The 68,824-nt window shown below is 44.5% G+C and overlaps 2 protein-coding genes across 3 annotated transcripts; both read right to left on the bottom strand.

Annotated features, from left to right (window-relative positions):
- Positions 1-1,380: 1,380 nt before the first annotated feature.
- Positions 1,381-33,585, bottom strand: USP10 (ubiquitin specific peptidase 10). 2 transcript variants are annotated; one of them, XM_084812841.1, is made up of 14 exons: positions 33,445-33,585; positions 22,043-22,111; positions 21,105-21,165; positions 18,327-19,349; positions 15,711-15,802; positions 15,319-15,428; positions 14,216-14,271; positions 13,335-13,438; positions 11,964-12,063; positions 10,789-10,969; positions 6,158-6,323; positions 4,250-4,394; positions 3,454-3,519; positions 1,381-2,496 (listed from the first exon to the last, which is right to left on the bottom strand). In XM_084812841.1, exons 1-14 carry the CDS (start codon positions 33,463-33,465, stop codon positions 2,309-2,311), a joined length of 2,382 nt encoding a protein of 793 aa, XP_084668967.1. In that variant the 5' UTR covers positions 33,466-33,585; the 3' UTR covers positions 1,381-2,308. The 2 variants fall into 2 exon arrangements, with proteins under 2 accessions (XP_084668967.1, XP_084668966.1); XM_084812840.1 differs by having other exon boundaries at positions 21,042-21,165.
- A 10,728-nt stretch (positions 33,586-44,313) lies between these two features.
- On the bottom strand, positions 44,314-60,139 carry KLHL36 (kelch like family member 36). The gene is made up of 5 exons (XM_084812843.1): positions 59,741-60,139; positions 56,095-56,176; positions 53,424-54,497; positions 49,953-50,110; positions 44,314-49,192 (listed from the first exon to the last, which is right to left on the bottom strand). Exons 2-5 carry the CDS (start codon positions 56,152-56,154, stop codon positions 48,637-48,639), a joined length of 1,848 nt encoding a protein of 615 aa, XP_084668969.1. The 5' UTR covers positions 56,155-56,176; positions 59,741-60,139; the 3' UTR covers positions 44,314-48,636.
- Positions 60,140-68,824: the final 8,685 nt, after the last annotated feature.

Raw genomic sequence — 68,824 nt, forward strand, 5'->3', positions numbered from 1 at the left:
AGATCTCATAATACAAAAATCCAAGGAGAACCAGCCAGCTCAAAGTTCAAAGGACTTCACATGGCCCTGGTGCCCCACCCCAAACATTGTGTACCTACAAATTATCCAGTTCGTGGACCAGTAATCCTAGCTACAAGTTGAGTAAGGCATCATCACGTGGAAGGAAGGTAGGGCTTTGCTTATAACAGTGTTATGGAATCAGAGATGCCAACCTGGCATTGTGGGACAAACCAGTCAATCCCCACTGCCCCCATATGATGAGCCACAGCAATGTCTACTGTGAACCGCCCAGAGAGCTTTGGCTATTGTGCGGTATAGAAATGAAATACTTCTGTTCAATTCAAGTTATTGTCTGGTCAAACAGAAGGCGCGATAACTTTAAAATATACGAAGCGTACTTATACATACATACGTGTGCGCATGTTTGAATTTATATGTATGTATGTATATGTATTAGTACACTTAGCCACTTACAATTGCTGTAACAATTTGTGGCACAGACCTGAAAGATGAAAGCTGACTTTCCTAGTTTACAAGAGCATTGTCTTGTTGCCTTGAGAAGATTCTTACTTCCCACGGGTGGTCAAGGCAAGTTCTCATTCACAAGGCGAAATTCCTACACATCAAGCCTGACCTGCAGGACCTTAGACAAATGGCCTGAGCCCTGCGATACGAGACCAAAAGGCCATCTGGTCCAGCATCTTGCTTCCCACCGTGGCCATCCTCATGCTTCTGGGAAGCCCCTCCCCACCCTGGTTGCTCCCTGTCTCTGAACATCCATTTCATTACTGAAATGCTTGTTAACCACTGACAGACCTATCCTCATGTATCTGACTAATTGTCCCTTTTAAAGCCATTTGATTTGTGAGATGTAAGTAGAGATGGGAGAATCAGCAAGGGTCAAACTCAAGTTCCACCTTGAAGCTTGGTCTGCCTCATTCCCGTTCGATTGAGAGTTCCCCACCCCCACCCGTTCGAATTGGGAAAGTATGCTTTTAAGTGCACGTCCAAATGCGTACTTCCCCTTATCGACTAAACCATGAAAATGCAATTTTTATCAAAATATGCATTCTTAAAGTGCTTTTCTAAAGCATGCGTTTTGAGAACGAGCATTGTAAGCTTGGGAGTAGGTGAGTTTTCCCTGCTAAATGCATTTGCATTCAGGGGCATGAATGGGGCAAGTTCTAACCTTGACCGAACAGAAAAGAAACTCGTGTTAAGTCCCTAGATTCAAGTGGGGAAAGCCAGGAAGTAGTAAACAGTGATTTATCTGCTTATGATTAGCATACCTCAGCCTTCAAATGATTAGCCTCCATTCCATAGTGGCTTCATCTAGCTACTGTTTCCAGCTAAGCCCCTTGGTCAAAGAACACTCTCAGAGCTTTAAACCAACTTTGTGACTTTTTTTTTATTGATGGGCGACAACTTTATACTCCTAGATATCACTAGACTGTGTACACTTAGGAACTCAACATTATAGGAGAGCAGACAGCAAAATTAAACAAAGCAGACTGAGAGAAATATCAACCTTCATTATTTTGCCCATTTTTTTGTTTTAAAATCCCATGTACACAGAAGCATAAATGCAGTTTTGAAATCTCTTAATAGCAATAAAGTTACAATCACCCATCTATATAGACTAACATTTTAACTCCAAGTATTTTGATCTGCAATGTGTACTTAAGCAGTTTCTCATCACACAATTATTAAAATGTGTATTTTTCCCCTATCAGGTACCAGCAACTCTGTATATTATACTTTTCTGTAGGGTATTTTTTGTTTTTTTTTTTAAAGGAGGACCATTTTTTCCTTGATAGACACTGGCTCATTTTACCATTTATCAAAAAAAACTAGTGGGGGAGGACATAGAGAGGACTTTTTTTTTAGTTTTTTAATTTAAGTAAAGATAAAACATTTTCACAGAAATCTACAAGTTCTGTTGCTGGTGCAGGGCTGTTTCTACTATGCAATTAGAAAGTGGGAATCAGTTGCAAATCCCGTTTTAATCTCTTAGGATTCAGCATTAGCGCAAAAAATACTCTGTGTGTGATTTGTGAGACTGAGTCTTTCAAACCCAAAAGACTTAATTCAGCAAAGTCAGTAAGCCAACACCAACTAGGGTGTTCATAAACCCCAAAAAAGGAAGTCTTCCCTTTCACTCTACCCCATAGATGCAAGGGGGAAAAGAGAGGGGGAAAGGATTCACTCAGAAGAGTGCTGAAAGAGGGGGTTGGGGGTGAAGAGTTAGAGAGAGTTGGCGTTCTAGAAAGCAGGTAATCTGACAAACACAGCAGAAAAACGGGACGTTTCAAAGCAGGTCAACTCGACGGTAGTACAGGAGGTAGGCTGTGCGCTCAGCAGACGGCTTAACCACCTGATACTGAGTGATCACTTTGACAGCCTGGTCATCTATGCGCAACCAGCCATTGAGACCAATCTGGAAGACGTCTGTAGTGTAATGTCCACCAGTTGCGCTGTTTCCATGATGATAGACAACTGCCAAGAGACCAAAAAGCAAATGAATGGATGGACAGACAATAGGAAAGCAAAACTAGATACTGAGTTTTAATGGATGCTGGTTTGCCCAAAATTGTGTCAATTTCTGCAGTTTCAATTTGTTAATATGCAAGGGTCCAAGAAATGTCAGACTATTAATCCTCACCAAACACACTCTCCTAAGTACTTGGGCATGTGGAGAGGGCTTCAGGGAGAAGCAAGGGTTTTTCTCATTTGTGCTGGGATATGGGAGAAAGAAATAGCAGGACATACTCCCAATGTTGGTTTTTTCCCCTTCTCCAAGTGGAAGGTTTTTTCCCCTTCAGTTCAAGTGGAAGACATCACCAAGCTGTCTCTCACACAATCCCTCTGTGCTTGCTAGAGGACTTGAGAAAATGGTAGCGTCTTCTCTCACTCGTGCGGTGTATTTTTAGATAACTTTAGAAATGGGGAGAGATACTCCGCCGGTTTCTTTTCTTAGCCAAGCTACATTGTAGGCGATAGAAAATGTTGCATCTCTCTCAAACCCTCTATTAGTTTAGCAAGCTGGAGAGAGAGGTGGGGGGTCAGAGATTTTTGCAGAACTTGTGCAATCACCAAATTTGTGTAACAAAAAAATGGCAGCCAATTGCAAGCTTTAAGAAGGTAACTGGTCACCTTTTCTTCCCACCAACAATACTTCCCAGGTCACTGACACTTCTCTGAGAAAAGTTCTAAATTCTGCGCATTTTGCTGCCATCAGTATGGAATTCTGAGTAATTTGGGAGCTATTCTGAATAGCTGCCTTGATTCTCGCTACAAAATATGGATGTCCGTGTTGAACTTAAACTTTCAAATTCCACAGCTTACACAATAGTCAACCATTTTAATTTTAGCCGCATGTGCTGGATCTGAGGGGAATGCCAAAAGCAAGAGCTCTTGCTGAAATTCATTGCTTTGAGATGAATGAGCACATACCTGCAAAGAGCCGGTAGGTTCTTTGGCCTTTAAAAATCTTACTTTTGACACCGGGAGACAGCAGCTCTGAAAAACACACAGCATTTCAGTGAGTTACTGCTTTTAGTATCATCAGATGACTTCCTTCTCTATTTTCTCCACAGGTAATCAAGCAAGGAGAGAGTGCACCCAGTGCAAGCAACAAAAGAACTATTGAAGCAGAGTCTGCTGACGGTAGTTCTTCTATTCTATTGCAATGGCTCAGGATGTACAGCCATTCCCCCTAAGATGACATAAGCTTCTCTTTGATCTTTGCCAATATGAGGGCTGCCGAAGAGTTCCATATATCACACAAGAGTAATAGCAGCTGGGGTAGGATGAAACAGAGTTAAAATAACAACAAATGGTTGTAAGGATGTGAGAAACATTTTAGAGATGATTATAAGGAGTTAAGTCACAGTTTTCTGGCTTTTTATGATTTCCCATGGGATAGAAATAAGATACCAAGCTTGTTGAAATGGCATCGGTTTGAGACAAATGTTACAAGGTTTTGATTGGGACATTCTGATGAAGAATTTGTCATACGCTGCTTTAAGGTGACTGCGGAATTGCTGTACAGAAAACCTTTCATGAAAAGTATAGTGGTAGACTAATTATAGAGCAGTTGATACTTGGTGTCAATCATAGCTCACTGTGTGTTGACTGACTAGCCTTACAGGTATACATTAGTCCCAACATAAACTTTCTCTTAAACAGAGCCCCAGGGATATGAAGCAGTAATATTTTCCTCCCCACTCCCCACCCCCTGAAGATTCACCTTTACTTATTTCCAGGTCGACAGGATATTCAATATTTTTAATGAGCTTCTGGCACCCTCCCGTTTTCTCATACACAAAACGTTTGAGGTGGAGAACAAGGACCGGAGGGAGTTCTTCGAGTGTCACTCTTCGACTAATCTCCACCTACAAGACAGAAAGTAGAATTTTTGTTGAACCTGTCTCTACTAGAAACCGATTGTAGAAATAAGTCCGATTGGCAGGTGTACACCTTCCCTTTTTAGGCACTGCAAGGCTAACGTTTGCTGAGATTCCACCACAAAGGGAAAATAAATGTTAAGCCAATACTTGTAAATACATACATACCAAATCTCTCTCTCTCTCTCTCTCTCTCTCTCAAATATATAAATTTATCTATCTAAGTCCCTATATCTCCATCCACTTTCATAGTTATGAAGGCTTTTCAGTAAAGAAAACACTTAATAGACACTTTCTTCCTAGCTCTGATCCAAAAGTGGTCTTCTACTCAGCTCCAGTTCTGTACTATACCCAGAACACTATGTATATGAGCGAAAAATATTTAATTAGTACATGCCAACAGTTTCTGTGAAGAAAGAGATAGAGGACTATGTTCATACTCATTTTAGAGAAAACTTTTAAAGCACTTTGAGATGCTTGTGCTCTTCCCAGACTAGACACTAAAATATAAACCAGACCAGACTAGCGCCATTTCTTCTAGAAGCCAAAATTGAACACTTGGGTTGTCAAGTAAAGAGGAGACTAAAACCATATATGTACCAAAAGCCAAAGTGAGTGGCTAGCCAAACAAAATCAATGTGGTGAACCCTGACGAGTTTGCACTGCAAGTTTTCCTCCCATACAAGGATGCCTCTCAGACAACCAAAGGGATACTCTCCCAAGTTCACTCCCACACATGTCAGATGTAAAAATCCAGACAGGCCGAGTTTGCCTACACATAATTTTTCAGGCAACACACTTCTCACCCTTTTCTCCAGGTTGTTTCCCTCCCTCCACCCCCAAATGCTTACGCCAACTCTTTTCTATCGTGTGGTGCATCACTGTTTACAAAGATTTCCTGTGCTTCCTGCATTAAGACTGGTTAAAAAACCAATCGCTGATTATATCCAACTACCATTTGATGAGCACTGCGCAGCAGTGGAAAAATACTACACATATTCATAATTCTATCAACTATGAGAAATTATGATAGAAGCACTGCATCTGTATGCAATTTGTATGATTTTGTTATTTCAAAGATTTAATTTTTAATTTTATTTCATAAGAATCCTTTTCCAGTACAACAATATGCTAAAGTACTGGATCCATTCACAAAACAATCTTCACTTTGATTTCAACAGAAGAGTGAATCAGCACCATGGTGACCGATACTTCTGCCACACAGATTAAAAAAAGACTAGTCACACACAACTTTGCACCCTCCAACTACCACCTGAAAACTGCCAATGTAAAGGGCAGAAACACAGTGGGGAAAGGAGTTATGTGGTCTCCAAATCTCTGCGGTGCACTGCTCCATTTACTTGGCATTAACTGTCCTGACTATGGCTAGATTCAACACGTGATCAGCCTAGAATTCCATAGATGCAAGGCTTCAGATTCTCAGGATGGATATAGTAAGTCTTGGGCTTGCACTGTAAATGTTTTCTGGGAGCCAAAGTTCAGTGGTGGAGGTCCAATCCCTGGCACATCCAGTTTAAAGTACCTCAGGTACCAAGGCTAAGAACCTCCTCCTGAGATCTTGGAGAGCTGCTGCCAGTCAAAATAGAGCAAATGAGCTAGACAGAGAATGGTGTAACTCAATACAGTGCAACTTCATGCAGTTGTAAAGTCTGAAGCCGCACTCAACACCCACATGTTGATTAAATGTAGTCTTTGCTCATAAAAGCTTAGCCAGTCAAGAAAGAACATACCTCCTGCTTCGTTTTTGTGGTATAACCCTGGACAGACTCTCTTGCTACCAGGCTTTCCAGCGCATCCTGGACTGTGCGTATTTTATCAGACTGAATGTCCAACTGCAGAGTGAAAAATGGCTGCAGAGTTGCAGACTCCTTCGAACTCTGTTGGTAAACTACAGATCTAAACAAAGGAGGAAGAGTTTAAAAGCTGCTTGTGAGAAGTATTCAAAATTTAACAAGGGAGATAGAAACTGTAGTAAAAACACATGTTCACACCTATCTTTTTGAAAATATAGCGCAGACCCATATAAAAAAGTCTCATGGCCAAACTCAGCAGCAGTGAGACTCCTGTGTTCCGAACACACACTAGGGTTTGACAGCTGTTAAGAGTTTATGGTTAAAGTAATAATCAGGTACAGTACCTGGAAATTGAAAATTTCAGGTTTCATGCAAAATGAAATATGGTTTAATAATGTGCCCATTGCAAGAGATGGAAAAAGTAGCTTAATAAACACAGCCCTTCCCCGTCTCCCCTTTAAAGCCGTAATTAGGGGAGAACAGAAAACAACTACACAGACTCAGTTTCTCACATCAGATTGCTCTTTTTGATTTATAGTCCACTGGAAGATTTCCACATGTCCAGATTCTTAGAACAACCATGTTCAACTTGCTTAAGTTTGTTCATTAAAAGATGAGCGTGAAATGTTGAATAAAATCCATGTTCATCAGTTCAGGCATAACCTCAAAGCCCAGTTTCTCTTTAATATTGACACACACCCTCCTCTTTACACAGTAGCATCTTTATTTCGAGGTAAGAATAAGCTCTTTCTTGGGTTATGTGAAGCCCTCATAATGGCAAGGGTGATATTTGTAAGAAACAACTTGCCCCCACCCACTCTACTACATTAGTGCTGTGTTTGTGACACTTTCCCATCAAGAACTGACAGGCTACTTATTCAGATAGAGTATGCTTTACTGTCCTTGAATATTAGGCAGGCAATAACTACTTGAGTCAGACTGTGACTAAACTTAACACCACTAATGTCTCAGATTAGCATTTCGAAGAGGCATTCTTCACCACACACGCAAGTAGCAAGAAAACTGCAGTGCTTGTGGATGATGCTGGAAATGAGGTATTCAGTATTTCCTTAAAATCTTGCATACCAGGAACAAAGCAGAACCACTTTAGAAGTGGAACTATAATTGGTCTTGATCTAGTGTGGAAGTGGGTAACTTCTGGGGGTTGGGGGGGGCTGTATTAGTCACTCTGGAACCCTACGGGGGCCATAACCCCTCCCTTGCCACTGGACGTGCTGCTGCCAAAATCACATCAATCCTGATGGAACTGTACTTGCTAGCTCCACCCTCTCTATCGCATCCCTGCTCACCTGTCCCCACCATATACCACATGTGGGGAAAGGTCTGAAGCATAAGAACATAAGAAAAGCCATGCTGGATCAGACCAAGGGTTCATTCTGTTCACAGTGGCCAACCAGCTGTACCCAGGAAACCCACAAGCAGGACATCAGTGCAATAGCACCCTTCCACCCATGTTCCCAGCAACTGGTGTACATAGGCATACTCCCTCTGATACTGGAGGTTGCATAAAATTATCAGGAATAGTAGCCATTGATAGCCTTCTCCTCCATGCATTTGTCTAATCCCCTTTTAAGGCCATCCAAATGGGTGGCCGTCACTACATCTTGCGGTAGTGAATTCCACAGTTTAACTGTGCACTGTGTGAAGAAGACCTTCCTGTTATCTGTCCTGAATCTCCTACCAATCAGCTTCATGGGATGACCCCGGGTTCTACTATTATGAGAGAGGGAGAAAAATATCTCCCTACCCACTTTCTCCACAATGTGCATAATTTTGGGACTGTGGCAGGGGCAATGCGTTAAAGTCCAACTCCCCACCACCACCATGATCCTGATCTGGGTCACTCCATCACCCTGCACCAGGTGTTGTTTTCGTTATATCCATATTCTCCACATCATGTATAGTTTTGTACATCTCTATAATGTCTCCCCTTACTTGCCTTTTCTCCAGGTTAAATAATCCCAGCTGCTGCAACCTTCCCTTATAGGGGAGTTGCTCCAGCACCTTCGTCATTTTAGTCGCTGTTTTACACACTTTTTCCAACTCTACAATATCTTTATTAGGCGTGGTGACCAGAACTGAACACAGTACTCCAAGTGTGGTCGCACCATAGATTTGTATAAGGGCAGCATGATATCGGCAGTTTTAGCAGGCTGTCTACTGGGTGTATCTAAGCTCCCCATGGAATTTAGAACCCAGCACAATCAGGATCCAATGAGTGGAAGACAACACAGCTAGGACAGGGATGGGGCCAGTGGCACAGTTCTCCCCACTACAGCAGAGCGTATTTCAGTTTGTGCCCTGAAAGGCTAAGTCCATACAAAAGAACACACATGGACTAAGCATGAGGATGTTATATATGCTCTGGTATGAACAATTCAGATATATGCATGTTTACATCTTTAAAGCACCATTCTCTCTTTGAAAGGAACAAATTATTCATGAATTGTGAATGAAGACAGGCTTGCTAATAAAAAAACTGAAGAGGCCAAAACTTCACTGGAGTGGGGAGATGCTAATCTACATTTTCATGGGGGAAAAAAATGGAAAATGCAGCTATTTCTAAGGCTCGGTAGACTACTACTAGACCATTCCTACATCCGCCTTTGGCCTCACATGAGAAAGCTTTCCAACATCCCAACATGGGATCCTGTTTCTGCGGTGACCTACTTTGTAGAGTGAGTAGGAAGGGTGTGGCAGAAAGCAGACAACACATGGGAGAACCACAAAGCTGTAATCCCACATTTGGCAAGACATTCCTTCTTTCAAAAAGAAAACAGGAATCCTCAGTTTCATCTTGCTTCCTTTGGATGTCAACAGGCGACGCTATGCTCACCATTAATAATTGTTAACACATTAAACATACAAAGTAGAGGTCTAAAAAGTATGTAGAAATGGTTCTTTTGCGTTCCATCAGCTAGAAAATATTCTGTCATACTTGAATTACAATTAAGGTACATTCAAAGAAACACCAGCTGATATTTTACTTACAAGAATATCCTTATATCAACTTTTTGGATGTACTTTTACATGCAACAAAATTCTATTTGTGAACACAACGTTCCTTCAAAATTGATTTTTATTAGACACAGCATCTTTCTTCTCTTACTTTGGGAGACACGAATGTCTATGAAAACTGAAATCAATCCTTTTTCCACCTGGTGCACGACCCAGATTAGAAAGAACACTAGTTTAGTTTAATTACTAGTACTTAACTTCAGCAGATGCAGTTATGTGCATTTTTTATATTTTATTTTCTGTATTGTATTGATTGCTGATTTTATATAAACCACCCTGAAAGGTGGTTAATACATTTTTTAAAAATAAAACATGTAAGTAAAAATAGAGCTGGACTGGCCAAGTCACAGCTTAGAAACCAAATACAGCTTTTACAGGTGAAGCCAAGTGCCTAAGAACTTCAGGAAAGGTATTTCTACAATGCATTCTTTCCACCTGTATATGCTGTAATTTGGGACATTGTATAAATACACCCAGCAATATAAACTGATGTTTACATCAGTTGCAAAAATTGTATCAAAATTTTAACACATTTTGTTAAAAAAGGAAGGAAGGAAGGAAGGAAGGAAGGAAGGAAGGAAGATATACTTGGGGGACAGGGTGGGAGGCTCACAGTAGATCCCCACATGTATTAAATAAAAGGCAACTGAGCATCCCAATACAGGCAGCATTGTATTTTAAGTAGATTTCTGAGGATCACTTCCTGATACTCAAGTAACAGATGAATTGAAAATTCTCTGGAAAGTATTTTGGGCACAACTGTTCCCCATGCAGACACAGGGCCCACATACAAAGAGGTCCCCATAGTGTGTAACAGAGTACTGCTGTGCACTAGGCTGTTACAAGGAATGCTTGTTTGTCCCATACCCTGATGAATCCCTCCCCCAGCCCTCTCCTGGCTTGGTCAAAGAACACACTGAGTGATGCTTTCACACTGAACAGCTCTGATTGACAACTAACATTTTAATTCTAGAATTAATTCATTAGCTGGTTATTTTTAGTCCCTTCATAACAACTTAGCTTTCCAGTTCACTGGAACTACCTGATGAATAAGTTATATCAACAAGGTGCGATAGGGAGGGGAGCTAAGAGTTAGGACGAAGACAGCAAGGGCATGTAACCCCTCCCTCCTTCCATCTCTGAAAAGTTGGGGTGAGCTGCATAGCTGAGTGGGGATTTGAACCTGGGTCTGCCCAGTCCTAGCATTGCAGTGACTCCCTCTTGTGCCGGGTCTTGCAAATCCTGTGGCCAAGTTCAAAAGTGTTGGTCTCCGAACTGCAGTAGTGTAAAGCCACAGTAGAAAAATTAGGACAGCTTCCCCACCCTCGTGCTCTCCAGATGTGTTGGATTGTAGCTCCCATCATTCCCAGCTGTATGATGGGAATTGCAGTTCAACACGAGTGAAGAATGCTTGAGTGGGGAAGGCAATGCAAAACAGTCATCACGGGGCAACATCAAGAGCCTCTGCCAATTTCCCCTCATAAACATGCTCCTTACATTCGACTACATGTAATTAAAATGCATAGTACCTTATGTGACCACCAAATATATCTGTAATTGGTGTCTGGACAAAATCCGCCTGCCGAGTGACAGAGGATTTGTTGCGTGGTCCAACTTGCTCCCACTCATCCTCACTCCCTTCAGCTTGCTCCTCCTGTTCATCCTCTTCATTTACAGGCTGAGTCTCTGGACCATTAGAAACTGCAACTTCTTTAGGGAAAGGAAAGAGTACATTTTTCATCTCCGCATTTGATCTCTACCTTCTCCCCACAACAGAGTTACTGGGGGTGGACTGTCTTTGTTCTGAACTTAACAGCAGCCTAACGCATCATAAAGCTTTTCATGCATAAAGAAACTGCCTTACAGAAAGCCTACCAATAAAAGCAGCTGTTGATTCTTCTACAGCTTCAGGCTACTATCCTAGGGTAATTCCAATCTCCTTTCTTTCACTACAGTGTAAGACTATGACCCAGTGAAGACATAACACTTCAACTTTAAGCACTGAAACCCGAGTTAAAGTCTCCCTCAGAAACAGTGGAACAACGGTTTAGCTAAAGCAGTGCCAGTTCCAGATTTTGGAGGATGCTTGGGCAAGACACCCTCAAAGGGCCCCCTCCCTCAGCATGTCTATCTTCTCACCACCATGGTCACTAGCTGCTATTGCTCATCCTCCTTCTCATCACTGCTACCGCTTGCTTGATATGCAGAGCACCTACTGCTCCTCTTTCTCATTACCATCATTGCCGGGGCCAGTGCAAGAGGGAGGTGAAGCAGGTGGAAATGGTGAAGATGAGGAGCAACTCCAGGGGGCTCTTAGCAGGTGCCCAAACATGCATATTGTTGATGCTGGCCCTGAGCTTAAGGCCTGCCCCTACCCTGGAGGAGAATGGGGAGTAGTGAGATACCAGTGAGAACCTCTTGCCAACTTTGCAGACAGAAAGGCTGGAGAAGCAGGGAATCTGCCTTTACTATGGTGTGCAGCACAGACATGATGCTCAAGCATAGTTAATGCAAACCACAGTTTGCAACCCCACTTCAAACTTCTGTTTCTCAATACAGCTCAAGGCCAAGTCATTAACCATGATTTACATATTACAGACAGCATAAATCACCGTGGTTAAGAAAAACAAAACATGAAAGCATTATGTCTGCACAGAGTTTGTAAGGAGATCTATGCATGTTAATTTGCTTTTTAAAAACTTACTTTCACTATGCGGAGATAGCAATTTCTTCAGAATCAGCATTTCCTCATGTAGACCATTCAGAATAAATCCCAGATACTCTTCAGCATCTTCTTGTCTGCCCTGAATAAATGGTTAGGTGTTTTAAAATACACATAGCCACTCAGTATCCAACCCTGAAAGCTTTCCAGATTTATTCATGATCTGAGGAGTGACCCAAAGGCATGAGTAGATAGCGCACCAAAGTTAAATTAAGTTTCCAAATCAGCACTAGTCTCAACTATACTTCCAGACAGCTTTTTAAAACTCGGCTGAGTTTTTATAAGCAGTTTGAGAACTTGGTGCAAGATCAGTTTTATCTAGGCATTTTCTGGAATGTGTGTGGGCATGAGGGTGTGCATGCAAGCACCGTCTCCAACATCCCTGCACATGTTGGCTTCACTTCTGACCTCCACATGTTCAGCACAAAAGTCTGAAGTGGGAATATAATGCCTTCAAGCTGAATGCATTTAGAATTGTCTCTCACTATGAACAAAGTAGGGTTCTCACTGCGTGGAGGCTTCTAAGCATGTTCAACTGAATGCACTTAGAATCTTTCCTCATGCATTTAACTTTCTTAGATGAGGACACTGGGTGCAGGGCTAATGTGTGTGGCCAGCTCCCCACTACACACATTCATTTTGAATTCCTGCAGGAGGCTATCAGCTGAGTACAAAACTGATTCCAAAAAACTGGTTCTTATTTTTCAGTCCAATGATGCTCCTTCAGCAGCTCCCACTCTAAATGCCTGAACTGCTTTCTGATGCAAGGATATTTGATAAGAAGCACCACTGATAAGGGACCCATTTCTTCTGATACATCTAGATGATGAATGCAGAAAACACTGGACTTGGCAATCCTGGTAAAGTTTAACTAAACAACTTCTCCTTTGAGTTAATTCTTGTATCCTCTTTGCACTCTTGGTCCCAGACTCTTGAGGACTTCCAACACTCACTTCCACAACACAGCCTTCACGTATAATGCTGAGATTAAGCTACCCTATTCCACAAGGTTTGTAGAGGGGGGAAAAATACTGGCACCATGCCCTCAATGTTCTTGCCAAGACAAAAGAAGCATCTTGCATTAGACATCGACACCCAATATACCTATTTCTGTTCTCTTATTCTGCATTCTATAAACAACTGAACTGATCCTTTAACACTGTCTCTTAGTATATCTGGCACTACTTGGGTGTTTTAGGTTAGATGCAAGTAAGGATGATCCACCACTGCTGAAGAATGAAGTCAACCTTATTAGTTCCAGCAGTAAAATGGTACTGCAAACTCTACTTCTAAGGGGCTACTTACATAATACATAGGATAAGGAACAAACATCTTAAAAGATCTAATGCTCACCTTTTCTGACAGACTTGACTTGATAACTGTCAGCAATCTATAAATGTATGTGGGCTCAAAGGCAGCCCCAGGTCTGATGTCTCTTGCAATTTTATCACCTAAAGCTGAGCCAAAAAAAGGGGAGGGGGGGAAGAAGCCGTATGAGCAAGACGAACTTATAAGTTTTTAGAGGCCAGCTTTTGGAGTACATGACTAGACAGATGCAATGCTCCATTTCCAGCTAATATTCATGTCATCGCTATCCAAATTCTCATATCAACACTACACTAAGGGAGTTTGTACCCTCAACCACAACATGGTGAGAACCATCATACAACAGTGAGAAGTTGGCAAGGCAACTACAAGCTCCCCTAGCGACTACTGCTGAATTACTGTGGTGGAATATAGGTAGAATACCTATACATGGGTCATACAGAAGTCAGAGAGCTCTACAAAAGAAATTGAGAGAATGGATCAACATAGAGCAACAGTGATTAACTTTTCATTTTTTTATCTGTGGTGATAGAACAACTCTAAGCACAGTGAATGAATATAGCAAGTCGTCCTGTGCCTCCAAAAGTGGCATAACAGGCATCTAGCCAGCTTGGAAATAGCTATAACTGCTCTTAAAAGTGCAGAAGGAGTAGTGGCCTTGGTATGCTCTCCTCCTCAAACAAGGTTGAATTTTAATCTAATAGGTCAGGAAGAAAAAGATGTCCCAAAGATGCTGTAAGCGCTATACAGAAAGGCCTGCTATATCTTACGTAACATATGCCTCTTGGTGCAAGCCAGTTTGTGCTACAAAAGCAATGGAACCTTGGCTGTAACACAGAGATTGCATTGAGCTCCTCCACCTTAACAATATATCACCAGATGGTAAACAGTTGATAATTTCAACCCACCTTGTTTTGCCTTAGGAGGGACGGGCATATTTGTAAATTCATTCATTAGGCGAACACTGAAGCAGAACAAAAGGAAACTGTTGTCAGCTTAAGAGACAGCAAATGTTACCAGATACAACTAGTCAAACACATGACCAAACCATGTCTGAAAAATAACACGATTCAAATAGGACAGACCTTAGTAATCTGTGTGTTGTTACAAGTCAAAATGGCTAGTTTCCCTCTCTTCATTGTATTATGATGTACTCTCACTTAAGAGTGTCAATATGTACTTGTTTTACAAGTCATACTCTTCAGCTGATGCAACTAAATGCAACCCTAGAAATATTTTCTTCTCTAGAGCAGAGGGTGGGCAGTGACATTAGCTTCCAAGTCTTTGCTCCATGAGGTGAATTAGGCATACTTCTCTGTGGCACAGCTGAAGGGGGCAAGATACTAATTCACAACAACTAAGTCAAACAGCTTCTGTGTGCCACATACATAGTTTGTGAAGCCAGGAACAAGCAATGGGACAAAGCGCTCCTCCCTCACTTCTCTCCTGCACTTCTTGCTTCAGAATTTAATTCCTGGCTTGTATTAGGTCACACTTCCCTGTTACATATGAACTGGGGAACTCGGGTTTAATGTCAGTTAACAAACCAGGATATTAAGCCAGGATCTGGTTTATGAACCCGGGAAAGATAGTCCACTGAATGAAAGATTGAAGCTTCTTTGGGGCTGTGAGGAATGTATTTCACTTCCTTATCAATCTTAGGATACTCCCAAATCGCAGAAGGGGAAGAGAGGGAGGGGAGATGGGACAGTTTGGGTGGCATGTGAAGACCCAACAAAATGTCAGTTGGTGCTTGATTTAGTTCCCAAGCAGATCCTCTGTATCACTTTATAATAGAAAAACTGATGAAATTCTAAATAGGGCATACTTAAAGCCAGAAACTATCTATAAAAGCCAAATTTCAAAGTTCTCAGCTTCATTAAATATATATTTTCAGAGTCTAAACTATTATAGTTGTGGGAATGTTTTTTTTTTTTTTTAATAAATACCAGCACATCTAATTATTTACACCCTAGTTCAAACATCATGATTGACGTTCAAATTTACTTACAAACTGTCTATCATTGGTGTTGAAGTACACGGCCGCTGTGATTTCGAATACATTGGAATGGCCTTCATTAGGTGATACATAGGAGGGCAAGCAACCAAAGCTTGCAGTGTCTACAGAACTGCATTAAGGAGTCAGTTAATAAAGATAGCCAGACGCATTTTACACTCACTCACTCACTGTGTCTTTGGGGAAAACAAACTTAAAACTCTTTACGGTGCGAGGAAGCCATTCAACAGCCATAATAATACCCATTGGCTACTTGTACTGTATCCCATTTACATTTTGTAATTCAGTAGTCTTCATTTAAAGAATTTGATATAGGAAACTATGGTATTTTAGTACAAGAAATACACAACAATAACCTGGGTAGCATTTTTCCAAAGTAAGGATACAGCGTTGATATAACACCAGTTTCCTTTATTGATCAGCCCTCGTGGTTGCAAGGACACTGGTTTATGTATTAGTTTTACATTTTCCAGTAATTCTGTCAAATGAAGAGAACACATTCAAACACATCAACAAAAGCCAATCCTTTTTCAGCTGAAAAAAGTTTGTCTATTACACATATAGTGGAGGAAAAGAAAAACAGAATTTTAGCATCCCCTTGTGGCGAAAGAAAGGAATTTACACACATTGTTTCCTTGCTGCAAGACATTTACTTATGCTTTATCACCAACTTACCAGTATTCATTTTCCTATAGATTTACCAGTGAGGCAAATCTTACAGGTATGTAACTTATAGATGTCATAGATCTCATAAACTTCACCTAGAACTGCTCATAGGAATATGCATGTACAGTAAGTTGTCTATTCACTACTTATAACTTGTACAAATGTTCCGAAGGTATTTCCTAGAGTTGCTTTAAGGTTCCCAACAAAACCTATGAATGCTTGGAAGACATTTAAATTTTCTGAAGAAGAACTTAGGCAGTAGCCATCTTTGCATTCTAATCACATATACACTCAGAGGCATGCTAAGGCCCTGCTTTGCTGTTACAGTAACAAGGATTAAAGTACATTACAAGGAAAGTTATGAGACCAGAGTGTAGAATGAAGCAGGCAACTATATTACTCTACGCCAATATTCAAACCCTGTTCTGAAATGCCTGACCTTATCTGTATTAGGAACTAAGCAGGGCTAGGCTTACTCAGTAGCATAAAGTTCTAAGAGCTAGATCGTGATAAACATGCAAGCAACTCAGCTTATGGAACCAACACACCAATAAAAGCTCTAACAGAATGTTCCGCCAATTAAGAAGAAAAAAAGTTATTCTATACGAGATTTTTTTCTTTGTAAATACAATCACCCATGACTGAATAGCATGAAACCAACCTAACAATGGTACCGATTTAAAAATGCTATACTTTGCAGTTTTATTGCCACTATAGACAGGTCTCCCCTACCCCTCCTGTTTTCAGATCAGCCATCTAGAATAATGCCACTGATAAGATTATCGGTATTTGATGAAAGTACAGTCAAATCTGGACAGGTTTCATATAAAGGCTCTAGTGGGTTTAAAAAATAGACCATATTGCAGGTATGCGTGGGGTGTATCATTACAAGCATACAAGACAGTGTTGTATCCATTCACTCTTTTGAACTCTATAGATGAAATTTAGGTCCAAGATTAATAAACCCAGCCTTAGAATCAAGTGTGACCAAGTACTACTGTTCTGGGAGATTAGACATGCAGAAAAAATGTTTGATGGGGGAAAGTTTCTATTTATTTACTAATAAAGGAATATAGAATGAACACCAGTGTCAAGAAATTATATGGCACAGACAAGTTATGGAATTAAGAATGGCACTTCTACAGTCTGAACACCAATATTCTATAATTTTCTATAACAGCCAGAAAGTTGTTCAATCTGCAACAGTTAACTTGTCGTACAAGATAGGGTGGCTGTGGGGATGCAACTCCATCTCACTGTACTTCTGCTACTGTTATACATTTATGAAGGTAGACTTTCAGCAGCAGTCTGCCCCATTTTCATGATGGAGGGAGGGGGGGACGTAGTTTGTCAGTAACACAGAATATCTCCACAATATGCATAATGAGCAGAATGCCATGCTAAACAGGTCTGCATCTGCAAGATGACACTACCTGCAAAACACTATTTGCCAAGCTGGGCTTGTTGGCTTACAAATCCTGGCTTGTTTGGTAGCAACAAAACTGTATTTTCACCAAATGCAGGGTTCACGCATCATGATAAGCCAATGCTTCCTGATCTGTTTTACCCGCTTGTGCGAAGGGAGGAACAAAGCAGGAGGCAGCAGGCTGGGTGCACCAGCATGCTGCTGGTTAACCCAGGCCTGACTTATCCTTACGCACAAAAGTACATTCCAAGCCAGTGTTTGACTGCTGGCCCACTGGCTTCAATTGAGAGCAGTAAAATGTGTTCTTATTCATGATGAGATGAGATGGTGACGAAGGTGGCTCTATTCAACCTTTCCCCCAAACAGTACTCAGTCCTCACAATGGAGAAAGGCTGACCTCCCTCTCAGTTCTGGGTGGGAGGGGATACTGAAAGTAAAGACCATCTGACATAGCAAACTTACAGTGCTGAGTTAGCAGGCATTTCCAAATGGAGATGCACCCACCCCTGCCACTCACAGCAGCAGAAAGTTGACTCTAGAAGAGAGAACAACACTGATCCAGCCTAGACAAACTCAGCTTTTCACTAGTATGGGTGTGTGCATGGAAGAGCAAGTGTCCACCACTGCCTGTATGCTGAAAGGGAAACACGTATCAGTCTACAGTTGTGTGCTTAACCAGATAAGACATTTACAAAAAGCTGGCAACCATTATTACATTAAGCAAAAGATAAATGATGTTGCTCTAACATCCAGTTAATCATTTTCTGACCATTATGCTACTAAAGTCAACCCTAGTGCCATATTAAAGTATTAAGTCAATGCAGTCTACTCAAACTTTCCACTCCTTCAAACCCTTTTAGGTTAACCTTGCTTATCTTTGCAGCTCAAATCTGCAATGCATTGATGATACCTGCAATCTTTATGGCTACAGGATCCTCAGAAACTGGAACAGGCCCTTCTTTGACTTCAACCTGTTTCTCAGGGACCACAGGAGATGTGGCAGGAGGGGTATACTTAGTCTCCACATAAGCCATAGGCGTGGAAACAGAGGGCTTGGAATTGTGAAAGAGACTTGCCCACGATTTTGCAGGCTGACTAACTGCAACTGATCCTGAAACAGGGGTGGCTGCCTCAGTAGAAGATGAAGCATCCTCAGGCTTAGCTTGGTCTGAGTCAGTGCTTTCCACAGTGTGCAAGTCTACCCCATTGGCAGCTGTGCCCTCACCAGAGGATTCAAGTGTTTGTCCATTAGTAACGCCAAGGTTTTCAGTAGTATCAGTACCAGCATAAGGCTGTACAACAGCTGTCCTTAATGGGCTGTCCCTCCCAGGCTCGGCTGGGACGTAAGACTGTTCCAAATTAGTAACACTGCATACTTCAGGCTGCCCTGCAGTCCTAGTAGCATCTAGCACCCTAGAAACCGAATCATCAGACACGGCTTCGCTAGTGAAGTCCACAGAATTTTCAGGGCTGTTACAAGTCCTTGGAGTGACCGATGACATGTCACCTGAAAGTTCTACATCGTCTGTGCTTATGCTATTAAGTCCTGATGAATTTGCATGCCCGTTTACTAAAGCCTCAGCAGGAATGATGCCATCGCTGACATCTTCCAAATAACTGTAATATCCAGGTGGTCTTTTCTTCTTCTTTTTGCGCTCCCTTTGTCCAAGGCTCCCAGGTAAATTATCGTTTTCAGCATTAGAACCACTATCCAAAGCAAGAGCAGGATCAGCGAACTGGCAGTCAATGGAGTTATAGTTGGCGTCATTCAGTACATCACTGGGTGTTTTCTGGGTAGGTGCGCAACCAAGAATGAATTCCGGTGCCTGCGGATTCAGAGTACTTGAAATACTGTAGTCACTGTTATTCAGCACAGATGAATCTGTCTCAATAACTTCATTAACACCAAATTCAATTCTCTGATACTCTTCCCCTGGGGGAGAAAAATAAACGTCTGTTAAAGAATATTAAAGGGGATGAGGAGACAGAGAGAAAATGATAGAAAGAGGCCAGAAGAACAGCTGCTATTCAGTTTCATAAATACAAGAAATGCTTGCAGGCATCTGTTATCACCTCAAATTGGGTGGGGTGGGGTGTTTTTTTTTGGCATTCTGAATAAAAATAACTTTAAAATATTCCTAATTTTCAGGGTTACAAGGTCAACACAGACTGAGATGTCAAAATATTTCCAACAACAGGATGTTCAAAGCTTTTTATTTCATATGCCTGGCATTATGTGAAAAATCATGGAACTTCTACCAACAAAAAGCACCTCCTGTAAAGACACCCATATCCCATTTCTGAGGCTTAGTTACTAAGAGGCCTGAAAATTTGTCGTTGACATCCAAGAATGGCAAATTCTTTTAACTGAAAGCCAGGAATATTTTAAATAGTCAAGGCAGCTACCAAACATAATTAAAACAGTAAACAATTAGTAACTGAAACAGCATTTAAAAATAGTAGCAGTTCTTTTAGAAGGAGCTAAAAGTCAATATAACACCCACCCACCTGAAAACCAGAGAAAACAAAAGCATTTTAATCTGATGCCTAAACCTGTCAAATGTGGCAGCAAGCAAACAGATCAGGGTTTCCAAGTCGAAGACCCCCTCTCTGAAAGCCAGCCACCTCAGCAGGTGGGAGTACCCAAGCCTCAAATGATGACCTTAATAATCATCTTAATAACCCGGAAGGCTCATATGCGAGCAAAATGTTTAGGGCAGGGGTGGGCAACATGCAGCCCATAGGATGCACGAGGGCCCCCCATGGGGTTTTTTTGCAGCCTCCGCTGGGTACCCTGTCATGACAGCTGATGATTTCCCAAAGATTCTGCTCAGAAACAAGCAGATTCTGCTACTTGTTTCCCAGGAGAATCGCACTTCCATCCAGCCTACCAAACACACATTTGGTGGGCTGGGGGAGCATATTCCTGCAGGGAGACAGTTTACTTTTCCTGGGTGTCTTGTCTGCTGGCAAATCGCTAGGTATCTGGCCATGTTCGGCAGCGGGGTGTGACCCACAGTAGGTTCAGGGAGGGAATGTGGCCCACCCGATTTAGGGATTTAAGGCTGCCTCCTGGTAGTAAGACCCAATGAACACAGTGGGGCCTACTTCTGCATAAACATGCTTAAGATTATGTTGCAAAGTTTAAAACCAGCGCTAACTTTGAATTCTGCTAAGCAAGGCTCTGGCAACTTGTGAATCTCTTTCCAGTACAGTACATTCATGTTTTGATATACCAGTGAACAGCTGTGCAACTGTATACTGGTCATCTTCCCTGTACTTCCTACAGTGTTGGTTCATAAGTATTCCAACTTTGTCTTGCATCACAGTCTCTTTCACAAACAAAAGTGTTCAAAAATTAAAGACAGGTTTCAACATCGAGAAGTGCTATAGATCTTACAAATCCCAAATAATTAAACAGCCTAATAGTGAACGGACATACCCAACAAGGCCTCAAAATCACTTGTTGATTTTAAAAGAACAATATCACAAGTGACCAGTGGGAAGGGAGGATATACTGTTAGCTAAAGAAATTGTAAAATATGAATCATTATAAATTTAACTGGGTTAGTAGTATAAGTAGCAAACTAACCCAAATCCCCAAAGCTGAACTGAAGTAACGAACCTGCAACACATTGGACTTCAAAAGGATTGGGAAAACAGTTGTGAAGGAGGAATGGCTTCTTACCATCATGAAGCTCTCCTGTGGACTTAAGGCCACATGAAATGGTTTCATTGTAGGGAGGCAGCTGTACAGGGAATAAGTTAAATGCTGAACTTAAAAGAGGATTTTGCACAAAGAATGTGTCTGAACAATCCAAACACCCCAACTCTTAACAGTGATTAAGACAGCAGGACACTGGATTACACAAAAACTTATAGTACTAGGGATGTCAGAGAATTCCACCATGGACTCCAGTGAGGCCAGATTCTTTAGAATCCGCCCCCCCCCCCCCGGAATCCGTGGCGGAACGGCCTCCCCCCCGCCACCCCGCGGAATCCCCTCAGAACGGAGCTTACCTGGTGGCAGATGTAGCAGTGGTGGAGGATGCGGCGGCAGCAGCTCCAGCTGGTCTCCCGGCTGCTGCGGCCGCCATTTGCGTGGCTTCCTTTTGCTGTGATAGGCTACGTAAATACTTGCGTAGCCTATCACGGCTTGGCAGCCGGCTTGGCCAGAATTCTGGCTGCGGCTGGCCCTGGCTGGCAGCTCCACAGAGTCACCGCGGAGCCAGCCGGGGAGGATCCCAGGAGGAGGGACGGAGCACCTCCCCTCCACCACCGATGCCCCGGAACGGACAGGTGAGTGGGATTCGTACATCCCTAATAGGAACTCCCCCACACACACCTTTTCCCTCTTGTGCACACATTCTCCCATGCCTTTAATCATGATTAAGACTTAGGTTGGCATACCATTAAGGTTCCTTCTTAACAATTTCATATACACAGGAATCTTTTACCACCAAGACTGAGATAAAAGAAAAATACATATTTATCAGAAGAAAATATAGTTTTTAACTAATGGACAATTAAATAACATTCAAAATTTGAAGTGAAGCAAGATTTGGTGGCAGTGATATACAGCAATGAGAACTTTATTCACGGTAAGGAATTTAAAATTGTTCTTACCTCAACAGAGCAACGGGGAGTTACAAAGAACTCATTAAATTCATCAGGGCTGAATTCCCCAAAGATGTACTAAAAAGTAAAAACATACTGTAAATAATTAAATTAACTGAAGTTGATAATGACTTGATGCAATCTGCTGTTCTGCACAAGCTGCTGGGAATTTCGATGTTCTTTGTTAAAAGTGATTTATTTATTTATTTAACTTGAGGAGTCCTTTCACTGGAAATTAGGGTGACCTCTGGCTGTTAGCTCCTTGTGTAGACCACTTACCCAACCATTGTCTTCTAAAGTGGCAAACAGTTGTTTAAAATAAGGCCTTAAGATTTAAAATGTTGAAAGATTATCAATATCACCTATGCTTCCCTCCCCCAAACCATGTTCTTAAACATCTGTCTTGATAAACAGCTATGGCTCCAGTGCAATAATCATTTCCCCACTTTTGTTATGGTATTCTTGTCTGTCACCTCATAAATGTCTGCTATATATTTTTCTATATACTATAGAATACACACACACACTGAAATTCATAAAGCTGCTCACGTTCCCTGGAGGAGATTCTGACTTGCAACAGGTGATCAGGCGGATGGCTATTTACAAGCCTACTTCACCTCATTCTCATCTCTGCCCCAAGCAAACTCATGTACATGTGACATCTTCCACCCATTCCCAGTTCTCAAGTCTTCACTGCTGCCTATTCCTGAATGTGATTCCCCATTAATTCACGCGGCCTCTCCTCCCTCCACATTTGCTTCAATGCCCATTTCTTTTCCCAAGTCATTCCTCGCATATTTTCTTACAGAGTTAGCTATTAGTTAACACACTATCACTAGTCCTTTAGTGCTACTTCACTTTTGTCTTGCCCACCTTAAGCTTTATGCACAGTGACTACACCAAATGCAGACTAAATTCTTTTTGTAAAAGATCCTATATACATGATGGACAATAGCTGGAGAACTATTTCAGAGTCCTAGCATAGGCATAAAGGCACATGAGTGACTATGGGCTTGAGGCTCTTCAGAGCTAAACAGACCATAATGCAGACAGTGCATGCTCTGAAGCATTCAGAGTTTGAATACCTAGGTCTATGGAAAGAAAGCACTTTTATGGAAAGGAACGTGGATGTGAAAAGGTTACTGAGATTTTAAATATGATTTTATTCCTTTTTTCCACAAATGCTGTTATGTTCTACATACCCAAACTTCAACTATGTTCATGACTGACTTTCAGCTGTGAATCAAAGCCCTGCTGAAACCTTTTACCAAGCCTTGTTCTTTGGCTTTTTTGTACCAATGAAGAAAAACTGCACCCTAGGATTGCTTTCAAGTAACTTTACAAGTGAACTTTTAACGAGTAGAAGAGAAAATGCCACTAAGTCAAGCGTGTGCAGACTTCAGGCTTGCCAGACCTTTTTCTTTCTTTTTTTACTAGAGACCTGAGATGCACCAACTGGAGCCAGGTGTAAAATAGTGGCTTAGGCAGACAGACATAAGCCAGCCCAGAAATCTGTGACAAGTACCAGAACCAAGATCACAAATCTCTTCACACAAAAATTTACTTCTGGTTTCCTGCCCAAGTGTACTTCTTCAGCAACCCCATTTAGAGGAAAACTGCTTTGCTACTATTGTTATACAACTTGGGACATAGAAACTCATGCCCATCTACTGCAAACTACCCACAGATTTACCTGAAGATCCTGACTGACTTTCTGCCCACCCTACAGTAAATGTATAAACATGTATGAAGTGGTCCTGGAAATGACAATGCCAAAACTTAAACATTACCATTTTAACAACAATGATGCTGCAGCCTCTAAGCCCTACACTGCTGTGTAGGTGTGAAGCCATTACCAATCCAAACTGGAAATGAGTACATTAAAAGTAATCTGTAGTCACATATAGACCTGGAGTAAAAGTGCTTTTGAAACTTGGTTAAAGTACTGTTAATCCGTTACAGCCGAACTAAGCAGCTGTTAGATATCAACTATGCCACACCTCAAAGTAAACTGACAACTGAAACATGTTGGAAACCATTCTCCTATTTCAATAAATTTCTCAACTCTTAATCAAGGCATAAGCCTAAATTCAAATGCAACTATAATTCAACGGACATTTTATGCCACTGAAAAATACCAGCTTTCACAAAAATATCGGCACTGAAAAATATTGGCTTTCAGTGTTTAACTTGAAACATTTTAGATGAAGTCATGCAAAGCACAAAATGCAATCATGCAGTTTAAAATGTTGTTACACAAACTCTTTCCCACACACATTTATCTCCGAGGCTTAAATCAATACTTTAAGTGCTTGATATGCTATTCAACTGCCAAGAAAGTATCTCAAACTTAACAAAAACATGGTTCAGAATGCCATCCCAACAGAATCTTAGCTGATTTTTTTTGTGATGCAAATAGCATGTCCATTGTACGTAAGTGTTGGTTATTTAATAAGGACACAATGATTTACCAATGCACAGTGCCCATGTTGCAAACTGAAATCCAACAGTTCAAGTCATTTATTTTGCTGAACAATGGCCAAATGCTCTTCCTCATTCAGAAACAAGGACACAAAGCGCACTGGTAGCTGGCACCAGGAAAATGTGGTGGGACACAAACCTACCAACCCCAATTCCATCTAAATGCAGCATGGCTAGGCTTACCACAACCTTTCTCCGGGACTGACAATCACACATAGCCACAGACTACTCTTCTAACTCCCATTCCTCCAACATGGCCTATTCTTACACAGGCTGCAGAATGAAGTGGTAGATAAGCAGAAAATGGTCTGCAAAGTATCATAGCAGAGCCAGGACTGAGACAGAGCCTTGCACTATCTCCCTACTTGGAGGGAGGGGTCTTTTGGGGAGGTTGGTTTTTTAACAAGGGTTGTTCAGCAGTATTATTTTCTACCTGCAGTCAGGAGTGACGCAATTTAATTGGCTATTTTTTATTCTAGCACACTTGTATAGCCAAGCCAATTTCTTACCCTAGAAACTCAATCCTCTTGTTCTATATTATACCACATAGAACATTTGGGCCCATAATAGTCCAGCTTCTAGATTATCCCTTTCCATTCCTAAATAAATCTATGAATTCATACTAAATTTTGTTCTAGCTCTGGAGATCCTAAGATGGTATGCATACCTACTGGTATTTTAAAACTATTTGCATTTCCAGGCTCCGCAATTATGAAAAGGTTTGATATGACAGGATGCGTAGCCACTTAAGTCAGTCCTGTGGGGAGAGAGACACACACACAATTGAGGTTACCACCCTGGGCTACCACATCAACATGCAACTGAGGATATCTAAAAGTAGCTGTCCCAATTATAAACTGAGGGCATCTGTAATGTGGTAGTTTCAAAAACTGCACCTATTGTGTAGATTTAACAATCAAAATAGGGTGATTTGAAGGCAACAGGAGAAGGGAGTGGAAGGAGTCTTCCAATGAAACTCCACTCCAGGCATAGATAGCATCTGCAGTATTGCATTCCAAAACCTGCAAATCCTGCTGGGGAAGTAGCAAAGATGATGGGGATGGTTTGTGGCAGCCACAACCAGAACAAGTCAAAATACCTTTTACCTGTTTTATCTGACAATTACCCGGGGAAAGAGTTGAGAGATTAGTGATTTTAGTGATTTCTTGAGTGTAATAACGGCCTTCCACCAAGTAATTATGAGCCAAAACAAGCTTCTAGAAAAATTAGCGAATTTAAAACTGTAGTGTGATGTAACAAAATGCTACAGTGTAAAGACTAGCCCCAGCGGGTTGTACCTATGACATTCCTCCATCCCTTATTTTTGAATACAGGCCTGACATGGTACTGCATGAGTGGTACTGCATGACAAATTATCTGGCTTGGAATTTGAAGAACTCTCAATGCTGCTGGACACATTAACTTCTCCAACACATCATTCAACACTTGTTCTATCTTGATCAAACACAAGCCACCTTCAACTTAATCAGATACTAAGTGACCAACTAAACCTCTTATCGTCTCACCAGTGAAGTAACAATTTCTGATGTGCATTTCTGAAGGCCTTTCTAACTTCACCTTGGGGAAGTCCTGCACAGTTTAATAAATGCAAGAAGAAATTAGAAAATCCTCTACAAGACACAGCGAAATCATTTCAGAGACATTCTCTATAAAACATAGGTGTCATTTAAGAGAAATGTCATAAAGTGCTTCTATAAATTAGTCCCACCCCTTCCAAAAAGGCAGGAGGGGAGTGGCAAGAAGAACCACTGCCACAAAGAAACATTTTGTGGGAGCTTCTACACAGCTGGAACAATGTGTACATTTGCACTTAGACACTGGATATTAAGGAAAAGATGTCCAGCTTTCCACATTGCTGAAGCTAAGGAACGCTCCTACTTGATGCAAGGTGTTTTCTTAACTGTTGTTTTATATGATTTAGACTAATATGGAAGGGTTAATATTTCAGTTCTCTAACAAGCTAAGCAATTATCGTTCACCACTACCACACAGTACACATTTTACACAAGCTACTTCTTTTGAAGAATGTGAATTACACACAGGAAAAGCATGAATTTCTGGTCCCAATTATAAACATGTTTTAGAAATGCGAGAAGCTCTCCTGCCATGAAGCACTATTGTTCCATACAAAGTTCCTTAATCCTGAGCGGTATGTTAAATGGTCATATATAAAGCATTTCAACTGAAAAAACTGCAGCTCTAGCAATGCAGTTCTTTCAAACTCAATAACTACTTTGCTGAAACAGCATTAAAGTGACAAATGGCTATAATCCAGTGGCTAAAGGCCAGCAAGTTCTACTACAAACAGTCCTGACAACACCATGCAGAATGCATATAGCAGTAAACTGAAACTGAACTGTGTATGTTACCTACAGAAGTTCAGGCATGCTTTAAAATGGTCGTATCATGTGAAAGAGATCTCCTAACAGCGCACTTCCCCCCCCCCCAAAAGCACATTCTGTAAATGCAATTTTTGAAACACAAATTCTGCAATAGGGTTGACATGAAAATTCAATGCAGAATTCAAAACAAGGGTACACGTTGTTCTTTTAATATATATTCAGCAGGACTAACATTCTATCCAACTGATCTGTACAGAAAACAACTAGAAATTATTTAGCCTGCCTGTTATCTTTCCCTACTGATTTCACAAGCATTCAAAGCTATCACTATTTATGTAATGCTGTCTATAGACTTTTAAGCATAATTCCAAGTACGACACATATTTTAAAAGAAAAATATTAAAGAAAAACACTTAAGTGGCCACAGTTTTCCCTAGGCTGTCTCTATCTCTACCACCAAGTTCTCTGTACACTCCAAGGGGCTAGACAACCCATTTTCAAGGACACCAGTCTACATTCAAGCCAATTTATTAACCTTCAACACATGAGAAGTGTTTCCACTTAGCCTTGGGAATGCTGGTGTTAATATTTTGCTTCATTAAAAAAAGTAATCATGTTATTATAGCTCTTCAAAAACACACCTTCCTACAGTGCTCAATTACTAACATAATCAGGGTGGAACAAGAACTTTAACGTGAGGAACAAGGGAATTACCAGAGACTTCAAGTTCAGGCCTATCTGCCTAATGAGTAAAAATTTTAAGAATGAAAAATCCTGAATACCAGACAGAAGCTATTATAAGAGTGAATCCTGCAGATATAAATTGAGAGAGTATTTAAAAATTCAAGCTTATTTTATCAAGATTATTCAAGTAAGAAAAGCTCAGTTCCATATGCTTAAACAGCACGAGTAGTTTGTGGACAAGGTTTCCAGTGCACAGTGATTTTAAGCCAAATAATACATACTGAAATCAAAGACTCTAAACTAACAAATTACCCAAGCCTGTGGATCAAACTATTAAAAATAATATTTGTCACTTACTTCAGTGGAAGCAATCTCACCTACTGTATACAGTTAGTATGAAGTGCTTGATGGTATTCTAACAGTATTATTTGAAAAGCTGTTCCAAGTGAGAAGCTGAAAGATGGAACCCTATTCAACAGTAGCCATCATTCTGTGACGTTAATGTGGTGACAGGGACCGCACCTCCAGAACTTAAGAACTAATGGAGAGCATAACATATAGCAGCTAACAGATTGAGCTACAACTAATTCTCGTGTTAATTCGAACCTCACTTCTGCCATAAAACACACAAGGTAGTCTTACGAAAATGACTTGCTCTCAACTTCAACCAGCCCCATCTGCACTATAGGGATGCATAGTAATACTGCGAAGAACTTTGAACACTCTAAAGTACTATATAACTACTATTAGCTTTATCAAAGAAAAAAGGTGTTATCCCGTTTTGCAAAATCACCAGTTTTAATGAGCATTAAAAACATCCAACCACGAGAATTTAAGATTTTTCTACACATACATAAATTGCTTGTTCCTGAGGATAAGGACCCATATATTAAACATTCCTATGACTGTTTCTTTTACACCTGGAAGTCCTGCTCTTACTTTTAACACTTGCCTGTTACTTTCCACAGCCTATTATTCTTTACCAAATGGTGTTCCTACACTGGAGTCTCCAAACACTGCTGAAACTATCTATGCATACAAGCTAAAGGTTTCTTCACTTTAGAGTACTGAAATAATGCCTCCAAACTTTCAAAAAGCAGTATGATTATTATTGTTATTATATTCATTGATCATTCCTTGAAGTGGCAAAGACCTGTATGCTCATGAGTCAGTCTGGCCACAATTACACCCACATGTAATATATGTCACTGATTTTTCCTAAATGACTTCTTATAACCAGGAACAAATCCACTGGACTAGAGATTTTCACAAACAAACATTGCCACAAACAAAACCTAACAACCCTGTGAAGCAGGTGAGCTTTATAGCCAAGTGGTGATGTGAACCTTGGCTTCTCCTATCCAAACCCAGCCACTGCACTACAGTGGCTTGGTACAGAAAAAAAAATCAATAGGCTTCTCAAAAATCAATAGGCTTCTCTGGAATCAAGCAAGCCTGAGTGCTTATCACCAAAGTAATACACAAAATCTGGATACCTTCCACTGGAGAAGTTGAGCAGTATCAAAGCCTCATTAAAAACTGGAATTTTTAGTCCAATGCTAGCATTTTAATCCAACTATTTAGAAAGCTAGCAATTCAAATGCACAATGTGCTTCTGGTGTTCAAAACATCGAATTTCATAGTACACTTTCAATGAGAACACTTCAAGTAAGCATTTCCTCTATGCCTTGAAAGGCTTATTGTGATCCGTATTTATTTCCCCACTATGGACCAGAGCAGACATAATGCTGCCCATTCTCCTAACTATTTCAGTCCACAGAAAACTTGTTGCACCAGCTAACACTACTGGCATAGTGCTAGAAGTCACTTCCAGTAGTGCAATGTAATTTATCTTAGCGCTAACGTTGACTTGGATACTGCCCATTGTTAACATCAAAAATTAAAGGGTGAATTCACATACAAGACGAGATAGACCACATAAGCCTACATGGTGCTGTGGGTTTCTTAAACCATGGTTAGAAGATGAGGCAACATTATATGTGCACTGGATCTATGTGCTAGATCTTCAGAAACAGTCAAGTGTTGGTATGATATTTAACTGGGTGAGGATTTGGGGAGGTGTTTTACTGACCTTCAAAAAATGTGTCAACAGCAGAAAGCACCACACTACCTGTGTGCAAGTGACTTGCCGTCTTCCTTTTGACTTAAGAGCTGCATGGGATCTTTATAGACAACCAATGATATCAACCACTTCTGGTTCTGTTGCTTTCATGTTGTACATGAAACTGCTTTAGTCTTGACCTGAATTAAAATTACAGGGCAACACCTGGCAGCTACATACACAGCTCAGATTTTCAGCTAGCCTAAAGGGCTTGCCAAAGACAATGTATGCAGGCAATAGATGCCACTTGTGTGCTCATTTGGCAGCAACTGCTACAGAACCCAATTAGAAGACTGAAAAGAAAATGTAACTGGAGAGTACCCAAAGTATAGGATGAAAAAATTATTTATGGTTGTCAACTAATAAGGAGATATTAAGAGTGCAATATCTAGGGGATACAGAACTGGGCTTAGACCTGCATACATATCTTCTATCTGCCAGGGACAGACTGTTTGGCTTTGGACAAGACACACTCAGCCTCAGTTGCTCATCTGTAAAATGGGGAACAGCTACTTAGTGACAAAATGAGGACAAAAACCAAGGGCAAAGACTGTGAAGTATTTTGCAGTGTTAAACCAATATAAAAAGCAGTAGCAGTAAAACACAACATAACTTCAAAAAGACCGCACTTATTTTTTGTCATTTTACTGTATCTTTCAAGGCAGTGATCTATCATACTTTACATTTTTATTATAGAACCAAAGCCAAGAATTAGATCCTATCAATGAAGTAACAAGCAAGTACGAAGAAATGATGCAGACTTCCAGTCTAGGTCCAAATGACCAGCGAACATTCCATAGCAGGATTCCAGTGTTGGTGTAGAAGCTATCAGCATACATCTCAGTTTTAAATGCACATACCCTTTATTTAAAAAATCGAGTTATATTTGCTAAACTAGGTAGCTAGACACAAATTCATTGCAACAGCACCATGGGTTTGCTGGAGATTTGTGAAGCTATTGGCATTATTTTTCCCGCCAGAGAAAACGGTATTTTCCATTTACTGCTGCCTTACCGCCAAACAAATGTTTCCTAGGAAATTACTTGCATGCAGTCCTTTAAAGCCATGCACTTCTTCATGGGTATCAGACCTGCAGGACTAACACAAATTCCTTTCCATTCTTATCCCCAAACTAAGATGTGATATGAGAGGTTAGAGTGGCATTTAAATAACCATTTTCTTTCCTAAAAAGAGATATGTTTGAATCATTAGGATCAACCTGCTTACCATATTAGAAAGGTATCTTTCTACAAGTCAAACTGTTGGGTAGTGAGAGGTGTGGGTCACCTTCATCCATAGTTTGTGACACAGCTGCTTTATGCAAGTCATACAACTTCATTTTGCTAAAACTATTCCCTTGTCCTTCAGGCTCCTCTAACATAGTGTGTCCCGATCCTCCTGTTCGGTCTGATTGCAGGCTACATTCTGCAGTTGTAATATTTTCAGGAAGGCCTAGATCTGGACAATTCATACCTCGATGCGTAAGACATTTCAACTAGACGTGGTTTAGATGGAAGCTCCATGACTGAAGAGTATCTTCCCAGTTACCTTCTTTACAACATTACATATCCTGGGTGTGTTACAAACAAATGTAAATCTAACAGAAACTATTACCTGTGCAATGCTTTTTACTCTCATCCTTATTAAAAGATCAACATATATTAAAATATTAAACACAGCTCAGTATCTGCAATCTCCTCCTCCTACATTTCATCTTAAGACTCTAACCGTGCAGATTTCATGACTTCAACACCAAGTTAGCCTTTCTCCTCCTTCTCCCTCACCCCCTAACCTGGCATTTGCTCAGTGGCAGAGCACATGCTTTGCAAAAGGTCCCGGATTCAGTAACAGGCATCTCCAGGTAGTGTTAGGAAAGAATCCTGCCTGAAACCCTGGAGAGCCACTGCCAGTCAGTGTCCACAATAATGGGTTAGATGGACCACTAGTTTGACCCAGTATAAGGCAGCTTCCTGTGTTCCTAACCTGCTTTTCGTAACGTCTTGGCTGATGAAGAGATCTAGAGATCTCGAAAGCTTGCACATTTTTTCTGACCTCTGAGTTGGCCTAATAAACATATTGCTCTAATATGGGTCCTTCAAAAAGTTGCATGTGGGTGTGGGCATTGGGGAAAACTAAGACATTAAAAACCCTCCATCATGTTGAAAAAGGATATTATAATCTTTTAAAACTACAGCATTCAGCCAACTCCCCTAACATGTCTACAACTGTAAGCAAAGAAAAAAATACCTAAGGTGAGTGAGTATATAAAGGAAAGAATGAATGAATGAATGCAAGTCACCCCCAATACTGTTCAGATCAGCAAACACTTAAAGGTTAACACTTACAGCAATGCAACCCTTGGCACTCCCCCCCCCCCGCCCCCAGGTAATCTCTACTTCCAGGGTTTGCATGCCTTTTACATTTGTTTTTTACTCTGATCGTTAGCCAGAGTTCACTTCTTTCTTCCTACTTTAATTTACCAGCCCCTATTAAAAAAAAAAAGCTATGTATCAGCTTTCCCCATTCCAATGAATATTGAGGCTGCAACCATACACACCTGGGAATAGAGCCCCATAAATGAACAGTGTGATTCACTTTAGAGTAAACCTGCTCAGGGATCAAGCTGTAAAGCTGCAGCAATCCCATGCACACACTTACCTAAAGGTGAAGCTCTATGACTGAACCTAGAAAGACTTATTCCCAAGTAAACCAAGGATAAGGTTGTAAAGCTTGAAGTACCCTATGCACATGCTTAACTGGGAATAAAGTCACGCATCTGAACTTTGTGAGACTTACTCCCGAGCAGCAATGGAAGTAAATGCTGCATGGGGCAACTGCATATTTTCACAAATAAAAATGCAAACGACTAACCTGTAAAACTTCAGCTATGCTACTGGGGCACACTTATCTGGGAGCAAAACCCCTAGAATGAACCTTGGTGAGATCTACTCCTATGTGAACCTTTTTTGGGCAATCGGGCAGCAAAGCTGCAACAGAATCCCTCCTCCCATGCACACGATTTAAGCCGGTAGTAACAAATTAAATTGAACTAAAAGCCCCACTACGCTTGGACCCAAGGATCCTTCCTCCTGGCTAAGCATCCTTACAGAATCGGGCCGTAACGACCCCCTATGCATGATGTGCTTTAACCTGGGAATCTAAAAAAGGTAAGAAAAAGAACCCTGAGGGGACTACGGCTCCAATATTACGCATGTTCGCCCACCGAGTTCAATGGGGATATTTTTCCTCCCCACTGCTTTGGGTAGTACCCAGTGTTAGTCCCACTTAGAGTAGACCCACTGACATACATGGATCTTAAGTTAGCCGTGACTACCCAGCGCCATTCATTTCACTGGCTCTACTGGACGCTACCCTTTACTCCCACGGAAATCGTGCCAGGGGGTGACGGCGGGTCTTCCCCGGGGTCGAAGGCGCGGATCCCCCTCTCCCGAACGTCGCGGAGGCGGGCGCGGGTGGCTCCGCTCCTCCCCAGCGACCACCACGCCGCTCCTGAGGGGCGAGGCGCCCGCGGCCTAGCGGAGAAAGGCTCCGGCGCCCCTTCGCCCGCCCCACGCCGCCTCCATGACACTCGCGCTTCCATGAGGCTGCAGAAATCGGCCGGGTAGGCCCAGCCCTGCCCGAGCCAGGCACGGGCAGCGTGCTCCCGCCCTAGGGAGGGGAGGCCGGGCCGGGCCGGGCCCGCGGGGAACCCCTCGCGGAGGGCGAGGAAGGCATGAAGGCCGCCGGGCTCGGCTTCGTACCTGCGCGCTGCGGACCGCCATGGCGGCCCCAGTCCCCCGGCTGGGCGGGGGCGGAGGGAGAGGCGGCGAGGGCGAGCGCGGCGTCTACCTCAGCGCTTCACGCTGCTGGCCCCGCCGCCGCCATCTTGTCTCTTCGCGCACACACCACACGGGGAGGGGGGGAGGGAAGGCCGCGCGAGGCGGGGCGGGCAGCTGCGCCTGCGCGCTCACCCGCCGCGCGCTCCCACTCACGGCGCACGCGCGCACGCTCTGTCTCAGTAGCGCGCGCCCAAACAGAGGGACGTATGGTCGAGACTGGCAGGGCCGCGCGAGAGAGGACGAGTTGCTTTTCTGCGCACGCGCGGCTGCTTCGGCTAACTCCAGAGAGAGAGAGAGGGCACGGCTGGGGAAAGGGGGAGGGGAGTATTGCACCGCGCGTGCGCGGGGCCCTTCCAGCTTAACTGAGCGTAGGCTGTGGGGGGGGAGGAAGGAAGATACGCGCATGCGTCGCTGAAAGAGCCGGAGGAGTGGTTTGCGCGTGTGCAAACCGACCCCGGAGAGCAAGAGCGCGCGAAGGAGGCAATGTGCGCTGCGACCGGGAGGGGGGAGCGCGGAGGGGGGCGTTCTGCGCATGCCTGAAGGGAAGGGAGGCGGTTCGTGCTGCGCAGGCGCGGCGCTCGCCGAGCGTGCCCGCCGGGCAGAATGTCGAATGAGTGTGGGCAGCGCGGGAGGGCGGGTTGTTTTTCTGCCCTAACCCTTAAAGGCAGCTTTGCTTGCAATTATAGTGGCGCTTTTTTTACGAAACAAAAAGCAGAAGCCCCCGAAGGTGCAGAAATCTATCTTCACGCAGTCATAGGTAGACATGATACAAAAGGAAAAGGAAACGAGGAGGGAAGAGGAAACCACGCGCTGGAAAAGCGGCTCCTTCTCTGGCCTGTAACTGGGCCCAGACTGGTCTCATTTTCAGTAGGTGTCATTTCTGAAGGGAGACGCGAGCTCCCTGCAGGTTCTCCTCCCTGGCTGATGGAGGGGCCAGGTGGGTCTCTCCCTTGCCATGATGTTAGTTCTTGGAAGGCAGGGGGCACAGCCTCTCCATGGTCCTTGGCCCCCTCTCTGATGGATGAGGCCAGAGCGTGCTTCCGTTCTGCTCTCCAGTTCAGTTGTATGGATACCAGGTGTATAAATCAGAAGTGTGCTTGGAGCAAAAGGTGCTTTATCAGGGGAATTATTCTTCAGATGACTTCCTCCAAAAGCAGCCGCTGGCCTGCGCTTTCCAACACTGGCGCCACAGGACTCCTTGATGACCATCCTCAAACAAAGAACTAAAAAGGGAGGCTCCAGCGTGAAACAGCTGGGTTACAGTGTAGCAAGAAGTCCAATTCTATCAGTTTAGGTCTGAATAAATACAATGGCTTCCTGTCCACGACAGACCTTAATTTATTCAACACTGTTCAGATGATTGCATTGTCTCCAGTTACTGCTGTTGTTTAGGGGGTCGCTGTTTATTTTGCATACATTCAAGCTCTTAACGCAGGGGTGTTGAGCTGTATCCTGGTGGGGGGCTAGGTGACGCCACCCTCACTGAGCCTTCTAAGGAGCTCCAGCCAAAGTACCAGCCAGAGAAAGTTTGCACTCAGTGAAGCCACTCTGACCAAGACACCAGCTGGAGGGGTGTTCAGCCAGCCAGCACCTTGGTCAAGATAGCTTTCTCCCACTGGGGACGATGTGGGGCGTACTAAGGGGAATCCCCACTGTTATCGCCAATTGGAAATAACAGCAGGGATTCCTCCCAGGGGGAGGGGCTTGCCCAAATATGGGCCAGGGGTTCCCCTTCCTGATCTAGCTGAATTATCACAAAGTACCTTTTCATTTATTGTTTATTTATTTTTGTGTTTCAATGCTATTTAACTCCAATTTTTACAACCCCCATTTTACACCAATGTATATAAATATCTTCCAGCTGAAGTTTACACTTCCAAGCACCAACAGCTTGGATTTAGCACCCTCACAGCCAGTGCAGTTGTAACATTGTTGGCTGTGCATGTCAGAGTCTCCCCACATCTATTAGGAAATGCATGGCAGCACTGGCTGAATATTCCCAGTTATCTTGTCTCCAAGGGATGCCCCATGCAGAGCAGTAGGCAAGCCCTGGAGGTTTTGAAAGCAATACGGGTCAATGTTTCATAATCTCTAACCAAGAAGAGGCAGAGTCTGTACAAGGAATTTGAGCTGAGAGCACTCCTAGCTTGCAGCACCCTACCACTTATGCAAAATCAGGACTGGATAAAACAACAACACCACCACACTCTGCACCTGATGGGGAAACTGAAACCCCATAGAACAGAGGCAAACTAACACTTTGAAAAATCCAAGGTGATCCACAAACATCAACTCTGACTTAACTGGACTGAAAGTGAATCCGGACATGTGTGTTTAAAAACTTTTGTTTGTGTTATTTTTGTGTTTGCTGCAACAGAGCAATATAACTTCCCATTCTGGAATATGTGTGTTTCACTCACGCACGCGCACACACACACACACACACACCCATTGGAATAGCTAGCGTTCAAATCCTTGTTGGGTGGGGGGACTTGAAAACAGCACTTGTTTCAAGATAAGGTTGCTGGCCCAGGTAAAACAGATCGTGCCTGTTACATAGTGGGCACAGCACTGGGTGCCTAAATTGAGAGGTGATGCTGTTTAACGGAACAATGCTATATACCCCAGCTAGCAAAGGATTCTGGAGAGGGGGGAGGGAATAGGAAGTGGGCCTCCCAAGAAGGGTGCAATTGAAAGCAGTCTGGCTGGCTTTATTGAAGGAGAACTGGCCAGAACTATAGATCAGATATTTTAGTGGGAAATCCGCTACAAATATTCACTTGTGGGGACTGGGAAGTTGTCTTGAAGTCTTCACCACTACTGGCTCTAGGGTTTGGGGGGCCCTTGGGCAAGACCCCCTCAATGGGCCCCCTCCTTCAATGGGTCTACCTTCTCACAGATGCTCTTGCTGCTGCTCCTCTTCCCACTTGCTGGCTTGACAGGCAGAGAGCCAGGGAGTAAGGAGGCCATGGCATCTGCTCCTCCTTCTCACCAGCTCCATCGTGTGGGCCAGAGGGAGAGGCAGGGAACAAGCAGGATGCAGTGGTGAAGAGGAAGCTCAAAGTGGCTCTTCTCAGTGGGCCCCTGCGGGGCCTTGGCAGGTGCCCAAACATGCCTACCCTTGATGCCAGCCCTGGTCTTCACCTTGATGGATCATGTCAAAGTTATCACAGTTTCCTTTACTTTAGAGAGAGAAAGTGGGGTGGGGACCACAGGAAGAAAAGGGAAAGGTGGCCTGACTGGTACCAAGGAAGACAGAGTTCCTTTGCCTTTAAACAGATGCGTACAAACATAAGAACAGCCCTGCTGGATCAGACAAAACACCCAGGTATTCCAGCATCTTGTTGCCCACAGGGGCCAACCAAATGCCTTTGGGAAGCCGCAAGAAGGTCATGAAGGCAATAGCCCTCTCTCTTTGTTGCTCCCCAGCAACTGATATTCAGAGGCAGACTATGCCTGACACAGGAGGTGCTACATGATTAAGGGTGCAATCCTATGCACATTTAGAAAGAAGTCCTACAACTCCCAGCATTCCCCAGCCAGCCATGCTGGCTAGATCTCTTCTTCTCCATGGATGTGTCGAATCCCCTTTTCAAGTTTCAGAAAGATATTTCTTTCCTTAGGGGCTGCAAATAAAATGTCATTGTCGAACATTATTGATATTTCAAAATCATACTAAAAACTGCAAACATATACACCAAGTTGCAGCAATTAAATTTCACAACTGCATCCAAAGTTCCTATCAGTAATAACCTAGGACTCTTAAAAACCTTTATCTTAAATATACATTCTTATGTTTGCTTCCACTTACTATATACAAAGAATTCACCCGAATGTTAATATAAAGTCTTCCTATTAGTAAAACTGCTTTGTTGTTGTTCAGTTGTTCAGTCGTGTCTGACTCTTCGTGACCCCATGGACCATAGCACGCCAGGCCTTCCTGTCCTGCGCTCTCTCCCGGAGCGTGCTCAAGTTTACAAGCATACCAATGTTATATCTAATACAATCAACTCCCTTTGCTGTTGAAACAACCAGTTCTGCGCATGTAAAACCTTTATAGCCTCATTATCACATTTCTCTACAAAAACATTTTCACAATTTATTTATATTCTCTTACCCACTCATTTTCTCATATTTTGAAAAATCTTACTGATGCTTACTCTGTTTCAAACCACTTGAAAAACAACTAAGACTCACCTTGGTCTTATAATCCTAAACTGGCTGTATGTGATGCAATGGGGGAAATACTATTTTGTTGCAGGAGAGATTTATTTTTACCTCCTCTGCTCATGAGTAGACTTACAGAGTTTCCTTCCACAACTTACAGCCATGGTAAGTATTCTAGATCAGGGGTCCCCAATGCAGCACCCGTGGGCACCATGGCACCCCCAGGACCCCCAGTGGTACCCATGAAACTCTCCCCTCCCTGCCCCTTTCACAAAAATTGTTTGAAGAAAAACCTTGGAAAATGTTAAGGCAGTCATCTTTCTCCCTTTCTAGCTTCTGGCCTTGTTCTTTCTCTCCCCTCTGCCCCTTTGTGTTGCTGTTTCCCTCTCCCTCCCAGCCTTGCTATTCCCCTCCTCTTTAGCTTACTGTTTTTCCCCTCCCCACTTCTAGCCTCGCTCTTTCTCTACCCCTTTACCCCATTTCCTTGCTATTTCCCCCTCCCTCCTAGCCTCACTATTTCTCTCCCCTGCCCCTCTTTAGCTTACTTTTGACCAGCCAGGCCCCCATGGCATTATGTGGCTAGCTGGAGGAAGGGAGGCACATGTTCAGGAAAAACACAATAGAGAAAAGAAAATGGAGAAATCCCAGGTGCCTATAGAAAAAGGTTTATTATAGTTCTTTTATATTGGCCTGATGTGTTTCAGAAATATTTCCTTCAGGGGCTACAATACAAATATATACATACATCATCTTAGTTATTTCATGTTATTCCAGAACATATAAAGACATCGGCAGTCTGCCCTGTTCCGTCATTGCAGACTTTTAAGAAGGCCTTGAAAACAGATTTTACCTTGGCCTTCTCTTGATATGACTGCTGTTGTTGCTGGTACTGCTGTTAACATTGTTGCTGGTTTTATTGTTGGCTTTTATTGTTGCTTTTATGTTTTTATCACTTAATATTAACTGCGTTTATGTATTTTATTGCTGTGAGCTGCCTTGGGAAGACGTCTGCCCTGAAAGGCGGCCAAGAAATATTTTAAATATAAATAAATAAATCTCAAACACTTCTAAAATAAATGATTGCTATAAAATTATATAAATTTCACAACCAATTTTAACCTATACACAATTAGTACTTCTAACATTCATATAAAAATGAGAAACCATTACTTTTGCACAGATTAAAACCACCAAGGCAAAAACTGAGAATGATGAAGTGCAAAGTTTTGTTATTGTCTGTATGTATAAAAAACGTCAGAGGAGAACATCGGGATTACTTTAACCACAATAATTATTGTGTTAGAAAATAAAAACATCAATACTGGTTTATAATATTAAAAAACCTTCCTCACATAAGAGCAGACCAATGGCTTGTCTACCTTATCTTGCACACTTGAAACTGATCAGCACCTTTTATATAAACATATCAACAGCAAATTATATAGATTGGTTGAACTACCTTTATAACGGTGGGCTTCATGAAGTAAGTTTGTAGTAATGAAAGTGTACCATTTGTAACTAGCTTTCAAAAATGGCATCATAGAATCGTAGAATCGTAGGGTTGGAAGGGGCCTACAAGGCCATCGAGTCCAACCCCCTGCTCAATGCAGGAATCCAAGTCAGAGCATCCCTGGCAGATGGCTGTCCAGCCTCATCTTGAATGCCTCCAGTGTGGGAGAGCCCACCACCTCTCTAGGGAATTGGTTCCATTGTCGTATTGCTCTAACAGTCAGGAAGTTTTTCCTGATGTTCAGCCGGAATCTGGCTTCCTGTCACTTGGGCCGATTGTTCTGTGTCCTGCACTCCGGGATGATTGAGAAGAGATCCTGGCCTTCCTCTCTGTGGCAACCTTTCAAGTACTTGAAGAGCGCTATCCTATCTCCCCTCAGTCTTCTCTTCTCAAGGCTAAACATGCCCAGTTCTTTCAGTCTGTCCTCATAGGGCTTTGTTTCCAGTCCTCTGATCATCTTTGTTGCCCTCCTCTGAACCCTCTCCAGTTTGTCTGCATCCTTCTTCAAGTGTGGTGCCCAGAACTGGACACAGTACTCCAGGTGAGGTCTAACCAGTGATGAGTAGAGGGGAACTAGTACTTCCTGGGATTTGGAAGCTATGCTTCCATTAATGCAGCCCAAAAGAGCATTTGCCTTTTTTGCAGCCACATCACTTTGTTGGCTCATATTCAGCTTGTGATCGGCAACAATTCGAAGATCCTTCTCGCTTGTAGTATTGTTGAGCCACGTATCCCCCATCTTGTAACTGCGCATTTGGTTTCTTTTTCCTAGGGGCAGAACTTGGCATTTATCCCTATTAAATGTCATTCTGTTGTTTTCTGCCCAGCGCTCCCATCTATCAAGATCACTTTGAATTTTGTTTCTGTCTTCCAAAGTATTAGCTATCCCGCCCAATTTTGTGTCATCTGCAAATTTGATCAGCGTTCACTGCACCTCCTCCTCCAAGTCATTAATAACAGTGTTGAAGAGCACTGGGCCCAGGACTGAGCCCTGCGGTACCCCACTCGTTACCTCTCCCCAGTTTGAGAAGATCCCATTGATAAGCACTCTTTAAGTCTGATTCTGTAACCAACTGTGGATCCACCGGATCGTTTCATCTAGCCCACTTTGAGCTACTTTGCTCATCAGGATATCATGGGGCACTTCGTCGAAAGCTTTGCTGAAGTCGAGGTATATTATGTCTACAGCATTCCCACGGTCCACAAGGGAGGTTACTTGATCAAAAAATGAGATCGGATTCATCTGGCAGGATTTGTTCTAAATCCTGCCATCCGTAAAGCATATGCTTAAAAGAGAGGATTTATCATAGAAAAAGCCTAAACTATAATTCCCTTGTACTACACCACCATTTTGTAAGATAATCAGACAAGTTAAAGTCCTCACATCATCTTATTTGACAGAAAAACTTTTTTTTTACAACAGCTATTTATTCTGAAAAAATCTGTTCTTTAAAATTGCCTTAAACAGTTAAGAAACTTTATTTGAATGACGAGGAAGACAAAGAGGGAAGGAAAGAGAGGTTAGGAATGTTCATATTAGAAAATTGTTTAATATACAACCTAACAACAACTTTACCCCCTTGCTTCTTGTGCCGAATACAAACAGATTGTAGACTCACCAAAAATATGTTATAATCTTGTACAAGCCATAGTTTTCCCAAGGAAGTTATTTGCTTAACGCCCACAAACTCACCTTATCTTGTAGTCAATATACTAAGACAGACAAACCTCATTTGTTTATACTGGCAGAAAGGGTTCTGTGGGCTAGCTTCAGTCACTTGGATAAAATGCCCTTAATTGGCTTCACTGGCCTAAAACACTGATGTTACATCTTCAGTCCTATTGGAGAAACGCTACCAAGCTTTAAAATCCAAAACATTTCTCTTCGAAGGAGCAATGTATTAGATCCATGCAGTTTTCCTATTACCCAAAAGGTGAGCTCCTCCGTGGGATGGTGTATTTGTGAAAAATGATTGACTAAGGGAACACCTAATCTCCTGTTCCCTATGTTGCTGAAATGCTCACTCATATGTATCTTAAGTGGCCTTTGTGTCTGGCCAACATAAATTTTATCACAGATGCACTTAGGGAGCAATCCTATCGATAGGCGGCCGCTTCTGAACTCAGAGGCGACCGCCTATCCAAAGCAGGGCAGGAGAAGCACGGAGGGGATCATTCCCTCTGCGCTCCTCCTCCCCTGCATTTTTGGCTAGACAGCTGATTGCAGATGTCTAGCTGCGGGAGCTCAGAGCAGGGAAGGAGGCTGCTGTACGGCACGTGTCATACAGGCATTTCCGCCCGCCCCGGAACGCCAAGAGCCACGACCCTTTTTGGCCCCTCTACGCTCCTCTTGCGAGCGCGGAGGACAGGGCTGTTCCACGCTGCCTCAGAGGCAGCGCAGAAGTGGGGGGAGGTCGGTTCCCGGAAAACAACATATCCTATGGCCGTCTAGCTGCTGTGTAGCGGCCATAGGATTGCTCCCTCCATAGCATAGACTACATATGTGCTACTTCAGGTGGAAAATTGTTTGATCTCATTTTTTTTGGCTGCTGGGTTCATAAAAGTCTGGCACTTTTTGGCACGTATTTGCAGAATATATGATGGCCACATGGATGATGCCCTCTAGGTGCCGTGGCACCAGGAAGGACCGGCTGAAATGGCCCTGTCCATAACTGAGTGTTACTACGTACCAGCCAATCCTTAAGGTTCTCTGTCCTTTTGAAAGTAAAGCAGGGTTTGTTTGTGGAGCCAAGCAGGTCCTGCACCAAGTGCCAATACTTATGGATACTTTTCTGCAGTTCCTTAGTAACTCCATCATATATAAGACTGCAGACACCTGGATACCTGCTCGATACCTTTAAGCACAATATAGCATTTGAGATTCTGAATGATGAAAGGATCATACATTTTCTAGACGTTACAGTGGAGAGGGACCGCAATACTTTCCCTTTAGACAAATACGAATTTCTCTCCGTGGGTTTTCTGTACACAGATGCATGCAAAGTATTCCATCTTCTCTTCTCCGTTATTATGTGACTAGCCACATCCTCCATGGGATCCATTTTGTGGAGGTGCCCACAGCAGGTTCTCAAATTCCAGACATGCCCATGGGCCCAAAAAGGTTGGGGACCCCTGTTCTAGATCTTCATGCAGCCTCTTTGGAGCAAGGTCGTCAATAATGAAATTTTATTTGCAGTCCCTGAGGAAGGAAATATCTTTCTGAAACTTCAGTAAGTTGGACTTACTAAAGCATTTTCAGGCACTTGAGAATATCTTCTCTCCTGGATTTTTGGACATAATTTGTGCCTTTTTATCTCATTGGTTTTTAATCCCCGTTTAAAGCCATCCAGGCCAGTCACCATGGCTGCACCTTGTGGCAGCAAGTTCTGTAAGTTGATTACACATCATGTGAATAATGACTTCCTTTTGCCTGCCCTGAATTTACCACCAAAGCAATTCACATCATTACCCCACGTCCTCCTAGCATTATGCCAGAAGGAGACGACCACCTTTTTATCCACTTTCTCTGCACCATGCATCATCTTTAAAATATTACCCCATCATCTTTTTATTCTAAACTAAAAAGTCCCCTACACAACTCAGGGTTCTCTGAACACCTCCCCCCACACCTCCAAAATCAAATTGTCATAAAAAGAGCCCTGCTGGATCAGACCAAGGGTCCATCTAGTCCAGCATTCTGTTCACACAGTAGCCAACCAGCTGTTGACCAGGAACCCACAAGCAAGGCATGAGTGCAAGAGCACCTTCCCACCCATGTTCCCCAGCAACTGGTGCACATAGGCTCACTGCCTCTGGTACTGGAGGTAGCACATAGCCAACAAGACTAGTAGCTATTGATACTCTTTTCCTCCAGGAATTTGTCCAATCCCCTTTTAAAGCCACCCAAATTGGTGGCCATAACTGCATCTTGTGGAAGTGAATTCCATTGTTCAACTCTGCACTGTGTGAAGAAGCCCTTCCTTTTATCCGTCCTGAATCTCCAACCAATCAGCTTCATGGGACGACCCCATTGGGTTCTAGTATTTTGAGAGAGGGAGAAAAATGTCTCCCTATCCACATTCTCCACACCATGCATAGTTTTGTACACCTCTATCATGCCTTTTTTCCAAGCTAAACAATCCTAGTTGTTGTAACCTTCTCTCATAGGGGAGATGCTCCAGCCCCTTGATCATTTTAGTTGCCCTTTTCTGCATTTTTTCCAGCTGTCCAATATCTTTTTTAGGTGTGGTGACCAGAACTGTACACAATATTCCAAGTGTGGTCGCAGCATAGATTTGTATAGGGGCAGTATGATATTGGCATTTTATTCTCAATTCCTTTTCTAATTATGCCTAAAATGGAGTTTGCCTTTTTTACAGCGGCCACACACTGGGTTGACATCTTCATTGATCTGTCCTCCACAACCCCAAGATCTCTTTCCTGGTCAGTCACCACTAGCTCAGATTCCATCAGGCTATACTTGAAGTTGGGTGTTTTTGCCCCAATGTGCAGCACTTTACACTTGCTTACATTGAACTGCATTTGCCATTTAGATGCCCATTCCCCCAAGTTTGGAGAGATCCTTTTGGAGCTCTTCACAATCCTTTTTTGTTTTAACCACCCTAAATAATTTGGTGTCATCTGCAAACTTGGCCACTTCACTGCTCGCTCCTAATTCCAGATCATTTCTGAACAGGTTGAAAAGCACTGGTCCTAATACAGGTCCCATACAACATACGGATGTTGTTAACAATATGCTCCATCAAATGGAGCATTGTCCATTTCTAGCTGGAAAAAATAAAATGTATTTCAACCTGATTTTGGTGCTATGTTCTTGTTTTTTGAAATGTTTGCCATAGGAATTAATTTCTGGCTAACTTTTCTTAACGTTGTATAAAGCTGACCCTGCTAAAACTCCCTCTTCTACACACACACACACACACGCAAAACATATATATATATGGCTTGATCCAACCAGGCTTTTCATACATACCCTGACTCTACAAAGGATGCTTAGTTCAAAATATTTCTTTCCTCCTTTTGTAAATATTTCAGGGAGAGGGTGGGGGGAGTAGTGCTGGTTGCTCAGTACATAATGAAATAGACTCTTTTTTGGAAATGATTTATTGTTTGAATTCCCAACTCACAATTATATAGTATTTTTAAAGCATGGGAGAAGACCAAACAAAATGATGAAAGCAAATAAAAATACGCCCTTGTTTGCATTTACACAAGGAAACTATTTATAAAAGTGGGCAACTCCAGCTATGTTAAAGAATAATTTTTCTACATGAATTAGCTATTGAAAAGTATCTCCACCACCACCCTTTACAGGATCTCAGTACATCTCTGAACAACATCAGCCCTGAAAAATGTAGCTTTTTCCCTTGGTTACTACAGGTGAAAGCCTCTTTTGAAAATCACCAGGAAAATATACATACATACATACATACATATCAGCATTGGGCAATTTGTGGCTCTCCAAATGTTGCTGGACTCCAACTTCCATCATGCCCAAGCAGCATGGCCAATGATCCAGGACAATGGGGGATGTAGTGCAAGAACATCTGGAGAGAGCCACAGGCTGCCCACTCATTTTATCTAGTTTTCAATTGTTCCCATTGACTTACCCTGTCCAAGCAATGGGAGGGAATTCCTTAACTGGATATGGTAGTACCTTGGCCACTCGTGACCAATTTAGACCTCAGCGGCCAAGGAAAAATCCCACATTTCCTGACTCCTGCCTGAAGTTGCATGTCTCCAGACCATGCACAAGATTCAGCTCTTTCAGCCTGCCACCAGAACGTTGTGGTAGCATGATTAAACCCAGATCCCGCACATGACAGTTGGTCCACGCAGCCGCCATGCCATGTCCTGGAAGTTGACATCGGTGGGTCTTTGGGTCATTCCCAATGACTGACGTTGGTGGTCATGACACTAGGGTCTCCCATAATCTGGGGTTGAGTTCTGCCAGGAAGTAAACCAGTTGTGTTATTGCTGTGACCCACACTCAAGTCCTGGTTGTTAAACACAATGCAAAAAATGTGAACACACACCGGGAGAACAGTAAACTTGCCTTCAGACTTGTTATAATGCCATGAGGCCGCCAGCAGCTTTCTTTGATTGGTTCCCCAAGGCTCCATCCCTCCAAATCACACCCATGCCTTACTCTCTTGTCTCCAGTAGCAGCTGGAATCCCAAACTTGGCCTCCATTTATATATGTGCGCTTATGGGAAATGTTTGGGTTTTTTAATGGCTGCCACATGCACAGTATCAAAGAGAAACTTAGCACCTGGAACTGAGACATGTGCAATCATCAGCAGGGACTGTGCCGCTCCAGATTTTTGAAGACCCTTGGGGAAGACCCCTCAATGGGCCCCTTCCCACCTGTATTCTCGCCAGCTGCTCTTGCACCTCCTCCTCTTTTCTGGCATTGCAACCACTGGCTTGCTTGACAGGGAGAGAGCCAGTGTGCCATTTGGCAGGGTCATCTGCTGCTGCCCCTCCTCGTCCTCACCATTGTCTGTGCAGAGCGAGAGGCAGGTGAACAAGCAGGTTGCAATGGTGAAGGGGAGGAGCAACTCCCAAGGGCAGCTGTCAGTGGGCCCCTGCTGGGGTGTGGGGCCCCAGCAAGTGCCCGACCATGCCTACCCTTGACGCTGCCCCTGAGCAGGAATGGAGGATGTCTCCAGGCACTGAGGATGTCTCCACGAGTGGGATTAACCCTATTGACAACTTGAGTGATGCTGACTTGCATTGCATTAGGTTGGCTTCGGTGGTGGTAGTGGGGAAACAAACCTGAGGCATGTTTCCACGCTATCGGCTTCACTTCATTTGCAGCTTTATTGCGATGTTTCCCCGATCTTCTCCTTTTCCGGTTTCCACAGCCCTTAAAGACCTGGCTTATCATCACTGTAGCCTGTGGCTCTGTGCTGTTTCCATTGAGCTCTAATTGAATGATTTTTTTGATGGCTGGGTGCAGTCTGGGTTGGGTCTGATTACTTCATCAGTGTCCCCGCCTCCTCAGCCATGTTTCCAGGACAATGATAGGAGAAGCTAATGGAGGAGTACCAGATTTTTAAAAAGGAATCAGCTTTGCTGTGAAGAGAGGCTCCCCGCCCTTTTCTCCTTGCCCCTGAAAGTCCAGATGCACCTGCATTTCAGGAGGAAGCCTCACTGAGCAACAGGAGTTACTTCCAAGTAGACACACACATGCTTGTGCTGGGAAAGGCGGGGGAGAACACAAAGAGGGAAACCAGCCCCCATTTTAACCCAGAGGACTTCGCTGACCACAATGGGAGTTACTTCTGATGACACACTAATGGATTTGTTGTGGGAAAGACAGCAGTAACCACAAAGACAGAAACCAGCCCCCATTGTAACCCCCAGGATATCTATAATGAAGCTGTGAAGTACTTTCTTCCTAAGGCAATTCATCAGAGCTTCTAGATCCTGCTTGGTCACTTCATCCCACTTAAGGAATTGGGCTTTAAAGTGTGCCATTTCAATTGAGGGGGAATCTCTGTAAGTTCTTATGTGGACATCAAAGGCAAGCATCATCAACTGCAATGGGAGTTACTTCTGAGGAGACATTAATGGGTCTGTTTTGGGAAAGAAACGGAAACCAGCCCCCACTTTAATGCACAGGATCTCTGTATGGAAGCTGTGAAGGAGTTACGTCCTAAGGCAATGGACTGAAGCCTTGAGATCACAATTAATTGCATTCAAGGAATTGAGGGCTTTGATATGTGTTGTGTCAACTGAGGTACTTCTCTGTTATTTCTGTTATTGAGAGGGCAAGCCTCATTCAGCACAATGGGAGAAAACACCCTTTGAGTGGGGTCATGGGCTGAGTTCTAGTGCTTATTTTCAATTACGTTTTAAAAGTTGTTCCCTCGCATCCTGCTCCAAAACGGCGATGAAACTTCCGGAAAACAGGGAGGGAAAGGGTTGGGTCACTGAGGTCAGAGCGACACACCCACAAAGGCCGGGCTACACGCCCCATGGGCAGGACTATGATACCGAACGCAGTGAAGTTGTGGAAACAGGTCAGTAATGGAGTCAAAGTAAGCTGGAAAAGTTGGACTATAACCAGTCTCAGAAGAAGCAGTTTTACCACATTAAAATGCAGGGCTGGTGCTGAATGGCCACGACATCATGGAAACAAAGAGACCTCACCACGCAGACAAGTTGGAGTAAATCACTGGTGGAAACACAGCCCTAGTAATTGTTGAACCCATCTAGAGTCAATAAAGGCCTTGTGAAAGTACACAACCATGTGTTCGCTAGCACATTTACCTTTGTGTAGGGCTGGCAAATGCGCCCTCATCTAGAACTTCAGTCAATGCCAATTGCCCAACATTGCTAAAACGGCATAAATACTTCTTCCATGACAAGATTTCACAACAAAACTATGCAGGGCAGGGGAGAAAAAGCCTATATTACCACCTCCTGGACAGAAATGACAGGGTTGTATTTATGCAGGACAAAAGTTAAAAAGTAAATAACATGCCATGTGACAAGTTACAGGCTAGGCATTAACAAAAATGTGTCATATAAAAAAAGTTATACAAACGCTTCCCAAAACCTGTTTAAAGAAAAAAACTTGCTTTGTCTGGACAGGGAGGGGAGCCCTCCACACCTTGTAACTGAGATTCCATCCCAATGTTGGCATTTAAGTCATTGTAAAATGAAGCAGTAACGCATCTGTATAAAGCAAATGTACTATCCAACAGCCCCCAATATAACAGGGGATGAAAGCTACACTCCTTTTTTCAGGTAACTGGCCTAGTTACAAAGGCTGGAATTTACAAATCAGTTGCTGCAGAACACTTTCAGATACATCCCATTCAAGTTTAGGGAACTATACCCAGAATCCAAAATGTAGCTTTTAATACTCAGTGTACCTGCAGTTTTCACACTAGTAACAGCCCCTTGTCAGCTCCTTTCCTCCACATGTCTGCTCGAGTCTAAAGCAAAGTGTTGTCCATGATTAAAGGCATACTTCCATGTTGCACATATGTACATTTGGCAAATGAGATTGGGAGGACTCGATTCCAGCTGTTAGGACAAACAGTTTCTCTCTTTCGTCTCCCAGTTTCTTGCTCTGTTTTCAGGCACGTGTTTTGCCTCCCCAGAGCCTTACAGATGTTTTATTATTTCTTCTAATAGATTTGGTCCTATAACTGTGTGGTGATCTCAAGAACCAGAGAGGTTACATCCACAGGGCATGAAAGTCAGTCGAAGGCATAACATGGAAACGCCCCTCCCTGGACCACAGGAGACAATATTGATCGGAGGAAATTCCCCAGCCCAGCTGAAGAAGAAAGTTTTGCTGTAGTTTTGAAAACTGTTCTCAGAATTAAAGGGGGAAAGATATGATTAAACAGAGGTTTGGTACCCAATCTTTTTCCAAGGCTGAACTGTCCAAGGCTTGTCATCTTCCTTGATCCTGATGCCGTTTTTGTTTGGACCTTTTCTTTTTATCCCCTGATCTCGGCTTTAACGCACACACGCAAGCAGAAACCCCAGCGATAGCTTTGGGAAGGTCTGCCCCTTTTTGCCACTTGTTTTTTTCTTTGTCGTATACCTGGACGGTTCTGGAGAAGATGGTGTCTTCCCAGCTGTAGCCTCCAAGGATGTAGATCTTCCCTTCCCAGGTGGCCACTCCAGATTCACTGTTGGCTTGAAACAAGGGGGCCACCCTGGTCCACTGATTGCACTGCGGGCTATAAGATTCCACAGCCAAAATGTCAAAGCGGGTCATTGTTTCGAGGTAGTCGTCACTGCCGCCAATGGAGTAGACACTGTCTTCCAAGGTGCACATGCTGTGCCAGCCACGGGCGGTAATCATTGGCCTCTTCTCTTCCCACACGTCTGTGCGATAATCATAGCAGAGCAGATTTTTGCGATAGGGGCCGATTTGGTAATCGTGGCCTCCCGAGATATAAACAAATTCATTGTGGACGGCACCAGCATGACCATAAGTAAACCTAGGGCAGAAAGGGAAAAAGACAACAAAAAAAAAATCATCAATTGTGGAGCTTATTTTCAAGTTCCAAAAGGGAGCCCTTTTAAACAGGATAAGCTCTTTAGAAGTCCTATTATGCTTTTTAATTGTTTTGTGGCTTGCAGGATGCAACACATCCAGTCAATTTTGAGTTCCCCTACCAAAGGGGTGCACATCTTCAGGCCCAGGAGAGAAATCCAACCTGCCTGGGGTCTCCCAGATGGACACCCCCCCTTCCCCTGGTCCTGCCTGCTTTCCCTGGACTACCAACCATTTGGTGGTCTCCCAGCTTTTGTGTAGTCCCCCCGCCCTTCTAAAAGGTTGAAATACCTCTCCTAAGGCTTAGTTACTGGCAGTGAGAGATTTAAGTTAAAAGACACTGATAATACACTCCATACACACACACGGAAACACACACGGGCCTCCTTGGATCCCAATCCTGAATGTCAGCCCTAGAAATCAACGGTGCAATCTATTCTTGAGAACTTTGGCTTTCTCAAAGCTTGCATCTCAAAAACTTTTCAACATTTTAAGAGCCTTCATGGTCCTTACCCCTCCTTTTCCTTTGACATGCCACCACCATCTTGCCACTGCCAAAAGCAATAGTGGGACCTGCCAGGCAAACCGCTCACATGTGCAACTGTTACCAGGAAGCTCAAAGCACAGTTTTCACAATGTAATTTTTTTTAAAAAAAAAAAATCAGAATGGCAAATGATTTCTTCCTGAGACTGGTCCTTTTTACCTTGGCAAGCCTGCTACGTAGGACCACGCGTCTTTCTCAGGGCTGTAGATCTCCACAGACGAAAGTGCCCCATTTTCGTTCCTTCCACCCACGGCCACCAGCATGCCTTTGATGGCCGCCAGATAGAAGTCCACTCGACGTTGCCTCATGGAGGCAAGCTGCAAAAGAAAAACGGGGGGGGGGGGAGAACACAAACCAATGATCTTTGAATGGTAGCTGACTGCTAAATGTGGCACATTTGCCAGAACCCAAGTCAGTGGTGGCTGACTGGCAGCCCTCAAATCAGAAATGGGGTGCAAACAGTGGTGTAGCGGAGCAAGGGCTTGCGGGGACACAGTGCCGGCACTTTTTTATCAGCAGGGACGCTGACGTCATTTGCCACCCCTCTCAGACTTTCCCCTTCCCTCTGTGCGTAGCTGCAATCCTCGCAGTAGCTGGACGTAAATGAGCTTTCCCAGCAATAACACATTATTCCCTGTTGTAATGCAAAGTATTTTGGGGGGGGCTTGGTCTTGAATGGCGCTGAAGACCCACGAGCTTTGCAAAAGACCTGCTCCTGGTGGAGATGAAGTGGTATGGTGATAAGGTTTGACACCGTTGCCTGCATTTTTGAACTCTCCTTGGGGATGTAGCTACGGAGAATGTCACGATGAGCGGCTGTGCTTCAAAATCGACCACTACACCACTGGGCACAAAGCCATTTTTACCTGGCCCCCTGGGAAATTTCAATCACACATTAAGGAAAAGAAAACACATTAAGGAAAAGAATGTCAAAAATTCATGGAGAGAGAGAGATTATAAAAGAATTAGAGACATTAATGGAGGATAGCTGTATCGGTGGCCATGACCCGGGATTGCTAAAATAAACCTCCACATTCAGTGGCAGTGTGCCTTCCACAATTTGGTGCCATCCTCCAGATGTGTTGGACTACAATTCCCATCATCCCCAGCCATGATGAGTGTCATAGAATCATAGGGTTGGAAGGGGCCTACAAGACCATCGAGTCTAACCCCCTGTCAATGCAGGAAGCCTGATTCCCAGGCAGTCTCCCATCCAAGAACTAACCAGGGCGGACCCTGCTTAGCTTCTGAGATCAGACGAGATTGGGCGCATCCAGACTTGTCATAGTCCAACACATCTGGAGGAGGGCACTGGGTTGGGGGGAAAGCTGCAGTGAATACTAGTCACTGAAGAACAAGAGCAGGTGAGGGCTGTGGCCTTCATGTCATGTCCACGGGCTTCCTGGATGCATCTCTGTTGTGGGATGTGGGAAGCCCTCTGTTGCTAGATGGCACCAGCTTCCTTATAAAGCCTGGCTTACCCCTTATAAAGCCTGGCTTATCCTTAGCTGTGGCTGTCTGTCCAAGAAAAGAGAAGGAGGTGAGCATCCAAAGAAAATCACAAAGAAGAGAAACAGGTTCTCAGGATGTAAATATATATATAGTAGGAAGCCCAACGCATTTTGGCCTTTCTCTTCTTTTTAGGCCTTCTTCAGGGGGTAAAAAAAAAAAGTCTGCAGAATATTTTCTGGAGCCGCCAGTAGATTGACACAGGAGACAATCTTTGGGGAAAAAATTCTGCAGACATTTTTCTCTACCCCCTGAAGAAGGCCTAAAAGTAAGAAAAAGGCCAAAACACATTGGCCTTCCTACAATAATTTTTTTTTTGCATCCTGAGAAGATTGTTTCCTTTCTTTGCAATTGGCTGTCTGTCTGTCCAGGCTATAGCACCAAGACCATGAAACATAAAACACCTGAAACTTGGCATGCATACTAGGAGGGCCCAAGGAGTGTTCCCCTCAGAGTTATTTAGTTTTTTAAAATGCATTAATTAATTTTAACGGGTCCACGTGGTTGAAATAACACCTTCAGCCACTAGAGGCAGACTTCCCTAACCCACACATAACTTGTGGGCCACACAGCTTGAGGCCAGGGAGATTGGTAGGCTGAGTTATATGCCTCCCCCATCCCCACTGCTGTGGCAATGGAGGGGACAGACCCCTCCTGCAAAGGGCTGGAGAGGTATACCATGCTAGGGGTGCCTATGGGTGCCAGCAGGCATAGCAGACTGGGCAGGCACAATATGTCCAACCCTAACAGCTAAATAAGTTTGCTTGAAGGCTGCTCTGTATCAAACTAAGGGCTATTCAAACTAAGGATACCTGAGAGGGTGCTTTTTCCCTTACCAACCTGCCCGGTCACTGAGGTCATCAGAGGGCTTGCTCCTAGTGGTTCCAAATGGACCCATGGCCCGACTGGAGTCCACCTGGAGAAGAGCCTTCAGCGTGGTGGCCTCCTTCCTATGGAACTCCCTGCCTCTGGAGATCAGACAGGCACCAACACTGGGTTGTTTTCGGCACCTCCTGAAAACAGCTCTTTTCCAGGAAGCCTTCCTTGGTTAACCAGCCTGTTTTATTGGCACTCTGCTTTTAAAAGAATAATGTTAATATCATGTTTCATTCTTTTTATCTTTTCCTCATTTTATCTCTTGTTGTTCACCGCTCTGGAATCTTGTTTAGATGTGGAGCAGTATACAAATGTTGTAGATAGATAAATAAATAAATAAATAAATATTCCAACCTGTATGAATGGGTCCATTCCCTAGTAAGCTATATAAGAAACTGATGTTCTTATAAGCCTCCCCCTATATAACCTGGCCACAATTACTGGGATTTGCTTGTGTGGAAAAATACATTTTTGACCTCCAGACAATTGTCTGGAGAACAGATTGCTCCCCCGCCACACACAAAACAAAAACAACAGGTTGGTCATATTGGGTTTAGGGTATTTCTCAAGGGGAACTCTAGTTCATAGGAACAAAGGGAAACAATACTGATTAGTTCAATAACAGGTCTACTATTCCTCTTTGAAAGGGTACAACTCCCTCCTTTTCTATGTTATACTTTTCTGCACTACCGTGAGTACTAGAAACTTTTAAAAGCTGTGATGGATAGCTTGTTGGAAATATCGATCCAGTATCAGAGGCAGGATGCTTATGTACACCAGTTGCTGGGAAACATGAGAGGGAGGATGCTACTGCACTCGTGTCCTGCTGGTTGGCTTCCCACAGGCAGCTGGTTGGCCACTGTGTGAAGAGAATGCTGGACTGACTAGATGGATCCTTGCTCTGATCCAGCGGGGCTGTTCTGATATTCTTCAAAAGTTCCCTTCCTTTGAGACATAAAAGGTTAAAAGAGAGCCAGTGTGGTGTAGTGGTGAGAGTGTTGGACTGGGAGCCAGGAGACCCGGGTTCTAGTCCCCACTTGGCGATGAAGCTCACTGGGTGGCTTTGGGCCAGTCACAGACTCTCAGCCCAACCTACCTCACAGGGTTGTTGTTGTGAGGATAAAATGGAGAGGAGGAGGATCACGTATGCCGCTTTGGGTTCCTCAGAGGAAAAATGGTGGGATACAAATGCAACAAATCCATTTAAAATAGAAAAGAAAGTCTGTATTACAGCTCAAGTCTCACCTTTATCCACTGGTTACACCGAGGGTCATACCTATATAGAAGATTGGAGGCTGCATCCCCACCGTTGTCTCGTGAAAAACTTCCACCGGCAACAAAGATGAACCCTCCGAGCACAGCGACGCAGTGATGGCTCCGTCTGGCCGGGATCGGCATCTCCCTCACCCACTGTCCCGTTTGGGCATCCAGGAAGCAGGTGTCATCACTTAACTCCAGGCAATGCTCAGACACCTCCCCGCCTACGAAAAGGAGCTTCTCTTGGCTTGCGCGGAGGGCGGTTCGCTCGTTCTGAAGGGCTGGCTGAGCCGCGACGTTGTTGTGATAGTGGACCGCCTCTTCGATGAAGCCCTCACAGTTGGTCTCTTTCGGGAGGAGAGAGCAGACCGCTGGCTTGACCCGGTGCAGGAGGTCGCTCTTTGGAATCAAGGGGAAATGGATGTGTTCCAAGACTCGGTAGGCCTCGTTTCCCCTGTCTGGATACTGCGTCAGCCACTGCAGCGCGGCCTGCAGCAAGTCATGTTCGCACTCCTGCTGCACCTCGCTGCTGCTGAGGTACTGGCACAGCTTATGGATGGAAACATTCTGCAGGAAGCCCGGCGTGAAGGACAGCGTGCCGAAGTTCCGCAAGACGAACGAGTCGATGAACGAGTCCAGGTGCCGCAGGTTGTAGACAGAGGCCAGCTCTTGGAGGTACAAGTAGTTCTCCTCATTGACCTCGTTCTCGAGGTACTCGCAGCAGAAGTCGACCACCTTCCAGATCTGCAGCAGGTGGGCCGTTTCCAAGATGTAGTCGATGTTTCCGCCATCGAGGGACAGATCGCAGCCGTACAGGAAGTCCACGATGGCTTTGAGGCCGATGTAGGACGCTCCGAAGAGCTCGACCTCTTTCTGGTAGGCCTCCCGCATTCCAATGGTGAACATGGAGTTGAAATAGTCACTGCAGACCGCTAAAATGTTCCGATGGGCAGGGACTTTCTGCTCGTCCACAACCAGAACAATGTCGCAGAAACAGCCCCGGTGCCTCTGTTCGTTCAAGCTCTGAAGAACTTGGCTGGCATGGTCAGCACATTTGTACACCTGAAATAAAGAATGGATGTCAAACCACTAATGCCATAAGAGACAGAGGTGGGGACAGCATCAAGGGTTGGCACGGTCACACCCCAGCTGACTGACAACAGCCCCACGGAGTTGCTCTTCTTCTTCTTCACCACTGCAAGCTTCTTGTTCACCTATCTCTTGCTCTGGCCCAGGTGGTCGATACAACCCCCTGCTCTTGATCTTCCTCTTTGCCATGACAAGCTTCTTCACCTGCCTCCTGCTCTGGCCCAGACAACAGCAGAGGCCAGGAGGAGGAGCAATGGATGCCACTGCATACTTACTGACTGCCTACTTGCTCTCTGGCTTTCTGCCTGTCAAACAAGCAAGCGGGAGCAATGATGAGAAAGAAGACAAGGAGCAATAGCAGCTGGTGACAATGGTGGTGAGAAGGTGGACCCACTGAGGGTGTCTTGCCCAAGGGCCCTCCAGAACCTGGAGCTGGCACCGGACAGTGGCCTCCTGATCAGACAAGAACCCCTTGTGAGCCAGGGTTAGCCATTCTACAGTGCAGAATCCATGCAATGCTTCTAACAAAGCTTCCAACAACCTAAAATGGCTTTCTTTACTAAGTCTGAAAATGACCTCCAAGACATAGTTCACTCTTGTGTATAGACAAAAGCAATTTTAAACTTATGAGGTCTCGGAGGTACCTCCGGTATGCCAAGGATGCAAGAATGGGGACCATGCTGGGAAAAGATGGCCAAGGAGGTCGGAGGCTGACTTAAGAGTTAAGGGCAAGCTGGCCATGGGAGCGACAGGCACTTATGTTTGGGTCATGAAGCACTCTCCCCGCCCCTGCCAGCAATGCCTATTTTATTCATTCATTCATTCAATTTATCTCTCTTTAGCTGGTCCACAATGCTGCAGCCACATTATTGACCAAGGCCAGTTACAGGGAGAACCCAACATCCTTGTTACAGCAGCTTCACTGGCTACCAGTCTGTTTCCAGGCAGAATTCAAAGTGCTGGTTATGACCTATAAAGCCTCATACGGTTTGGGGCCAGACGACCTGAAAGACTGCCTTCTCCCATATGAGCTTGCCTGGTCCTTAAGATCTCCTGGAGATGTACTTCTTTTGAGACTGCTGCCTTCAGAGGCATGTTTGGTGGTGACACGAGAGAGGGCCTTTTTGGTGGCCGCTCCCAAACTGTGGAACTCCCTCCCAAGGAAGGCTAGGTTCACTCCCCCTCTGTTGTCCTTCCAATGACAGACAAAGACTGCTTTATTCAAGAAGGCCTTTGGCATGGACGCGGGCCTGTGGGTTGAGTGCTGTTTTTATTCTGTAACTGTTTATGTTTTTATTGTATTTTAATGTGTTTTATTGTTTTAATCTATTTTAGATTGTTTTGTAAGCTGGCTTGAGTGCCATTTTTTGGTAGAAAGGTGGGGTAGAAATCAAATAAATAAATATCCTGCCCCTCACTAAAAAAAACAAAGAAACACACACACCCAGGGAACAACACCACTAAAATAACACACAATACAATAAAAAATAAAACCCTAATAAAATCAGTTAGCAGCAGCACAGCTAACCATTAGCAATTAGCAGCCCGGGAAAACAAATAAGTCACAGACCTTCGAGGATTCACTTATCTTGTGTGGGCGAGAAATTCTTCCTTGTCTAGTTCCCTCCATCACGGTGCAGCTTCTTGGGATCCTTAGGGTGGAGGTGGGGGTGGGAATGGGAAACAAAAAAATAGATAAGCAGTCTTTTTTCAACCCAGTCCCATCCTACAGAAAGAGATTACAAGCTCTAACCTGGACTCTGCCACAACATAGTGAACTTTTAATGACCACATGCACCTTTTTCAAATGTATTCATTTTAGGACAGTAGCACTGACTCAGTCTGCTAGATCAAGGGTGGTGAACCTGTAGCCTTCAATTATTGGACTCCAACTTCAATCATTCATAGGCTGCCCCCTAATTCTAACATTTTTTTTTTTTTAAGAGAAAAAGAAAGGATGCTGCTGTGAGCAGCATCAGCCCTGGCTGGCTCTGGCATGCCCAGGTCCAGGTGCTGATGTCTGGCCTGTTTGCCACTGCAGCTCTCTGAGTGGTTGTTTGCTGGGGGCCTGGGTTGTGGCTGCCCTAGACTTTGGCCCTGAGATCCAATCCTACTAGCACCACTGCCCATACCTCTCTGGTCAGGTGTGGGATACAGCCAGCAAAATCTTTTCAGCCTGCAGTGCCAGTCACCTTCAGCTTTCAAGACAAATCAAAGACACCACACAAACACACACACAGGCTGCGTTCTCACATAACCCTAAGCCATGGTTTATGTAAACCATTGTTTGTTGTCTGAAAGACAATCCATGGCTAAAACAAGCAAACAAACTATGGCTCGTTTTCTCTTTTTCTGGTTTGTTTCTCTCCCACTCATTTTGCAAACCTTCAGAGTGGTTTCATTTTCAGGCGGCTCTTACCAGGCACCTCTGTTTCAGGGTGGACAGCAGCAAAAACAAGCCAGGGATGAGCCAAAGTTCTGGGTTCAGACATCATGACAAGCCATGGTTTAAAGAAGGCAGACTTCATAAGCCAACAACAAATCATGGCTTCTATTAGTGGTTTGTTGCTAGTTAACAAACCATGGTTTGTTTGCAGGGATCGGTTCGGACACAACAACAAGGCAGATTTCAACAAATCACACCATGGTTTAGCATTATGTGCAACCAGGCCAGTCACACATACACAATATTAAAGAAAGACCCCAATCTTATGCACATTTATTTAGGATTAAGCCCCACTGAACATAATGGGTCTTACTATTGAGTAAAGCGAAGAGGATCTAAAGAGCCTCTTGTTGAGGGTGAAAGAGGAGAGTGCAAAAGCTGGTTTGAAACTCAACATTAACAAAACTAAGATCATGGCATCTGGCCCCATCACTTCCTGGCATATAGAAGGGGAAGAAATGGAAGCAGTGACAGATTTTACTTTCTTGGGCTCCAAGATCACCGCAGACGGTGACTGTAGCCATGAAATTAAAAGACGCTTGCTCCTTGGGAGGAAAGCTATGGCAAACCTAGACAGCATAGTAAGAAGCAGAGACATCACCTTGCCGACAAAGGTCCGTCTAATCAAAGCTATGGTTTTCCCAGTAGCAACGTATGGCTGTGAGAGCTGGACTATAAGGAAGGCTGAGCGCCGAAGAATTGATGCTTTTGAACTGTGGTGCTGGAGAAGACTCTTACGAGTCCCCTGGACTGCAAGGAGGTCAAATCAGTCCATCCTAAAGGAAATCAACCCTGAGTGCTCATTGGAAGGACAGATACTGAAGCTGAAGCTCCAATATTTTGGCCACCTAATGCGAAGAGAAAACTCCCTGGAAAAGACCCTGATGCTGGGAAAGACTGAAGGCAAAAGGAGAAGGAGACGGCAGAGGATGAGATGGCTAGATAGCATCACTGATGCAATGAATATGGACTTGAGCACGTTCCGGGAGAGTGTGCAGGACAGGAAGGCCTGGCGTGCTATGGTCCATGGGGTCACGAAGAGTCGGACACGACTGAACGACTGAACAACAACAACAAATTGAGTAAACATGTTCAAACAAGCCACAGCTGGTCAGAATATCAGCTTGGAAGGAAGCTACAATGATGCATGGTGCAATTCTTTCCTTATCCTACAAAAACCCTTTTGTAGATTTTTTCCAAATATAACTGTAAATGTATCCCCGCCCCCCACCTCCCTGCCTGCCCCAAGGATAGCCATGGTAGTCTATTGCAGAAAAAAGGCTTTTGTGGACTATGGGGTTGGCATGTCCACTCATGATCCAGGCTGAAATACTTGCTCTGTCACAAAGTACACTGGGTGACCTTGGGACCACTTTTTCTCTCTCAGCCTAACCTACCTCACAGGGCTGTTGGGAGGATAAAATGGGAAGTGGGAGAAAGTGCTACATCTGCTGTCTTCAGATCTTCAGAGGAAAGATGGGATAGGAGTGTAACAAATAAACGAATAAGTAAATGTCAACAGGATTTACTCCCAGGTAAAAGTGAACAGGAACCACAGCATTAAAAGTGTGGAGACAGCAGTTTTGACTGCATTCAGAGGTGTTAAAAAAATAACATGCTCCCAGGAAGAGGAGGACCAAAATATTTCAGGAAAAGCATCATGTCAGTAACAAATATGTAAGCCTTCCAGATAGTTAAAAAGTTATGCAAAACATTTCCACTTGGTGAAGATAAACAATTTGGGCTAAAGAAATTAAGGCTGCAATCCTACTCTCGCTTACCTGGGAGTAAGCCCCATTGAACTCAGTGGCACTTACTTGTAAGTAGACAAAGGATTTCACAGTAAAGTTGATGCATATTATTCTACCCAAAAGGGAGGATGCATCCCCCCACCCCACCTGCAATGGGCTCCACCCAGCTTCAAGTTTGTTTTAAACTTGAACCAGCTCGGCAAGCAGAAGAAAGCGGGGTACGGTGAGACAGAGAGGGCAAAGCCAGAGACGGGGTAGGAGGCAGAAACAGACGTCCACAGGAAGTTTGGTGGGTAAGGGAAAGAGAGGGTAGGGGCAGAAAAGGGAATCGCAAAAAAGTTGGGTGGGGGGGTGGAGGGTAGAAATTTCAAAAGTGTATTTCTTGAAGGCGCAAGAGAAGCACAAATGTGAAAAAGAGAGCGCCCATTCTAAGTGTGCGGCAGAAGGGGGGTAAGAACCCAAATCCTCCCCCCCCCCCGAAAACAAGTGCGATGCATTGGAGTCGAGCCCCCTTTTCTCCGCCGAAAGCCTATCGTCACCCCATCATGTCAGGCGCCCAAGCAGGGGCGGTTTAGGATGCGTGGCCGCCAGCGACGTCTTCTATTTCCCCTCTGTTACTCTAGAGTAGATGAAGGGGGGCGCGCGGCGGCAATCCGGATCTTAAAGGCCCCCCATGCCCTCTCTCCGACGCCCGGGTCGCGACCCAGTTCAGGGTCCCTGCCCCTCCTCGAGAGGAAACAAGGACCCAAAGAAGGGGGACACCCGCAACGGCTGGCTAGCGAGAGACGGACCGAAAGCCGCGTCTGCTCGGGCGCCGCGAGGCGTCGGGGCCGGCCGGCCGGCCGCCGCGCGGGGGGCGAGGCGTGTTCGGGGTGGGGCAGGCAAGGAAGCGGGGCGGCGGCGGCCCCAGAGGACCGCGGCGGCGCCCCTCGCGCTGCTCCCCGGGGCCCCTCGGGGCGAAGGAGCCCGCTGGCCACCGGAGGCGCAGAGGCCCTGCAGGCGGCGGCGGCGGCTCTTACCGCAGGACTCGGGGCTGCGGCGGCGGCGGCAGCTGCGCGGCTCCCCGCCCCTGCTGCAGCCATCGCTTTGAAACCAGGAACTGCGGGCGAGACCGAGAGCGGGGCGCGCCGACGGCAGAGCGAGCGGGCGAGCGGGCGGGCGGGCCTGCGTGCGCCGGGCTGGGGCTCTCCCGGGGAGGCGCGGGCGAGCCGGGGCGCGCGGCGGCCGCGGCGAGGAGGTCAGGCCGCCCCCGGCGTTCACGTTCCGCCCGGGCCTGGAGGCGGAGGCGGAGCAAGGCGCCTCTCCCCGCTGGCGTGCGTCGGGCTGACGGCCGGGGAGCGCGCGCTGCGCTGCGCTGCCCGGAACAGGCGTGACTTCGAACCAGCACCCAGCCTCTCGCTTTCTCTCAGCCAGTTACCGGGTGGCTCCGGGCCAGTCGGTGGCTCTGCACGGCCACCTGTCGGGGATGCTCTGACTTGGATTCCCGCATTGAGCAAGGGGGTGGACTCGATGGTCTTGCAGGCCCCTGCAGCCCTACTGTTCTATGATCCTTCAAGATGAAGCTGGACAAGCCACCTGTCGGGGATGCTCTGACCTGGAATCCTGCATGGAGCAGGGGCGTGGACTCGATGGTCTTGCAGGCCCCTGCAGCCCTACTGTTCTATGCTTCGATGATCCATTCAAGATGAAACTCATCTTGTTTGATTGCTTCCTCTTTATAGGATGGGGGAGGTAGTCTGCACTTGCTCAGGGGAACACTAACCAGCATTCTGGAACTTTTTTTAAATTAAAAAATGAACAAACCCCAAATCACCTGACAGCTCTTCAAAATAAATAGAACAGAGGCTTTGAAAGTCCTCAGGAGAGGAGCGATACTTTACTCAGTCGCTTGTCTTTTCCTAGGGCAGCCTCCCCTGACTTGGTGCCTTCCAGATGTTTTGGACTTCAGCTCCCATCAGCTCCAGCCAGCATGGCCAGTGGTCAGGAATGCTGGTAGCTGTAGTCGAAAACTTCTGGAGGGCTTCCGTGCCCACCAGCCTAATTTATTTATTTATTTATTAAATTTATTAATCGCCCATCTGACTGGTCACCCAGCCACTCTGGGCGATGTACAACCCACCATAAACAATTTAAAACAATAAAATTTTACCATAATTTTTTTTTAAAAAAAATACCCTAACCCACCCCAAATGCCTGCCTGAACAACCACGTTTTTAATGCACGACGGAAGCTCATTAAAGATGAGCTAACAGTTCTCCCGGCTTTGAGGTGTCACAAATTCTGCAGAACTTGGCAGACCGCAATATTTTCGAGAAGCCAGACAGGAGGAGATGCCTGCTTCCTGAAAATCTGCAGCAACCAAGTCTGCCCTGCTTGGTTTATTAGGTTCCGGGGTTACTGGGCACCTGGGATTCTGCCCTCGTGCCCCCACCTGCTCTTTGTAGTGTCATCGGATCGCAGAAACCAGAAACATTTCAGACCAGCAGGGGGAGATAGCTGCATTTCAGACCAGCAGGGGGCGATAGCTGCAACTGAAACAAAACTGGGCAACTAAAAGTCAAGTATCTATTTCAAGTGATAACTGTCCCAAAGTTGTAATTCAGGTGGTAACTCAGACTCGTGGTGAGGATTCATACGGTGATCCAGGATTAGAAATATACAAGCAATCACTTCTAGTCCAAGTTTACCAAGAACTGTAATGCTTCTGCCCAGTTTTAATAGCATCTTTTCTAGAGATAAATAATTTCCCACTGCTGATTATAATTCGAATGGGTTGGATCCAAATGTATGCTGGATTAACTACACTGGTAGAAGTGGGGTTCCCTGCCCCCTCCTTCCCACCGCAACCCCTCCAGACCACTGAAAATGTTACACAGAGAGTCGGGAAGCCCTGCTGGATGGGGTGACCTCTGGTGTTGGGGGGGAAGGGGGATCCCCCAAAGTCGGGCAGAGAGACCTTCCACAAGCAGAACCTTTCCTCTTGCAGAAGATAGATCTGGAACTAACCCGTGGTGTGTGTGTGTGTCCCTGTCAATTTTTCATATTTATTCAATGTCTGTGGAGTTCTATCCTATCCTTACACAGAGTTTGGTGTGGGTTACTGCGTTAGAAGAGAAAATGCCAAGAGAAAATGAGTTTAAACCAAATGTGTCCTAAAAAGATCTCATTCCCACTGAAAGGGCAGAAGCCAGCTAACACTGAAAAAGCTTCATAGGGTTTCCCACTGGGGCTGTTCACACAACACACTAACCCAGACTCAGTGGTTGAACTGTGGGCTAGTGTGTTGTCTGAACCCAGGACATTTTCCACAGGGTGGCTTGTTAACTCCTCTGAACCACCCAATGACAAACCATGGGTTCTCAGAGTGGCTTGTTTGAGAAAAATAAAGCACAGCGCATGGTTAACAAGTCACCCCATGGAAAACGCACTGTGCTCAGACCACACATTAAACCACAGTTGAACAAACAACCCATGGTTCAACAACAAGCCACACTCAACCACCGAGTGTGGGTTTGCATGTTGTGTGAACCCAGTCAGTGTCGGTGACTGTCCAGTTGAAGAGAGTCCCACAGCTTCAGACAACCATGGGAATCCATGCTCCACAGAACCATTCACATGGATGGCCACCAAGCAACCGGCAGTGCGCAGTGGCTTCCTCCAGAAAGCTCCTCACATGTCCAAGTGCTGCCTGTGAGAATCGATGCCTCGCTCTATGTGGCTGGTGCTACAGCACACGAAGAGGAACTGTCATGAGCATGGAAATTGCGGTGGCGGTGCATACAGCTTCCACGGGGAGGCACTGAGCCTCACAAATGTCCATCGGTTTGTTCATTTATTTTGGTGGATTCCTCACATTTATATCTCACTCTTCTTCCGAAGAGGCCAGGGCAGCAGACATGGACAGGATTACACACACACACACACACACACACACGTCCACCCTTTATTGACACAACAGCCCTGTGAGTTAAATTAAGCTAAGCAAGAGAGGGAGAGAGGAACTGGCTTCAGGTTACCCAGCGAGCTTCATGGCTGGGTGAGGATTTGAACCCGGGCCTCACCACAGGCTGCTGCTGCTCCTCTTTCTCATCATTGCTCCCACTTGTTTGCTTGACAGCCAGCAGTGAGCAAGCAGGCAGTGGCTTCTCCTCCGCACCAGCTCCATTGTCTGGGCCAGAGGGAGAGGCAGGTGAACCAGGAGGTTGCAATGGGGAAGAGGAGGAGCAACTCCAGGGGGCTCTTGTCAGTGGGCCCCTGCTGGGCTGTGGGCCCTCGGCAGGTGCCCAACCGTGTCTACCCGCGACGACGCCCCTAGCCAAGACCAACGCTCTAACCCAGGGGTGTGGAACCTCTTTCAGGCTGAGGGGTGAATTCCATTTTGGAGAAGCTTTTAGGGTCTCATTCCCATGGTGGGTGGGGCCAAAGGCAAGAGGGTGAGGCCCAAATACGAAAAAAATACCAACATACTTCAAGCTCTTCCTGGCAGTAACGAAGCCTTAGGGGAGGCATTTCAGCCTTCTAGAATGGGGGAAAACTGCACAAAACCCAGAAACCACCAAATGATCCGTGGCTGGGCAAAAGGTGGTGGAGACAGGGAAAGAGAATCTGGCCATCTGGGAAACCCTGGAGGGATGGATTTGACCTCCAGACGGAGTAGATTTGGCCCCCAGGGCTGAGGGTCTCCATCCCTGCTCTAACCATTGCACCACAAAGGCCACAATTTTTTTTTTCCGTGTAAGCAGAAGGAAAAGAGGGGGCAACACCAAAAGGTCACCCCCCCCAAAGGCAAACCCTCAAATTTTAAATGAATTATCGCAACAAGACAGGGGCATACCATTGTGTCAGGTTTGCTCCCTCCAGGAGAAGAGGATGAGTTAAAACAAGTTGGGCATGTTACACCCTGCAATAAATATCAATTTTTATTTATTATTTTAGCATCAGTTTTGGGCCCATTTTTTGCCTCTGCATAAGCACCTTACAGTTCTACAGCCCTTGCATGGGGAAGGCCACAAGTGTTTAGCTAGATGGATGCCTTCCTTCCAAGTGCAATGCACAGTACAAAGGGACTAATTACAGGGGCATTTCTCACCATGCACAGCAGCCCACCCTTGTGGCGGGTTGCACTGGCTCTGCTCACACATCACACTAATCCATGGTGGGTGGTCAGCTACACTGCACAGGTGGTTAGGCAAACAACCTACTGTGCTCCGGTCAGACAATCAGGCAAAGAGTAGTTGATTTCACACACTCCTCGCCCCTCCTCCTCCTGTAGAACACCTGCCCAGCTGGGCAGGTATCCCAGCATCCTTTGTGGCAGGAACAGAGATTGCTTTAGAGGAGCAGAGTGGTGGCAGGATTTTGGGCCGCTCTTGCTGAGCAGCTCTGTAGGCGATTTCCGTAACCCACGCTGATGCTACTGACAGCACACTCACCCACCATAGGTAAAATAACCCTTACTGCAGAGTGTGGGTTCCGAGAATGGCTTAATCGGGGGAATTAACCCATCATGGATGGGGAAAACTGGCTCAGGCCGCGTACCCACCATGGCTTAGCGTTACGTCCGAATCCAGCCACTGTCTTGCTCTTGCCGGATAGAGGCTGTGATCCCCTGCAGACTTACCTGGCAATGGATCACAGTGGGGCTTGCTTCTGAGTAAACACACATGGGATCGGGACAACAGACATTGACCATTCCAGAACAAAGACTGGCTGCAGATCACTTCTCCAGTCATTGCATGAGAGCAAATCCATAATAAATTCTACCCTTGATAAAGAGCTCTGTTCATAAGCCCATGTACTTTTTGTTTCTCGGACAATAAACCTTTTATAGTACCTTCAGCCTTTTGTTCTTTTTGTCAGTACTCCAAACATTGTTAAGCCTTGGTTGACCATTGATGGTATGCAAAGGTCCATGTTCTGAGTCAGGATGCTTTTGAGTACAAGACGCTGGAGGATAAATGACAGGGAAAGATTATCCTTATGTCTTGCTCATGGGCTTCCTGGAAGTATCTGACTGTCCACTGTTGGGAGCAGGAGGCTGGGCTAGACCATTCTTGCCCAATCCAGTGCCCCGCAGATGTGTTGGACTACAACCCCCACAATCCCCAGCCAGCATGGCAAACCCTGAAGACTGGGGTGATGGGAGTTGTAGTCAGGACATCTGGGAGAGGCTAAGATAGACCCTTATTCTGATTGATCATGGCTCTTCTTACATTCTTGTTAGCCACAATAGCTAGGCACGGAACCTCCACATCCATCCGGCTGTCCACTGTTGGAAGCAGTATATAGGACTAGAATACTGGAGCAGACAACCGGGTGAACTCTGGAGGTTTGGGACTACAACTCCCAAAGTCCATGACTATTGGCCATGCTGGCTGGGGCTTATCGGAATTATAGTCCAAAGCATTTGGAGAGTGCCAGGGTGCCTACCTCTGAGATAGATCCTCCATCTTATGTTCTTCTTTGTTTAAAATACTGTTTTGGGATATTGGGTTGGTCTGAATAATCTTCCTTGGGACCACTTACAGCTCTGTGATTCTTGACTCCAAGAGTGCTTCTAGACCAAGTTGTTGAGCCTCTTTCACCTTGAGGGCCAAATTCCATTTCAGAGAAGGTCTCAGGGCCTGCACTCTAATGGTGGGTACAAATTCTAATTCTAGAAAACTCTAATTTTTGGGACCAAAAGCAAAAGGAGTGGGTCCAAATATTTTTTAAAATACTCACATACTTCAGCTTGAAGTTCTTACAGCCAGTAACTCAGCCTTAGGAGAAGCGTTCCAACCTTTTAGAATGGGGAAAAATGGCACAAAAGTCGAGAAACTACCAAAGGGTCGGGGGAGGGGGGAGTGAGGGAGCATTGGTGGAAAAGCCAGGAAGGTTACAGATGGAAGATAACTGGATCCCATGTTAAGTTCCCTGAATTAGGCTTTTCCTCACTTTTTTATTATGAGTTTTAACAAAACAAAACAATACAAAAAAATCATAACAAAACCAAAAAAATTAAAAATGCAACATATTCCAAAATAATCAGCTTCAAATATTACAATATTCTAGGGAGAAAAAAGAGAAAATCAACAGATTACACATAAAGTTCAGTAAAAGCAGACCAGATGTCCAAATATAAGTCCATTTGCAAGTTACACCTATATACCACTCTTTCAAATGTTGCTAGCATTGTTAAGTCTTCAACCCACTGCATTATAGGCAGTGAGCTTTTATCCTTCCAGTATTGTAGTACCAGTCATTTAGCAACCAAAAGGGTGCAAAAGATCCATTTACACTGACCATGTGCTGCCTGCAGGTAAGTAATTTAAAAGAACATGTACATCAGTAAATATTAAAGAGCTTCCATATAATAACTTCCTCCCACAAGGAGGCAGCTATTGGGCATTTCCAAAACAAGTGAATAAAAGAAGCGTTAACTGCATTACACCTCCAACAATTAGCCATGTTTGACAAACCTTTATTAATGAGAGTTAAATGTTAAATGAAGACAGGATACCCTGGAGAAGATGCTGATGCTAGGGAAAGTGGAAGGCAAAAGGGAGAGGGGCCGACCAAGGGCAAGATGGATGGATGATATTCTGGTGGTGACGGACTCGACCTTGGGGGAGCTGGGGGTGGCGTGGGCTGGTCCATGAAGTCACGAAGAGTCGAAGAGTCGGAAGCAACTGACACACAAAAATGTTAAATTCCCTGAATGAGGCATGGAGACAGCACCATAAAAGCCTTATCAGGAAGCACCCTAAGATTTCTGTGAGTAGATATGCCCTGAGGCAATGCCTCTTAAGACCTGACAAAAGATGGCTGATAGCCTGTAATAGTTTCATGAAGTGTCTCAGTGGGGGCTAAGATGGCCCAATAGAGGACGGTCAGAGATGACTCACCCTCATTCCCCCGCAGGAGACAGTGAGTCAGGCCTGTGTGTGCACAAGAGACAAAGGAGAATCCTGCATTTTATGAGCAGGGACTGGAAGAGACACACTGCAAGAATTCCAGGGTGCTGGTGAGCCCCTTAGTATGCAATCCTACACATGTTTAGGCAGAATAAGTCTCAGCATGCCCCAGCCAACCATGCTGGCTGGGGCATGCTAGAAGCTGTAGGACTTTTTTCTCTGTCTAAACATGCATAGGATTGTCCTGTTAGAAACCTAATGGGGGAGCAATATCTATTGGGGCGTTAATGGTGCAAACCTCCACTTATGCTCAACTTTTATAGATGTGCAAGTAAGCCATATAGAACAAAAACCACACAAGTATCCAGTGATCTCATTCCAAGGAAACAAAACCTTGGCTAATGCTCACACCCCTGAAGTTCTCATTGCTCAGAGGACTGGGATACAGGGGCCTAGCAACATGGATGACCCACCTGTCTGCTGCATCTTGTTATTTGTTACATTTATATCCCGCCTTTTCCTCCAAGTAGCCCAAGGTGGCACGCATGCTCCTCTTCCTTTCCATTTTGTTCTCACAACAACCCTGTGAGGTAGGTGAGGCTGAGAGTCAGAAACTGGCCCAAAGTCCCCCAGAGAGCTCCATGGCCAAGTGGGGACTTGAACCCGGGTCCCAGTCCAATGCTCTAACTGCTATACCACAATGGCCTGTGGTCTCCAAGGCTGCTGACAACAATTTTATCTTTTTAAACCCCAACACTTTAAACATAAGGTTTATTTATTTCCTTTAACAAAAAAAAGGTACCATGGCAAAGGGAAAAGGTGTTAAGCTCCAGCTCTTTAAAGGGTCGCAGCCTCCAGGGATCTCATTCCAAGGAACATACCTTGGAAAAATGCCCTCCTGCCCCTATAATTTCATCACTTGTTCTTGGGCATCTGGATAGTCTGACGCTCCTGGCTCTTCCTGGCAGTAGCAGTGACCAAAGCAGTGAGAGTACAAAGATGTCAACTGTCCGTTTCCCAGGCCTTTGATCAGGGGTGGGGTAACTGGCAGCAATGAGATGTTGCAGACTCCAGATCCCATCAGCCCCAGCCAGCACGGCCAGTGGTTGGGTGATGGGAGTTGTAGTCTGGCAACCTCTGGAGGGCCAGATGGATCCCTCGCCCCTGCCTTCCATGTCCTTGTCCTGCATTAGCCTTGATAGTTAGTTAGATACATAGTCCACCTCTCCAGCTTTAGTTATATTTAGCCCGTCTGACGCCACTGCATTCTTGTAGTAGCATTAAATGCTTGTGGCTGAAAGGTAGCTTTTGCATATCACCTCATAAGAACATAAGAAGAATCGTGCCAGATCAGACCAAGGGTCCATCGCATCTAGCATCCTGTTTGCGCAGTGGCCAACCAGCTGTCCATGGGGAAACCCACAAGCAGGACAGAAATGCAACACTGATACTGGAGGTAGCATATTGCCATCACGACTGGTAGCAATTGGTGGTCTTATCCTCCATGGATTTGTCTAGCCTTACAGCCCCAAGGGACATGGGCATTACTAGGTCTGGGCACATGCGGCCTTGGCCCAAAATCTATTTCCCAGGGCCCTGGATCTATTTCACAGATCCCTGGGTGTCCATGGGTGCCAATGTGGGGTTTGTTTTCTCAGTTTAATAGCCATGCAGGGGAAAATTTTCAAGGGGGATTACAGCAGGAGAGGTTAACTCTCCCTTCTCCACATGCTACCCCCCACCCTGCAAATCTGCCCCTGCGTGGCAATTAAGCTTGAAGAAGAAGAAGAAAGCCCTTTTCTTTTTGTTCAGGATGATCTGGGTCATGGTGGAAATTAATTGGAGAATTTATTTCATTTGAGATGATTTGGATGAGAAATTAATTGGCTGTGAAATTTAAACAACTCCTAGTAATTCTTTCTATATTTGTGTATCTATAGTTAGAAATTAGCATCTGCAGGGTTACTGTTGCTGTGTTGTTTTTTCAGATTCTTGTCCTACGGACCCGTGCCCGGAACCTTATAAATGCCTTGCAACTTACTTTTCTTTCTTTCTTTTTAAGAATGCGCTCCCATTTTCCACCGTGCACATAGCCTCCTCCTCATATTAAGGGGGGAAATGTGAAGGCAACCGACAAACACAAATGGAAGCAAACGTATTTTAAGATCGGGCCTCAAGGGTTCCCATACAGTCAAGGAGGACTGATTT

Source organism: Heloderma suspectum, chromosome 8, assembly GCF_057233095.1.
Source record: "Heloderma suspectum isolate Gila_16-S chromosome 8, 16-S_ref, whole genome shotgun sequence".
NCBI lineage: Eukaryota > Metazoa > Chordata > Lepidosauria > Squamata > Helodermatidae > Heloderma > Heloderma suspectum.

Coding starts and splice junctions, on each gene's coding strand:
- USP10 (XM_084812840.1), bottom strand. CDS start 33,465: ATGGCGGTCCGCAGCGCGCAG. Junction 22,112..33,444: donor TGGCGGTCCGCAGCGCGCAG/GTACGAAGCCGA, acceptor TTTACTTTTTAG/TACATCTTTGGGGAATTCAG. Junction 13,439..14,215: donor CCCTCCTAAGGCAAAACAAG/GTGGGTTGAAAT, acceptor TTTTTGGCTCAG/CTTTAGGTGATAAAATTGCA.
- KLHL36 (XM_084812843.1), bottom strand. CDS start 56,154: ATGGAGGGAACTAGACAAGGAAGAATTTCTCGCCCACACAAGATAAGT. Junction 54,498..56,094: donor AGATAAGTGAATCCTCGAAG/GTCTGTGACTTA, acceptor TCTTTATTTCAG/GTGTACAAATGTGCTGACCA. Junction 49,193..49,952: donor TACGTAGCAGGCTTGCCAAG/GTAAAAAGGACC, acceptor TTTCTGCCCTAG/GTTTACTTATGGTCATGCTG.